General features: G+C 51.2%; 3 protein-coding genes and 1 long non-coding RNA gene across 6 annotated transcripts; all 4 read right to left on the reverse strand.

The window, feature by feature from the left end:
- Positions 1–4,053: 4,053 nt before the first annotated feature.
- DDN (dendrin) lies at positions 4,054–6,985 on the reverse strand. Its single transcript, XM_020966167.2, has 2 exons — positions 6,777–6,985; positions 4,054–6,322 (listed from the first exon to the last, which is right to left on the reverse strand). Exons 1-2 carry the CDS (start codon positions 6,983–6,985, stop codon positions 4,324–4,326), a joined length of 2,208 nt encoding a protein of 735 aa, XP_020821826.1. The 3' UTR covers positions 4,054–4,323.
- Positions 6,986–9,863: 2,878 nt separating this feature from the next.
- Positions 9,864–19,437, reverse strand: PRKAG1 (protein kinase AMP-activated non-catalytic subunit gamma 1). Of its 3 annotated transcripts, none has more exons than XM_020966170.2 (12): positions 19,356–19,437; positions 15,312–15,360; positions 12,748–12,857; positions 12,496–12,577; positions 12,302–12,360; positions 12,026–12,071; positions 11,866–11,920; positions 11,570–11,696; positions 11,263–11,428; positions 11,094–11,131; positions 10,663–10,809; positions 9,864–10,504 (listed from the first exon to the last, which is right to left on the reverse strand). In XM_020966170.2, exons 1-12 carry the CDS (start codon positions 19,362–19,364, stop codon positions 10,400–10,402), a joined length of 993 nt encoding a protein of 330 aa, XP_020821829.1. In that variant the 5' UTR covers positions 19,365–19,437; the 3' UTR covers positions 9,864–10,399. The 3 variants fall into 3 exon arrangements, with proteins under 3 accessions (XP_020821829.1, XP_020821830.1, XP_020821831.1); XM_020966171.2 differs by lacking the exon at positions 19,356–19,437 and adding an exon at positions 19,212–19,326; XM_020966172.2 differs by lacking the exon at positions 15,312–15,360 and having other exon boundaries at positions 19,356–19,433.
- Positions 19,438–19,602: 165 nt separating this feature from the next.
- On the reverse strand, positions 19,603–59,532 carry KMT2D (lysine methyltransferase 2D). The gene is given in 57 exon segments (XM_078156795.1): positions 19,603–22,668; positions 22,773–22,881; positions 22,965–23,038; positions 23,180–23,465; positions 25,030–25,160; positions 25,258–25,394; positions 26,348–27,461; positions 27,662–27,789; positions 27,889–28,024; positions 28,165–28,295; positions 28,603–28,778; positions 28,932–29,007; positions 29,453–29,612; positions 29,737–29,904; positions 30,050–30,190; positions 30,393–33,257; positions 33,538–33,770; positions 33,885–33,951; positions 34,146–34,233; positions 34,356–34,479; positions 35,374–37,322; positions 37,764–37,900; positions 38,024–38,200; positions 38,334–38,735; positions 38,737–39,606; positions 39,608–40,156; positions 40,367–40,417; positions 40,809–40,882; positions 40,977–41,218; positions 41,469–41,553; positions 41,689–41,829; positions 42,225–42,335; positions 43,236–43,301; positions 43,467–43,614; positions 43,723–43,847; positions 43,979–44,083; positions 44,192–44,314; positions 44,497–44,718; positions 45,383–45,430; positions 45,519–45,628; positions 45,727–45,891; positions 46,119–46,300; positions 47,229–47,333; positions 48,299–48,409; positions 48,757–48,870; positions 49,197–50,236; positions 50,579–50,716; positions 50,912–51,057; positions 51,289–51,455; positions 51,575–51,689; positions 51,790–51,955; positions 52,226–52,388; positions 52,583–52,692; positions 52,833–53,053; positions 53,281–53,407; positions 53,758–53,843; positions 58,315–59,532. Coding segments are annotated over 56 exon segments (15,291 nt in total). The 5' UTR covers positions 53,807–53,843; positions 58,315–59,532; the 3' UTR covers positions 19,603–22,575.
- A 5,247-nt stretch (positions 59,533–64,779) lies between these two features.
- On the reverse strand, positions 64,780–66,297 carry LOC110194091 (uncharacterized). The gene is made up of 2 exons (XR_002320627.2): positions 65,941–66,297; positions 64,780–65,082 (listed from the first exon to the last, which is right to left on the reverse strand). It is a non-coding gene; the product is annotated as an uncharacterized LOC110194091 (long non-coding RNA).
- Positions 66,298–68,853: the final 2,556 nt, after the last annotated feature.

Raw genomic sequence — 68,853 nt, forward strand, 5'->3', positions numbered from 1 at the left:
TCCCAGAATTCTATTCACTTGACAGTGAAAGAGAGGAAATGAAATGTGTCTGGGTCCCTGCTTGGCGCTCCTTTATTGGAATGGCTAGAGGGGTTTGGGTTGAAGAGGGAATGGAAGGATCCAAGGAGTTGGAAAGTTTCAGACTAGCTTCTCAATATATATCTGTTGATTGATTAGAGTCTTTGACATTCCCCAACCTGACTGAATCCGGTCTGGGCTGTAACGAAAGGAGATTCTTCAATACAAGTGTGCCCCCCTGTGACCATATAGAATAACACAACTTAATTGACTGGCCGATTCCAACCTAACCAGCTCCCTCCTTCTCTAACTGCCCTAAGATTAATGTGAGGGATTGAGGGTTCACTCTCAAATTTCCTCCTGGCATGCAACTCCATCATGGGAGGAATGTGGTGACCACAGATGAAGTGGAGAACTCAGCAAAGAGAAGGGGGAAGTGTGAAGGCTCCAGATTAGGGCATTAGCCCTGATCGATTCAAGCTCAAATTCTCTAACATGGGATTCCCCATCCAACACAATGCTGCCTTTTTAGCCCATCATTTCATACTTTGTCCATTTCCTTTCCAGCTCTTAGCAACTAAGATCAGGGTTAGTGATAGCCCCAATCCAGTTATCCCTGCTCTATTCTACGCAATAGTCTCAGCACAGCTTCCAAGGCAACAGAGCATTTTGGCTGATTAGGGCTAGAAATCTTTCCCTCCTCATTCCCTGTTTCTTTAGAGGGTAAAGCTACATACATCCAGTCATCCAAGTTTGCAACCTTGGGATCCTCCTGCACTCATCACTCTCCCTCCCTCACTCACATCCATTCTGTTACAAAGTCTTGGCGTTTTACCTCCACAGCTCTCTCATCCATCCCAAGCTCTCCACTCACACAAAAAAAAGAACCCACCACCTTATTTCAGCCCTTCATCACCTTTCAGCTTTCTAATGGCTCTCTCTGCCTCAAGAATCTCCCTCTTCACCTCCACAGAACTGCAATAGCAATATTCCTAAAGCATTAATCTAACCGTATTATTACCTTCTGCTTTAAATCACCAGTGGCTCCCCATCAATCAACCAACAGACATTTATTAAACATCTGTTGTGGGCCAGGTGTTGGAGATACAAAGACAAAAATGCCTTCAAGAAATATTCTATTGAAGAGGAAATAAGCATTTATTAAACACCTACTATGTGCCAGGCTCCATGCTGAGTACTTTACAAATATCTCATTTGATCCTCACATCCACTCTGTGAGGTAGGTGCTGTTATTACCCTCATTTTACAGTCAAGGAAATGGTGGCAAACAGAGGTTAAGTGTGTCAGCCAGAGTCACACAGCTAGGAAGTGTCTGAGGCCAGATTGGAACTCTAGTCCTTTTGATTCCAATCCTAGCACTCTCTCTTCCCACTGTACCACCTAGCTGCCTTTTTTTTAAGGAAAAAAAAACAGATAAACAATATATATAAAGGAAATACAAGGTAACTTGGAGGTCAGGAGGGGAGCAGCTGAGAACATTCAGAAAGGCCATGTGTAGGAGATAAAATTTAAGCTGAGCTTTGAAGGAATCTAATGAATAGAGGAAAAGAGGGAGTGCATTTCAGGCACAGGATAACATTCTCTGGACCCAGAAAAGACCCAAGCAGCCAGTTAGTACAACCCCTTCATTTTACTCACGAGGAAACTAAGGCCTATGAAGTTGAGGTGACTTCCCCAAGGTCACAGAGGTAGCAGCAGAGTTAAGATTAGAACCCAGGTCCTATGACTTCTGAGCCGCTGGACCTGGTAGAAGCTAACTTGCAAAGGCACAGAGATGGGATAGAAACTGTCATGGGAGAGACACAAGTTGGCCGATTTGGATGGTCCTCAGAGTATGTGAAGGTCCAGTGTGGGTCTGGAAAGGTAGTCTGATGCTAGGTAGTGAAGGACTTGAAATGCTAAACAGAGGAGCCACTGAAGCTTCCAGAGCAGGGATTAACTGTAACATGTGCTTTAGTAATAACACCTCGGTTCGTCTGATTAGCTACCTATTGCCTCTCGTTGTTTATCCTTCATTTCCAAAGAGGACCAGTGACATCACAGGGTAATGTCTCTACTCTTTTGTGAATTGGATTTAAGTGAGGTAGAGTTGCATGAAGTCATTAGCCTCTTCCAGAGTCACTGAAGTCCAATGGTAAGACAAAAGTCAAGATGATGGGGACTTGGCTTGTACTCTAAAAGTTCCACAGGGCCTGCTTCAGCTGCCTTCATGGCTGTTAGAACAAATTGTTCTCATCTGCCCGTTCCGCCTAGGGGCCTTAAGTAGACACAGATGGGTTTTGAGGCTTCTCAGTTACCCTCAACCTCTACCCTATTGCCTCTAGGATAAAATTCAAACTCCTTTATCTGGCATTTAAAGCTTTTCACAATCTGGTTCCAACCAATCCTTCTAGATTGATTACTCCACTTCACATCAATTAGGTCTAGCTAAATTATTTCCATACAGAGCATTCCATCTTCTGCCCTCTACTTTTTTTTTGGGGGGGGGCTCTAGGCAATGGGGTTAAGTGACTTGCCCAGGGTCACACAGCTAGTGAGTATCAAGTGTCTGAGGCTGGATTTGAACTCAGATCTTCTTGAATCCAGAGCCTGTGCCCTATCCACTGCACCACCTAGCTGCCCCTCCTTCCACTATTTTTGTATGCTGTCTCCCACCCCTGACATATATTCCTTCTTTAACTTCGTCTCTTAGAATAGCAACATTCAGCTCAAGGACCAGGCCCTATATATGACCTTCCTTCCTCAAAAAATGATCATAAATTATATATATATATACACAACATATATTTGTTATCTACTAATTTGTGTATATATTGTCATCCCCATGCAACTCCCATTACATACTGTAAGTTCCTTGAGGGTAGGGACTAGTTAATTTTTGTATTTGAATCCCCGGCACCTAGCACAGTGCCTGGTACATAATAGGTATGAAATAAAAACTTATTGGTTGGTTGATTCCTGAAGCTCATCAGGTCTTGGGATTCTCCAAATTGAGAAAGAGGTGTGTGAGGGTGAAAGGGAGTTCTCTCCAGGTGCATCTTTGTGGTGAGTGAGAAGTCTCTTTGCTCATTCCCCTTTCCTGAATAAAAATGAATTAAATGAAGTGTAGGGGTCCTGGGCTTACTGATTTGAATCCTCCTCCTCCTCCTTCCTCCAGCCTTTACTTCCTTTCAGTAACTTCTTAAAAAAAAAAAACAACCACACACCAACAAACCAATCCACTATGAAGAGCTTCAAGCCCTATCTCCATAGCCTCCCTAGTCACCTTCTTATTTCTTCCCCTCCCCTTTAATTAGTCCTCTACCCTAAAACCCTCTCTAATTGACACCACCCCTGCTGTTATTATCCCTTTTTCAATTGTCTATCTGATCTCTACTTATGCTTCCCTATCCAATTATGACCCTTTTGTATCCCATAGTATCAGTCTTTTCAAAATATGCTGGGCCATTCAAAGAAAAGACAGCCTTTAACTCCTGCTGTATTTAAGAACTGGTTGAAGAACTAGGTGTGATTAAATTGAAAACCTAGTTCGAAAATGATAACGATCTCCAAATATGTGAAAGGCTGTCATGTTGAAGAGGGTTTAGACTTACTCTGTGTGGTCCCAGAGAAAAATTAAAAGCAAAAAGGCTGAAGTCACAAGGAGGTAAATTGAGGCTCGAGGCAAGGAAAACCTTTCTAACAATTAGAATTATCCAAAAGTATCATGGACAATTCCCAGAAGGAAGTGTTTGCCCCTCACTAGAGGTATTCAAGGAAAGGCTGATGTTATATATTACAGGATGTTATTGAGGGAATTCTTGTTCAGCTAGGTGGCTTTTAAAGATCTTTTCAACTCTGAAATTCCGTGGTTTTTAAGTGATGTAAAAGACAGTCCAATATAAAAGATCATCTGGTTATATATGTGAGAAAACAAATAGTTGGAGTCCAAACTGCAGTGATGTGTGGATTACTTGGGACACGCAATAATTGACGGGGTTTCAGTTAAAAACAACAAGCCAACAACCACTGGGCTTTGTTTTCTAAGCCCTTTAATTGAGATTGGTACAGAATTGGTCCAGACATAAGATGATTGCATTTCCTCCACTTCTCATTCAAAAAATAAGACCGTAAAACCTCAAATGGCTGTTTGTTCCTCTGGTTTCAATTGTGAGGACGTCCAGATCGGGGTACATGTACGGTTATAGAAGAACAAAGTGAGTCGAGGTGAGAGAATTTTGCAAGAGTGAAGGGGACGGTGAGGGGGAACCGTGGGGAGCGGGACCAAGTCCGAGGTCTGGGAAGCTATGGCTGGGGGTGACCCCCTCCCTGCTTTCCCTGAGCGGAGCCCTCGGCCCGGAATAGCGCCTCCTCGGTCTGGCAGATCACATCCAGGATTTCCCGGATACAGTCTCTCAACTCCCCGGCCCTGCGCCCGATCTCTCCCCGGCCTCCTGGGGTCCCGGGTGTGTCTAGGCCCCCGGGCAGGCTTCTCTCAGGCTTCCCGGAGACACCCGAGGCTTCTGTGTCGCTCCCTTCGGAGGAGCAGCTCCGGGCGCCGCACTCTGGGGCTTCATCCGAGTCCGAGTCCGGGGCTGTATGGCGACGGATGCGAAATACGGCTTCCCGCAGGGCCCCGGCATAAGGCCCTGGGTCCCGCGCCCAGCTCCGGCCCGCGGGCCGCCGGACCCTGGCCGCTGGCTGTGGGCCTCGGGCGCCATTCGCGCACCTCTCAGCTACTCCGCTGGGCCCGCTAGGATCCGAACTGCACTGAACGGGGGACGCCCCCAGGTCCAGCTCCTTTATTGGGAGCCCCAGGATGCGGGAGGCGCGCTCCTCCAGGGAGGGGTCCTCCAGCTCCCCGGCCTCAGCACCCTCATCCCACGCATCGGAGCAGCCCTTGCCGGGCTGATGAGAGAGCCGGCTACTCTGCAGCAGCTTTCGGCATGGGGAGGGGAAGGCTTGCTCCTCCTCTCCCTCCTCTTTTCGGGGCTTTTGGAAAGCCAGGGAGTCCCCCCAATCCCGTGGCCCCGGGGAAGGCAAAAGCTGCACGTGTTGGATTTGAGGGGTAGGGATGAATTGGGCCCGAATCACAACGCACGTGGCGTCAATGACAAACACTCCGTTTTCCCCACCAGAACTACGGGGGCTGCGGGGCACAGTATGAGCTCCCTGGGTCTCCTTCCAGTCGGTTGGAAACTTGGAAGGCCTCTGGGACCCACCCCTCTCTCCCGGGGACTCCTTCTCTCTTGGGCCCCCAGGGGCCCAGGGTCTAGGTAGGGTTTGGCTGTGCTGAGGCGGCTGGTCTCCAGGGGAAGGCCCCCAGGTCTTGCGGGACCAGCTTTGTTCTCCTGCTCGTTCCCCTTCAGAGGTGTCCCTGAGAGGGAGCTTGGCTCTGACTGTCGTTTGGGGGGTACCAGAGGTTACTGTTTCTGCTCTTGTGGTCTGGTTGGCCCCAGGTTGTGGGCAGCTCTCGCTGCCGCTGCTATTGAGACCCACAGGAGAGAACCCAGGGACCTTGTCTGAAGTCTTCCCTCCAAGCCCAGGCCCTCCACAGCCTAGAAACCCACCCAGGGTGCCCCGGCCCTGCCGAATCCCCCAAGCCCCTAGAACGTCGCGGTAGATCCGCGGATCCAGCCTCTTCTTGGGGCGCTCCTCCCTATCTTTTCCTTCTACAGCAGGGGCCGGAGCTAATGGGGCGGGCAGCCGGGGAAGCTGCGGGGGCCGTTTGGCCCCCAAGGTCCGGTGGGGGCCATCATAAGAAGGCGGAGCCACGTAGGGTGGAGGCCGGTCCCAGCGCCTCCTAGGGACCGGCCCGGCGGCGCCTCTCAAGAGCAGGTGGGCTTCATAACTGGGAGGCCCGGACGGCCGCCCCACCCGGGGCCCCGCTCGAGTTGCGGCGCCAGGCTCTCGTAGCGACTGCGCTACTGGACGGGGCGGCCGGCCGGATGGCCCAAGGTGCTCTGGCAACCAAGGCACCCGACGGGCCTTAGGCTGGGCGGCCTTGGGGACATTCCCAGGTTCGGGGCGGGGCCCACCTCCGCCCCGGGCTCGGCCCAGTGGACTCCGGCGTTCTGAACGGCAAAGGCCTGGAGGGCTCCAACTTCGACCCCCACCTCCCTTGCGCCGCTTTCTCTCTGTTTCTTTGGCCTCACGCTCCTGAGAGGCCGCCTTCCTTTTCTCTTGCTCCCTCGGTCGGATCTCGGGTGGGTGCCCTGTCCCCCAGTTGGTTGCCTCTTGCAACACTCGGGGCACCCATGCCCGGCGAAACAGCCGCTCTTGGGGCTTCTGGCCCAGCCCATACCTGGGACAATAAGCAGGAACCCAGGTGAGCGGTCAGTGAAGCTGAGGGACAAGCACGGGGGAAGTAAAGGGTAGCCATGAAGACTAATGGGGTGGGGTGCGGAAGGGTTATAGAATTAAGTTGGGGAGGGGGCAGGTATAAATATGGAATATTTTATTGTGGTGACTAGGTTCTCTGGATAGCTTCACACACTGCTTCTTTGTCACACTTTAATCGTGTAAGCCTCACACAATTTCCCCCTCTATCTCAGATTCATTAATACCAGTCCATCTCTCGTTTCCCCCCCCCCACCCCCAGGTAACCCTAGACCCACCCGTTTTGAGGGAGTAGGAGTGCAGTGAGGCATAAGCAATATCATACAATCAGTATGTAAGTAGCGGAGAGGTCAGGACCTAAACTGCCCTTCCTTGTGCCCTTCTCCCAACCTGCTCTCCCAATTAGCCCTCAGACTCACCTGTGGCTTGAAGGTTCCTGGGCCCAAGGACCCCCAGTAGGGTCCATGGGCTGGTGAGCAGGGGCCCAGCGACTGTAATGACAGGAGATGGTCTTCACTTCAATCACTAACAGCTTGGACTTCTGTACCCATAAACAGCCGGCAGACTCTCCATCATGGGGCTTTCTGGGGCTGCCTGGCCCCTCGGAAAACAGCGGGCCATCCACCATCCTGTTCCACCCCAACCCCAACCCCCCACCCACCCACCCCAAGAGCCCCCTACGAGCTTAGGAAGCCTGTACCCGCTGCAGAGCGGCGTACACAAGGACTGGGGACTATATATACCCGAGCACACGTGTGTGTCTGTGTGTGTGTATGTATGTGTGCGTGCATGTGACAAGGGCAGTTGTTCTGTGTTGCTACTTCTCCCACACAGCACGCGGCAGTCTTCGGTTGCCGACCCGGACACTCCCCACTTCCATCCCTTCCCCCCCAAACCCAAGCGGGACCAGTTGGAAAGTGGAGAGGATTCTTCAACTCGGTACCAAAGGTCATCTCCTCTTCCTCCGCCCTCTGAATTTCTCCCCCCTACCAAATGTTGCTGTCGTAACCCATTACTCTACAGTTAGTCTGGGTGCCCCGATACTTGGGTTCCATCCCTGGCTTTCCTTGACTCTAGCCGGCTTCTCCATTTAGAATAAGAAAATGTCCCTTTGGAATTCAAGGTCTTCGCTCTCCACCCTCTGCCTGTTTCCATGGGTTTGGGGGCAGGGGAAAGGGAGGGGGCGGCCCCAAGGCTCTTGGGGGGCTATTTTTAGCGGTGGTGCGGGTGCTGGAGATGAGTAACCCGCTTCTCAGCAGCAGAGGGAGGAGGCGGTCGTTTCGTGCTCAGCTCAGAGCTGAGAGCTGCTGTTCCCAAGCTCTAAAGTCCCGCCTCCCCTCCCTCCAACTCCTCCTTACTTCCTTGGCGTCGGTGACACTAGCGTCCTGCTTTGGAGACCACACACCTTTCACCCTGCACTATCACTATCACCTAAACAGTTCTAAGTGTTCCGGGTGGAGGGAAGGACCATTATGGCAATCAGTCTCTTCCCCCACTAACCCAGAAGGTAAGAAGAGACGTTCCCTATCATGCCCACACACCACTCTGGCAAGCCCTGAACTACGAGTAGGATGAGTTTCTACACTTTTAGGAAATAAAGATGGGTAGAATGGAAATGCTCCCAGTTCTGCACTAACCTTTGTGCAACTAAGCGAAAACGAAGGACAAACAAAATGCCGTGTTTGCATTTGCTGGACCCCTCCCCTTTCCCTTTTGTGAATACACTTTCCCTGTTGCTGCCTAGGATGTCCACCTATCACTGGTCCCTCTTTTGGCTAAGATAACAAGAGCAGGAAAAGATGTTCTGATGGTCCCTTCCCCCAGCATTATTACAGGTGGTTCCCAACTTTACCATGGCAATGTTAGTAACAGCACAACCCACGCCAAACCCACCATGCAGAGACTTAGCAACCATGCATAGCAACCATGCTAGCAGTTCAAGTGTAGGTAGGGAAGGCTGTAGTTCCTGGGGAAGCACAGATAACATTCCTCCCTTACCACTCACTCTCTTCAAAGAAAGGAAGGAATAAGCAATAGTGGAGGAAAATGGATGGGACTTCCAAAATTGGCCCCTTAACCAAAGAGGTCACTTAAGGTTCAGAGGTGGTAGTGGTAGATAGCAAGGAATCCTGATTTGCTAAAAAAAAAAAAAAATCCCTGCACTTCCCCTTAAAACAGGTATGGTAGGAAAAGGGATGTGAGTATGTGGGGGTGGGGAGAGGGTCAGCAGTGATTGTTACCGGGTAAAGTAGAGAATGGAGCAATAGGAGGCATTCTCTACTCTTTTTTAAACCTCCCTTTAAATGCCCACTTCCACTGAGGCAGACACAGAAAATTCAAGCATCATAATTCCAAATCTTCATATCCTCATCATTAATTACTCCTTAGAGAAAAGACTTCAATAACATTACTTACCTGCCTCCTCTTCTCCCCCCCCCACCTCATTCCTGCCCTGAGCCCAGGTACTTACCTAGCTCCAGTGATTGTAATAGCTAAGTAAAAGTGAAGGTGCCTCTGTCTCTGTCTCTTGTCTTATCAGAATACTGGATCTTTTAAAGTTTCTTCTCCAAACTCTCCCCCACTACCCTGTCCTCATGGAATGTGCATACTCCCTAACTCATCTAATCACTCAGAAACCTCCCTCAAGATCAGGAATGTGCTGTGTGGGCCTATGTAGCACGGTGGTGGCCTATCACAGTAGAACCTCTTTACCTAGGGAGTATCCTAGGACTTGTACCCCTTCCCCACAAAGGCATGCCCAGAAACCCATGCCTTTTCTCCAACAGCCTCCCTAACTTTAAGAAACCTGAACTTTGGGGAAGTAGCATAGGGAAGAATAAGAAGTGAAGAATGCAAAATGAGTTGTTCTGAAACTGTTAAGTGAGGAAAATGCAAGGCAAGATTGAGAGGTAGGCTAGCATTTGACCCTCCTGTCCTCCCACCTCCCCTCCAGAGCCCCCACCCCAGGCCTCCCTAACTCACTGTTCGAGGTGCCATTTGGTGGCTTCTGTCTGCATGTCAGTACTCAGGCAAGTGAGGATTAAATGTGTTACCTCTGGAACTGTTGCTCTCCCCACCCTGCCACCCAAACCATTCCCAGCTTTTAGGAAAGGCAGCAGAGGCAATAAAAGGGATTTGCAAGCTCACACACTGTGCCAGTTCAGCAGAATCTAAGCCTAGTCCTGCCTTCCCAGCATCACTTGGGGGGAGGGGGTCCCTGGAACATTCATGGCAGGGAGGTGTATGGGGTGGTGGTGTTGGGAGGGGGCTGGGCACTAACTTCCGTCTGTAGGGGCAAAGGGCCCTACCTCCTCTCTGGAGATACTGTACTTGCAAGGCATTAACTTCTGCTCCCAATCACAGCAGAAGGAGAGGAGGCTGGGAGCATGGAAGGACTAGGTTTGGGTAAAGGAGAGATGTGGAGTGTAATAAGCCTGTTCCAGGAGAAGGAGACACAGATATGGAGGTCAAGGTTATAGCCCCAAAGAAAACACAATACTGTAGGATATGGGCATCCTTGTCATTTTAATTAGAATCACTATGAAAAATAAATCTGAACTAGCCACCCTTTCCAACTCCCCAAGACGTGGGAAGCACAGCAGGGAAAAAGACAGCAAGAATCTAAAGGACATACTCCCCCACCAACATCATTACAGAAGGAAACTGCACTGTCTCCCTCCCACCCCCTAACTCCTTTTGTATCAGGAAGAATAAAAACATTTTTAGAGTTTCTTGGTACATTATCTCAGGACACAGGAGCAGGGTGTGTGCTGAAAGGACTGGGGATCTCTTAGAGACCAGAATTACCTAGGATGAGGGACACACAGCCCTTAGTTCAAGCAGGGGATCAGTGCAGATGGTTGGTGCCTGGGCTACAGGTTACTCCTTTGAAGTGTGTGGGTTTCTATGTTTTTCTACCCCTTTATACCCTTTCTGTAAGGTAGGGTGAGTAGGTGAGCTTCATAAAAGGGATCAGAGCCTCTAGTATCCCATCCAACTGATCACAGGTATGGTGCATTCTATGCATTCCTCTCCACTCAGATCAGGGCTTCTCTCCACCTCTGAGCACCAGGGCCTGTAGTATATCAGACAGTGACACGATGCCCTTTACCACATTGTTTTCTTCCACAACCACCAGCCGGTGAACCTAGCACAGAATGGCAAGAGAGAAAGGAAAGGAGCTTTCAAGCTAAACTCAGTGAATTAACTTTCATGATCCCACTCCCTATTTCCAAGCCTCCCTCTTCATTCCAAATAGTCATGGCTTTCCCCTCATTCCCAAGTATTTTGATTCTCCTTCCCTACCTCAGCTTCCACCAGCCTGTTAATGATCGTCTCCAGAGTTTCATGCTGGTAGCACTTGAGTACACCCTCAAAATAGTGGGATCGATGCTGTAGTGCTTTTGTCACAGATATATCCAAGTTGTTATAGGTTTTTTCTGCAGCCAAGTTCTGGCAAAATGAAGGCAAAGAGCCCAAAAAGCATGGTTTCCAATTCCCCAAACCCCAATTCCATCCCATTCCATCCCACTAGAAATGGAGAGCTCAAGAGAACTGGGTCATCTCTCAGTCCACACTCAGCCAGTAAAGGATTTAGTTCTTTTCTCACATCAAGATGTGGAGGCCAGTTAAGTGTCCCCCTGAACCTACAAAGAAGAATTCCCTCCTTTTCCTTCCCACATTCCCCAATCTTCCCTTCCTTTTCCCTACCACCTGATTCCTCTGGAGTCACTCACAATAACATCAAACTTGGAGTAGATGTCCACCACACGCCCTGTGAAAATAGGGGCATCTTAATCAGAAGGGCTTGGGATCCAGCAATGGAGCCCCCGCCACTGCCCACAGAACACCCCTGGGACACAGACTTCCCTCTACCTCTTCTTTTCTCCCTCCCCTATTCCTTACCTTTCTCATCTACCACAGGCAAGGCAGAAACCCGGTGCTGAACAAAGATGCCCAATGCAACGTAGACAGGTGTGGTGGTACGCACTAGGGCAATGTTGGCATACGTGCCTATCTGGAGCTCCTCCAGAGACTTAGACATGAAGTCCGGTTTGGGAAACTCTGCAATCTGGTAGGGAGACCAATCAACCAGACAGTCAGCTCCTCCAAAGAGCCCTCAGACACCAACTCCCTAACCCAGCCCAGCTAGGCTCGAGTATAGTATATGTGGTGATGGGAGAAGTCAGAGAGGAAGAGAAATAGCACTTACAAAGAGCTTGAGGAACTTGAGGATACGTTTGTGGGTGAGGATATACAAAGTGTTGCCAGAATCAGGGTCAATGACTGGCAGTCTATGGATCTTATTTCGGATCAGTGAGGAAACAGCATCAAAAAGGCTGTGGAAGGAAATAGTAATGATTAGCTCTAGATTCAGGTTATAGAGGGTTTAGGAGCAATGAGCAAGGTCAGACCACCCACAAGGCATGTATGTATGGGGTCACTACTCCCCCCACCCTCTCCAGGTTCCTTTTGATGATGATTCTGAAAAAGTGGGTGGCAGCTCACCTGGCATTAGGAGAAATGCAGACAAGAGGTTTAAAGGAGTCCTGAAGGTACACCTCTGAGAGAAGAAGAGATGGTTTACACACAAAATGCCACCAAAGAAAACAGCTTCCCAAGGAAATGTTCCAAGCCCATTGTCTCCCTGTGACCCCCTACTACAAACCTCTCCAGGTTTCTATCTTATGTTCTTCCAGCTCATAGATCTGTACCTGGAATAGAGATAACACGGTTTAGGGCTTTTATCACTCTGTTCCATTAGCCCCCTGATAGCCTGTTCCCTGGGAGGTGGAGCAGGGACAAGCACCTATGGAGGAAGCAGACCAGAGGCCACAAAGAAGACATTGTGGAAAATCAGTGGCAGGGTTTGGAGATAGGAACTAAAGAGGAATCAGTGGTCCCCGACTATGGCATCAGAATCAATGGGCTGTGGGTTCCTCACCAAGGCTGACTTGTAGTAACGGTGTAAAATATTGATGAAGTCAGTGATGGTCAGCATACCTGGAAGCCAAATGGATACTTAGCAATTGTACTGCCTTCCCCACCGCCCTGAGATGAGGGAATCCCAAGTGCTACCCTCAACTTCCGTCCATGCCTAGCACAATGACATCATCCTTCCCGTGGACCCCTGCTTACCCACAAAACTCTGTTTCTTGCTGTCCCATAATGGGGCTGCCCGAACTCCATTTGTGACAAGGGCAAAGAAAGCTTTCTTTACCTGCAGGCAGGAGATGAGTAATAGAGAAGGAAGGGTCACTAGGACAGAAACTGGAGGAGGAGAAGAGGCATAAGAGGAAAGTAGGGTAAGAGTAGTCCTACAATGGCTTTGGAAGGGATATAAAAAGCTAGAGGCCTCAGGGAAAGGGTAAGGATAAAAGCCTCACTCACCTGCAGGGAGGTATCAAACACAACCAGTTTGGAGCTCGTGGGTATCAAATCATAGCACCGATGGGATTTCATGAAACAGGTATAGACAGCACTGTTGGATTCTGGGGTTTCTGCAGAGCATGTGGAGGTTAGTGTTCTCCCTTCATCCTGCTGCTGTGATCCCTGCTCCCCCACCCCCTCCCCCACCTTTCTGTCAAAGAAGAACACATACTTGAGGGCCGTAGCTTCCCAAACACTAAGGTTGCTCTCCACAAAGCCCTGCCTTGCTTTTCTTGCTCCCACAAAACCTAGATAAGGTCTTTTTGAATCTTATTCTCAGTTCCCCCAAGCTAGAGACTATTTCATCATCTTTCAGCAGGACTATACCAATGGCTGTCAGGTAGAGAATGTTCTACTCAGAGTTCTCCAAAGGAGAATCTCTTGATAGCCTGTTCTTGTCTGGACGGTTCTTCTCTAAGCTAAGTCTGAGCTAAGTTTTTCCTTCATAACTTCTGCTCATTCCCTCCTGCTCTTATCTTGAAAGGAGAATAATTGTAAGAGTCTTGTGATGCCTCAGAGAGCTTTTGATGGGAATGACTGACTGCCTTATCCAAGCCATTCCAATTCAATACCATGTTGGTGTACGTCAGTAAAATGCCATGTTGGATGGGACTTCCTGCTCCCTGTATTCCCCTCCTGCCCTCTAAGGTTCTGAGGATAAGTCTAGGGCCAGGTCAGACTGGGTGTAGGATCCTGGAAGCTCATTTGATGGGTAAGAAAAATCCATAAACAGTCTGTATTAGTAGTGAGGCCTTGAGAGAGAGGGCAAGTTCAGGATCTCCAGCTCAGTCTTTTTATTTGTCAAACTAGGGAAATATCCATAGTCTGCACTGCATACCATCCTGTGCCCTGTGTTTTGGGTTTTTTTTAAACATAAGGAAGAGAGCTGCCTCTATCCTTTATCCTCAGCCATTATTCCAAACCCCATGGAGCCTCTACAGTCTCTGAGGCTAGTATAAAGGTCTGTCTGGGAAGCCCACAGTACCTTCAAGGAGTTCTAGGAATGGTCAAGAGGGGCATATTTAGAGCCACCTAATTGGCTTTCCTGCTCTCCACTCTTAATTCATTCTTCACACTGCTGCCCCAGTAATCTTCCTTATGTCAATAATCTTTTCAATAGTTTTCAATGGCTGCCCACTGCTTAATGGATTAAAAGCTCTTTTCCCTGGCACCCAAGAGTTTCCACAACCTTTCAGCCTCCAATCTACCTTCCTAGTCCTATTTCATACTACTCATTTTCTTATACTCTACTTTCGAGCCAGACTAGACTAGCCTATATCCCCTCTTCTCATCCTTCTCACTCCTCTCCAAACTTGTATTATTCTCCTTAGTTCAATTAATTCTCCACTCGATATCTCCTAATGATGAAAGTCTCCCCCTTCCTTTAAAAACTCAACTTCGCTACCAGTTCCTTCCCTCTCATCCCAATTCAGTCAAAGTGGTCTTTCCTCAAATTTTACATGCTACTTTTCCTGGACCACTCCTTCACTACCATAGTTATTTGTGTACATGTCTTTCCTTCTACTCTTTTAAATTATAAGTTCTAGAGAGGCAGTGTGGCATAGTGGATATAGGGTTGTCCTGCAAGCTGAGATCAAGTCTATCTCTGACACATACCGGCTATGTGACCCCAGGCAAGTCCCTTAACCAGTCAGTACTCTAGGCAATTCTCTAAAACTAAAAAGTTGCAGAGAAGGTACTGATTGGATTGGTAAATGGAGCCTCCTCAGCCAGAAGAGGTTCTCTATACCAAATAAATCACAGATCCAGCCCTGATCCCGCTCGCTCTCCTTCAGGCAAGGTTTGTGTCATCTTTCTGGGTGATTAATCAAATCTTCTTTTTAAAATAAATAAATGGAAGAAGATCACTTCATGACTTTGGGAGGAGGTTCTAAAGCCTTTCACACAATAAAGAGATGCTGTTGTAAAGGTAATTCAGGGTTCTTTCATAATGGCTCAAAACTGGTAAGAGTTTGGGAACACTGTCGGATTGCTAAACCCTGTGTCTTAGATTTTATTTTAGTACTATATCCCTAATCCATTCTATTCCTGACTTGAGATGCTGGGAAACTGCAGAAGTCTTCAAAGCCATCCCAGATTTGGAGGTACACACTCAGGGTGATCTAATTATAGATGCTGGGTGACAAAAGGCTGGTGGTTCCTGGCTCTGAGGTCTTTAATAGGTAACAGGGACTTCTAGGATGTAGTCTTCCAGACTATAGCCCAGCCCTACCCTGGAAAAAAACAAAACAAAACCCAACTAATTTTCTACATCACTTATGACAATCTTAACAAGCACCACCATAACTTCAAACTTACTCCTGTTGTTCTCTACATAAGCTACTGATTCTCATTCTTATGAAGTGGCCTAATATCTCTGGCTTTTGGCTCTGCCATGATATCCCCAGCATGTACAATGAGAGAGAAACAAAACCTGCTGAAACTGAAGACAAATTACAGTCTGGCCACTGTTTTTCACAGAAGCACTCATCCTTCTTTGAGTATATGGTGATGAGATACATTACCTTCCAGAGCTGGGGTGCATTTTTCCATACCACTCTCTGGAATAGTGACCTGGAAGGGACAACAAAGGAACTAAGCCTAGCTTAGGGTCTACTAACCTAGCTATGTTCCTCATAGTTCTTGAATCCACTCCTCCCCTAACATTAAGGTAGGCAGTATAAAAGCAAAAGGCTTCAAAACTGACACTAGTGGGGGCAGCTAGGTGGCACAGTGGATAGAGCACTGGCCCTGAAGTCAGGAGGACCTGAGTTCCAATTTGGGCCTCAAACCAAACACTTGACACTAGTTGTGTGATCCTGGGAAAGTCACTTAACCCCAATTGCCTAAAAAGAAAAAAGGGGGGAAAAAAAGAACAAAACTGACACTACTGATTCCCAGCCTAGGCGAGGCTTCTTCAAAGTATGGGCCTAAGCTTGACTCCCAAAGAATCTGTTATGGGGGTCTAAAAACAGGACAGTGGGATATCACTGCCTTCCTCAAGTATTATCTTGAGCATAAGGACCATGCCACTTGGTCCCTACCATGAAGACAGGTTGCCAGCAGGAGAGTACCCTAGAAACCAGCAGCCATTAGTTGAATAAATGGAGGGTAAACACAAAACATGTTCTGCAGCTAAGATGCTTTTTTGAAATCCCAACCCAATCCCTTTTGTCAGTTCAGCTGATCAGTCAACAAGCATTTATTAAGTGCCTACTACATGCCAGGCACTTCTCTAAGTATTGGGGATACAAAGAGAGGTAACAAACGGTTCTAATGGGGGAAAAAGGGAAAGGAACAAACATTTATTAAACACGTTTTACTATGTGCCAGGCACTGTGCTAAGCACTTTACAAATAGTATCTTATTTAAGCCTCACAGCATGCAAATACTTATGTACAAACAAGATATATACAGGATAAATAAGGGGTAGCCTCAGAGGGAAGGCACTGAGATTATGGAAGAATTCTTGCAGAAGGTGGGACTTTAACTGAGATTTGAAGAAAGCCGGAAAAGTCAGAAGGTAAAGATAAGGAAGGAGAGTGTTCCACACATGGAAGACAGCCAGTGAAAATGCTCAGAGTTGGGAGATGGAATGTCTCATTTGAGGAACAGCAACATCAGTGTCACTAGATCTCAAGAGTATTCGGAGGGTAGTAAGGTATAAGAAAACTTCCAAGGCAGGAATGGGCCAGGTTATAAAGGGCTTTAAAAGCCAAAAAGATTTTATATCTGATCCAGGAGAAAATATGGAGCTAAAGGAGTTTATTGACTGGGAAGAATGACATGGTCATTCTTGCACTTTAGCATCACTTGATGAGCCAGAGCCTCCCAAAGACAAGTGAAATGCTAACTGCCTCTGCTTTCTTGTCCTACAGAAAGGGTAAAGGGGCAGTTCCTGCCTCCTCCCCTTGCTCAGAGTAACCAAACCTTGGGCAAATCTCTACATTTCCCCAAATTTGGGACACCTGGAGATGTCAATGTTGCCCAAAAGGAGTTACACTGATTTTTATCTGTACTAGCAACTCCAACTCAACATACTCAGAGAATGGTTCCAAAAACAACACTTTTGCCCCACAAGCTTTTGCAAAAAATCTGAGGTTAAAGGTCTTGACTGGGGTCCTTCTGCTGGCTAGTGAACAAAGGGCAAAGGCAAGCTGAAAGGGCAGCTCCCCATCCCCAAAGGAAGCAGAAGTTTCTTTCCATTGCTGCTATTAGCAGCACAGGGCAACCTGTCAGCTACATGCAACATTTTGGCAATGTCACCGGAACAAATCTAGTCACCTACGTTACTGAAGGTCACTGAGCAATGCAGATACATACATGTACACAGGAGATATATTCAAAACACAGACAGGACCACATAAAATAAAGAATCGAAGCCTGGCTCACGTGAAGACAGAAATCAAGAACTGGAGCAGTTGTCTACTTTGGATTTATATACTACCTTCTATTGTAGTAATTTTTTCATACACAAATATCTTATCTTCCAAACCAGAACGTAACCTTCATGAAAGCAGGAATTTAAATACCTAGGCATATGGCTGGTACACAATAGATATTTGTTGTTGATCTTCCACTAAACTTCCCGCTCCGATGCCACACTATACATGGAGGTGATTTTCAGTTTTGCATTAGATACTACAGTACAATGACAAGTCCTCTACCAAGCCAGAATGTCTTAGACTATTGGCTCAGTGATTAGTCCAGCTAAATTCAGAGAAACTCATCACCAAAAGGATGGTTACCAAATGATGATTTTTTTTTGACAAAGAAACTTATAAATCCATCCAAGCTGTAGAAAAGCTAAAATCTTTATTGATGGAGAGAATATTTATATGGATGGAATCACAGATTATTTGAATTACTGCAAAAGATTATGATGGTGATGTATACAATGACATAGATGGTTGAAAAAGACAAAGACAGAATAGACACAAACATACATAGGGCTATGCGACCTTATCATCTTTATGACTATTTTTCCACTTGTATTATCTGCTCCTCACAAATTTCTGCTCCTTCCTACCTCCCAGAGGTGGTATGGAATGAACTGAGATAGTAGGGTACTGATGAATGTGCCTGGGAACAAAGTTGCTATGTAAAGTTAAGGGAGTAATACAGGGGCACAGATGATTTGACACAAACCTGCACATAAGGACTGAAACGCTGGATCTGAACAAACACAAACGTACACAATCTATACAAATGTATAGATCTGGTCACAGATACATTTAGAGGCAAACCTAGACAAAGATAATTACAGCTAGGTTTGCATAGCACTTTAAAGTTTGCAAAACCCTTTACATATATTATCTTATTTGATACAAAAAGTCACTCATGAGATACAAAGAGTCACTCAGGAGAACATATTTAGAACTTCAAGCAGAAAACATCAAATAGTTACTGAGTGCCTACAATGTTCAAAGCCCTCTAATTAACTTATAAGAACTTCCCACGGGGCAGTTACATGGCCCAGTGGAAAGAGCACTCGCCCTGGATTCAGGAGGACCTGAGTTCAAATTCAGCCTCAGACACAAACACTTACTAGTTGTGTGACCCCAGGCAAGTCACTTAACCCCACTGCCTAGCCAAAAACAAGAAACAAAAAACAAACAAACAAAAAAGAACTTCCCAGGGTGGAGAAAAGGCAGATGGAAGGTTATCCAATAGCCACGGCTCTTCCCAGGATGTCTTCCAAAGGCATTCCTCCCATGCTGGCCAAATCCTTCTTAGCTACTTTCTTAAAGTGGAGGGTTGTACTCTTTCAGGCTACACATAACTTATTCTGAATTTTACTCAGTGATCAGATTGAGGACAATTTAGCTGTTAGTACATGAGCTCTTTGCTGTTTCCATCACAGTCCTTAGTTTCCATGCCCCATGTCAGAGACTCTCAGATTCTAAAAACTTCAAGGGATTTTGTAGATCGTTGGGTCCAACTGCGCCTAGAAAGATGAAGTAACTTGCCCAAGGTCAGTTCATTGATGGCAGTTGTTATTTGAACCCAGTTCTCCTGAATCCCAGTCCAGTCGAGGGCACTTTCCAAATCTGCAAAGTTGATACTTCCTGTGTCATTTTTTGGAGGTCCCAATTTTCCTCTTAGCAAAGAAAACCTTTTTTTTTTTTTAAGAGAGGAGTAGTGAGGGACAACAGCTCATGTGAAATGAGTGGGGCGATCCCTGGAAGAAGGACCACTGCAACGGGAACGCTCCCCAACGATGGGCTGGCACAAGCGGCCCTCGCCCTAAGCTCCCTCGCGCCTAGGGCTGCTCCAGCCTGGAACGGGCCCAGGGCCTAGGAACAGAAGGAGACCCGCCTTCAGGAGAGCAGGTCCAGGCTACAACCCAGCTTCCTAACGCTAGTTGGGACCCAAGGAAACCTCAGCGTTAAGGGCAGCCGGGCTCTGTGAGGGACAGGGCTCACCGATAAGGGCCAGCCCAGGCAGGAGACCCGATGTCCCTGGCCCCCCTCCCTTTCCTTCCTCAGCCCGGCAGTGGGGTTCCAGCTGGACCCGGACCGGAAGCTCCCGCCGCCGACCCCTTCGGCTCGCAACCCGCTCCCTCTCACCGTCTCCATCCCGCTCCGCGCCAGTTCCTTTCGTGCCCTCCGGGCCACTTCCTTCCGGATCCGCCCCTTTCGTCACTTCCGGTACAAACACCCCACTTCCGCCCGCGTCACGTAAGGACGTGCGGCCTCCGCCCTTCCGGTAGTCGCCTGCGAGTGGCAGAAGAGGCGTTGCCTTTCCCCCTCCCCTCCCAGCTCAGTCCGGGCCCCAGGCCGCTGGCGGCGGCGCTACCGAGCGACTCCAGGCCACTTGTATTTAAAATGCTTTTTTTTTTATTTGTCCTTTAAAAACAAACTTGGAAGAAGCAAAATCCAAAACTTGCCCTTTGCCTCTCACAACATAAATTATGTACAGTTCATAATGATCGCCGATACAAAACATGCCACGGACAGGGGCTCTGGGGGCGGGAGGGGCGAGGCCTAAAAAAGGGGGGGGTCATTTCATCTGTTGTTACGAAGGACAAACCTTGCTGTACAGCATACACAACACAAAATAAAGTCTTCACGGGATTCACACTTGTCAGCGATTTTTTTTTTCCAAGGGAGGCGGAGGGAGGGAAAGGGGGTAAGGAGAGTCCTGGAGATGAAGGGGGAGACTTTAAATGGGGAAACTGAAAACCGAATATGTGCAAGTGTAAACCAACCCAAAATACAAACACGGGATGGGGGAGGGAGGGTGCTTCCGATGCAATTATACAAGCGGGGAACTTAAAAACAAAACAAAACAAAAAACCAAAATTCCAACCTTGCAGCTTGGGTCTGAGTTATAGTTTATATAAAAATTAAAAACTGTATAAGGTTTCTTCACTAAGATCTACAGGACTATCAGATACCTAGCATATGCTTACAAAGTCTGCCCCCCAGACCCCTTTCCCTCCCCAATCCCAAACCCTAACCTGGGCTCCAGCCCAGTCTGGAGCCAGACCTTCTGGGGCCAGTTCCCAATGGGTACGGCCCCAGTGCTCTCCACTCCCAGCAGCCTAGGCCTTTTGCTCATGGAAAGGAAGGAAGAGGTCCAGTGGTTGGGGGTTGTGAGGGTAGGGTGGGGGTGATGGTGGTAGAGAAGCCCAGTCTTTTGCTGCTTGGTTTATTTACAGCAGCTTCTCTTTGCTACTTGTGGGGTGAGGGGTGGTGGGTGGGGAGGAGTTCTTTTAAACCTTTGCATCTTAAAACAGTAGAGGAAGCAGCTTTTTCTTTTTCCCTTAAAAAAAAAACTTCAGCCTCCTCCCCACCCCTGCCACCCCATTCTGTCTCAAATTAAAACACAAAACAAAAACTTTTTTTAAAAAAAACCCTAAAAACACAACAGCGACTAGGCTCCCTGCTCCAGCCCTCTCCACTGGCATCACCTTCATCCTCATGCTCCAAATTTTTGATTCTTTAAAATAATTACAAAATGCCCTTTTGCCCACAGCCCCTAGAAGAGAGAACTGAATAAAAACTTCATCTTCAAACCTATGGCTCCCTACCAGACAGGGGCCCTAGGGGTTACTTCAGCCCCACCCCCACCCCCACCCCTACCCCCACTCCAGGAAGAAGTTCAATCAACTGCAGCACAAGTTAGGGAGGGAGATAGGAGAAAAAGGAGGGAGGGGACCCGTCACCCTCTGGCTCCCCTAGGGGCCAGCTCACTTTTGTGCGTTATAAAAGTCCAACTGTACATCTGGGAGTGGGGAAACTGAGCCCAGCCCCTGTCCCCTCCCCTCACCTTTACAGCAGTCACAGCCAGGGGAGTGGGGGGGGGGTTAGGAGCAGGGCAGCAGGTCCAGGATAATGGAGGGCAGCCCCCCCACAAGGGGAGCTCCAGGTGTCCCTCCCCTCGCCCCCTGCCATTTATAAACTGGTTTTGTAAAAAGAAAATAGATATATTTATATAGAATATATAAAGCACAAAAATTAGTAGTTTTACATTTGCTCTCCCCAGGGGGTGGGGGGGAGAGGGGAGGGTTCTCACCTCCTGCTGGCCCCCCCATGCCCCACATGACTATATACAATCCGGCTTATAAATAGATAAATACCCCCCCACCCTCCCCACGATGACACTAAGCTCCCCTACCCCCAACACCTCCCTTTCCCACCAGACCAGCAGCAGTTTGGTGGCTGGGGAAGTAGGGAGCTCTGGGCCCCAACCTGCCCCACGGGGAATGGGTACACAACTCAAGAGAACCTCTTTCCCCTCTGATTCCAGGGAGAGGCTGAGGGAGGCACTGGGCTCATGATGGGGTTGGGAGTACAAGAGGAGGACACCCTGGTTCTGAAACACAACCCCAACACCTCCCCCTCCCAACTTGTTCAGAGGAGGAGAGATGCTCAGCCTCTGAGGGGATCAAGGGGTCACCCTCTCTCAATCGCTTCCCATCAGCCCTAGTCACTACCCCATGCCCACAGTTAAAAACAGATTTTTTTTTTTCTAAAGATTTTCCTTTTTTCCCTCCCCTCCCTTCTCTACCCCCAATTCAGACAGGGGGTTGAAGGATTAGAGGGCTGGGGAGAGGGTCTCACATTTCAAAACAGCAAAAAATCCAACACTTAAATGAGGTAGGTGTGGGTGCAGGATCTCCTTGCCCGGCTTGCCTGCCTTGCCCGCCCCACCCGGGCAGCTGGGTGCCTCTTTCCCGTTCGTGTTGCATTTGTCAGAGAGAAAACAAGGAAACACAACCCAGAAAGAGAGAGATGGAAAGAGGGACAGAGACACAGAGGAGAAGAGGGAGACAGAGAGAAAGGGAAGGAGGGGGATTAGGAAGTGGGGACAGGACCCAGCGGGCAGGGCCAGGTGTGGGGACCCAGCCTTTGGGATTGTCAAGCTTAATCAAGTCTCTTTGCAGCCTTGAGTTGGGCTGGGGACGTCAGTGGGAGCACTGGGGCTGGGAGACCCAAGCTGCCACCCTCCTCACCGTCTCTGCTGCCTCCCAGACGGTGCTGGGTAGTTCCCAGCCCATATCTACCCAACCCCCCCACCCCCCGAACCTGAGATGCCCAATGGCTGTTTCTGTCTGTCGGCTCCTGGAGCTGGGGGCAGATATGCCAGCCTGGGGCCTGTGGTGGTGGGGGAGGGAAGTCATCCCTGGTGCCCAGAATGGGCACTGCCCCGGGGCCCTTAGCCCCATCCTGCTCCTGGGGCTCTGGTCAGCCAGCAGCCCCAACTCTGGGTCCTGGCTCTCTTCCCCTTCAACCCTTTTGGGAAGGGCTTTGGAGGGTTTCCCCTGCCCAGTTGCCTCTGAGCTTAGTTCATCCACTTCCGGCAGTTCCAGGCTCCACAGTGGCAGGGGATTTTGTGCTGATCATCCTCAAAGTCAAACTGATAGTCATAGGTCAGCTGGGGAGGGAAGGGAGAAAGGATCAGGTCCAGCCAGGCTTTAGGGGAAAAAAAAAAACAACACACAATTCAAAGGAAAGCACACTGCCAATCACATCACTCACCTCTTCTCCTTTGGGGATGCGCCGGCTGGAGATGATAATGATCTTATCCTCCTTATCAAAGGTCACAACCTCTGCCACACAGTTGGGGGCACAAGAATGGTTAATGTACCTGAACCGGAAAAGACCAGGGAGAAGTCAGTGTCAGGGGGCCAGTTCTACCCTGACACGCCCCTCCCTTCCTCTCCATCTTACCTGGCAGGCCCTCCAGTAAGTGTGGCATCAATCACATGCTCATTGTTTATACGAAACATATAGATACCTCGATTCTGTGAAAAGGAAGGGAACAGGAGAAAGAGATTCAAATAGAGCTCCCCAGGTTTCCCCAAATGTCTCTCATTTTCCCTTGAAGACTCAAGTTTGCCATCAGCCTAAGTCCCCTACACACAGCTCCTCTCCCTTGCCCTAACCTGCTCCTCATAGATCTTCTCACGACGGTTGGCCACCTCATTTCGGATGATGGTGCCAATATACTCAATGACCATTGTGTGCTTCTCCAAGTCCTTGGCAGCATACAGCCCCAGGCCCTGAATACGAGATCGAGCCAGGTACACATTGTTCTTCCACTCAGTTCGAAGCCGTCGGTACTGGGATGACTTGGAGTGCACAAACTGTTTGCTGTACGGGGTGTTGGTCTCGCCTGTGAAGGTGCTCTGGTATGCCTTGGACATGCTGGTGCTATTGAGGGTGTGAGGCCTGGGGGCAGCAGAAAAAATGGCAAGTTAAGATCTCTTCTAGAACGAGTGGGCACACAATGATCTGTACTCAACCCCGGCCCTGGCATGGGGCAAATGTTAGCCAGGCCTCAGGACATGTGCTATGGGCATATGGGAAATACAGTCTTGGCCAATGGAGACAGCCCTAATTTCCTATAAGAGTCTCCATCTTGGTGGGGCAGCAGTTAAGATCCATATGCCCCTGTATTCCCATGGGTACAGAAAACCTAAGATGGGTCTAGGAGTCAAATAAGCTAAACTCCTCCCATTCCCTGATGTATGGATACGTTCACTCTCTCACGACTAGCCCAACATATGTGCTCTTACCTCAACCACCCCTGGGGACAGTCTGTGTCTTATCATTGCAGTTACTGGACTGTCCCTTGGATCTCTAGAATGCTGTCCCCTTACCACATCAGAATAACTCTTGAGAACTAAACTTGTTTACACTTCTGCCTGCCTTTCCTCCCACCCTACAAACATAAAGACTACAAATTCTCCCCAAGATAGGGACAGTATCTATCTCCTCTTGTCTCCGCACTGAATACTCAATGCAGGAAAATGATTAAGTAACCTGTTTGACTCTCCCACTGACCCCATCCCTGGTGCCCTACCTCCCCCCCCACTTCCTACTCCCACTCCGTCTTTCCCCTCAGCAACCACCTAAGCTGCATTCCTGCCCTTCATCTCTGCACCCCCACAGTTCAAGTCCAGACCTCCTTGCTTGGGGCTTGGTCACATACAGTGACAGAACTCCTTTAAAATTGTTTCTGTCTTCCTGTACCCCAGCTGGTGGGCTAGGGTTCACTAACGGCATAGTGGGAAAAGCACTGAACAAGTCAAGAGACCAGGATTCTAGCTCTGGGTCCATCTTTGACTTGCTGTGTGACCTTGGGCATGTCAATTAACTTCTCTGGACCTCAGTTTCCTCATCTGAAAAAAGGGGGTAATACCACCTCTGCCCTTCATACCTCATAAGGTTATTGTGAGCATCAAATGAGATAATGGATGTGAAAGCGCTTTGGAAAAAAAAGTATAAAATGCTATACAAATGTGAGGTTTTAATACGCTTCCAATTATTATTCCTGGAGCCACCTCAGCCTAGGGGAGGTGAACACTAGCACTCCAGGGCGCTTCCGAAGGCTCCCTTTTAGGCTCAAGGTGGAGGGAGTCAGAGCCTCTTAGAAAGGGGAAAGGGAAAAAACTGTTGGCTCCCTCATCCATCACACCATTAAATACCTGCCTACTGCATACCACCCCAGCAACACTTTGCCACCCTCTACCCCCACCCCATACTCTTAGCTGGTTAGGCAGGAAAGACAAGCACCTTTAAGGGGGCCCCTGGCTTCAGACTCCTCTATTCAATATGCCTGAGTGATTCCCCAACCTTTCCAAGGGAAAAGATGTCTCAATTTTTACCCCATTTCCTCCCCACTGTCATCCCAACGTCTCCAATCCTCCACCCTGTTTCCTACCCATTTCCTTGGCTTCAGACTCCTCCCAAACCTGGCTCTACCTCAGACTCCCTCAACAAAGAGGCTCACCGTTTGTAGTGAGTGAGAATTTTGGGCTCAGAGCGGGCACAGCCAGTAGGGTTGATCATAAGTGGCAGTTCCATCAGTGGGTGCCGTCCATATCGAAACAAATAGTTGTGACAGCTTTCCACCCCAGGCAGCTGTGGACACAGTGAGCAATCTACCATAGCCCAGGCCCTTGGGAGCAGCACTACCCCAACCAGCCCACCCCAGAATCCTCCCCTCATTCCTCCTTACCGACTCTGCAATTCGTAGGACAGCGTGCACTGTCAACCCAAAGAGCTCCTCGCCCTTAAGATACTCTGGAAATAATCGAAGCATGTCTGCTTCCTTTCGCATGGCAGCCACTGGTTCAATAATACGGTTCCACACAGCTGAGAGGGAAATAGAGTAACTATCAAAAGGCCCATTTCCCCCCAAATCTAGACTTCCCCCAGATACAAGAGCTATTGTGTTATCTATGGCTCCCATGACCTATGGCAGGGGTGGGGAACCTGTGGCCTTTACAGAACAAATCCTTTTGTTAAGGATTTATTATTTGTTATTTTATATTTATACTTATAATTATTTATTAAGGGGATTTGTTCTGTGAAGTTTGGATTCAGTCAAAGGGCTGCACTTGAGGACCTAGAGGGCCACAATATGGCCTCGAGGCAGCAGGTTACCCCACCAGTGGCCTAGGCTTTGACTTCTTCCCTCTAAAACAGGAACGGCCAGGGGCAGCTAGGTGGCGCAGTGAACAGAGCTCTGGCCTTGGAGTCAGGAGGACCTGAGTTCAAATCCAGCCTCAGACACTTAACACTTACTAGCTATGTGACCTTGGGCAAGTCACTTAACCCCCATCGCCTCACCAAAAAAGAATATATAAATAAATAAACAAACAAACAAATAAATAAATAAATCAGGAATGGCCCCCTATGGGCCAGAACCTCCGCTCTAAAGATAGTGAGGAATATAAAGTAGGAATATAAAAGAATTTATCTCTACCCCCACCCCTAAACATAGTCAACACTGGCCAGGGCTTCATTTAATGCTGGTTCTAAGCAAGGGAAAATACTGATGGGTTAAGTTCAGGGTAGGGGAAGTTCAGACTCAATCCATGGGGACGAGGAAAGGGGGAAAAAAAAAAGAACAGCAGGAAAGATTAAAGTTGAACAACAAAAAACTTGCCCAGTCTAATAGCTGCTAGGCCACAGAAGACAGAGACTAAAAACCAAAGGCCTTTGTGTGTACTAGAGCTGGGAAGGAGTGCTTCCAACCACATGGGAGTATGGAGAAGATGACCCACCCCCCCCAGTCCCCGGTACCTGACTCCGGAGAGCCTCACCTTGGGGGGATGCATCAGTGAAGACCAGGTCCTCCAAACCCTGTTCCATGACCTTGACGATGAACTCGGGCCGCCCATTGTTCTCGACAATGGAGCAGCGGTAACAGCAGCGCCGGTTGTTGGTGCGTAAGCTCCAGTAGATGCGCGTGGCCTCATAGCCCACCGGGTACAGGGCTGTGGCGCTATGAAAGTCGGCCATCTGGTGGGGCAGGAGCTGCCCGATGGCATGGAACACTAGCCCTCCCACCCGGAACATGTGCAGCCGCTCACCGCGCTGGATGATGCTAGCGATCTGCTTCACCTCATCCCGCTCAATGTAGACACGTCGAAAGACGGCAAAAGAACTCAGCTCCTGCTCACAGGGCCCCTTTAGCTTGTGCAGGGGGCACAGCATCGTTTTATCCTTGAAGAACATGCACTTGGCCCGGATGGCACAGGCAAAGTGGTAGACACTAGGACATCGCAACCGGTTGCAGCTGTTAGTGGCTCCTGTACGCTGGCACAGTGAACACTTGGTCAGCAGCCCTCGGTGGAGGGCACCCTCGACATTCATCAGTGCCCCACCCTGAGTTTCGTAAACTTCTGTGGACCACAGGGCGCAGTTCAGGTGGACCCAGAGGTCTAGGTCCAGGTTGAGAAGTCGGGCTGGCCCATCAGTAGCTCCATCACCCTCTTCGTGGCAGAAGCAGCAGCGCCGAAGGTCACGGGGCACCTTGTCAGGTCGGAGGGCTGTGCCCAACTGCTCCATGAACTCTGCCACCTCCCGCTCACCCTCCCGTCGTCCACCACCCTTCTGGATCGTCAGCAGCAGCCGTAACCGTTTCCAGCGAAGCCCTTTCCACTTCTTAAGCCGGGGTGGCCGGGAATCCTCCCCCTCTTCAGGGGGCCGGGCTCTGGGCTTGGGGCGAGCTGCTTCAGGCATCGGAGGTGAGGGAACTAGTGGTGGGGGTGATGGGGCTGAGGGTTCAGCTGGGGGGCTGGCAGGGGAAGGGGCTGAGGGTGAAGGAGGAGGGGAAGGCTCCTCAGGAGGTGGGGCAGAGAGCTGACGGACATCCAGGTTGGAGACGTTGTGGATATAGCAGTGCTGGGCAGGCAGCTCTGGGACAGGGCTTTCCTACAGAGACAATCCCGTATCATCAGAACAAGGAAGCCCATTCAAGCCTCCTGACTGTGCCCAGGACACTAGCCTGGTATCCACCATTGTTCCTCCCCAAACCCCCTGAACCTGCCCCTCTGAGGCCCTCTGCCCTGTTAGCACTGCCCCTACCCACTTCCATCCCCCCAGCTCTGACCCCTCCCATCCCATGGCCCCACCTGCTTGAGGAGGCTCAGGATGTCCAGCTGGCTCTTGAGGGTGTAGCCAGGCAGCACTGCATCAAACTGTTTCAGCCAGTCACTGCTACCCTCAGTGGGCTTTCCCCCTAGGCTTTTCTCTTTACCACCTGTAGGAAAAAGTGAGGAAGAACCCATTACCCTCTGAATCCAGAGTGGCTTGGCACCCCTTCTCCCCTCGCCTCCTGCCCGATCTCTGCCACACTCACCAGGCCCCTCCACTTCCCCCTTCTTGGGCTCGGCACCCCCTGCACGGGCAGGACTCTCTGGGAACAGCACCTCATAGGAGCTGGGGATCTTCATGCTCAACAGCTCTGCCACAGCCACCATGACACCATTCAGATTCTGACATATGGGGGGAGGAAGGATGGAGGGAAGAGGGAGAGATGTGTCATCTGAGGTCCCTGGGTGTGGTACTGCCATTCCAGCAGAGGCTCCTTCCCTTTGCCCCCTGCTTCCCAATGCCCCCCACCGCTTTGGTATACCTTGGCAGCAGTAGCAGAAACAGTCAGCATGACGGACACCTCACTCCCTTTGCCCTTTTCCCAGGTGTTGGCAGACAGCTTTCCTGTTGGTTCTAGTTCCAGAGCCCCAAAGGGCTTGGTATCTGGGAAGACTAAATAGGACAGGGAAGACCATGAAGGCCCAGCTGGTCTCTAACCCTCCCCCACAACAAGAACAAAAACCTAACAATAAAAACAAAGCAGCAGCTAATATTTACCTAGCGGTTTAAAATATATTCTTTCATTTGATCCCCACAATAACTCCAAGTATTATTATTCCAATTTTGCAGACAAAAACAGGGGCTTAGGGACATCAAGTAGAGAAGGTAAGATTCGAACCTAGGTCTTTCCTGACACCAAAAGCTAGTCCTTTTTCTGCTCTGCTACAATGTCTGCTTTTCCTCAAGCACATACACACACCTGGGATGCTGGCCCGGGGGATGATGGGGATGACTGGGGAGAGGGCCCTGTCCTCCTGCTCCTGCTGGCCTGACATCAGCTGGGGAAATCGAGGTGCCTCCTCTCCCAGAATACTCTCAGGTGAAGAAGCTGGCACAATGCTGTCAGGAGAGTCGCTCTCCTCATCACTCTCCATCCTAGAGATCAGGGACACCAGGCATGTTTGCACCACGTTGTGGTCAGCCTTCCCCAGTCTCTTTAAGCCTGGGGATATCACAGCCCCACACGAAGTCCCCGTGACAGGGTAGCCAAGTGCCCCACCCCACCCCGCTCCTCATTTCATTGCCAACCTGACATCCTCAGTCTGGTTGTGAGGAGGAGTGGGAAGCGCAGCCAGCAGGTCCAAACTCTTCACTTCAGGAGCATCTAGGAGCAGAGGGAGAGAAGGGATATGGAACAGAGGGGCCACTCCTCCCCAACATCTCAGGCCTCTCATTTCTTAGGTTCTGCTGCTCTGACAGTTTCCCCGTGCCACAGGGTCTGCCTGGGGCCTGAGCACATGAAGCTCACTTAACTCTGTCCCCACCTCCACATGCTTCCAAAGTCTGGGTTTTCACAGGTGGTAAGGGAACAGAAAAAACTCATTATGCTTCTGTTACAAGGAATGACTCTCTGCATAGAGGATGAGAAAGAGATGAGAGAGATCTATTTTTTCCTTAAGGGAAAGTCTACTACAGTCTTGGGTGCTGGTGGCCTTTATGCAGTCAGACCACCAAGCTGGTCCTTTAAAAAACTAAAACCAGTGGGAGGGAGCAGGAAGGAGGCAGTTAGGGGCCTCTCTCTCTGCCTCACCTCCCCATCCCCTGCTTACCCCTGGGTCCCCCATCAGGCTCTCGGGCAGGCGCTGCATCTTTAGGTTGCTCCCCCAGGTCCTCAGAAGGAGTGACCCCATTCACCAGTTTCTGCTGTACTGACGGGGGCGGGGTAGGCGGCAGTGAGGAAGGCGGTGTTGGCGGATTACTCAGGTTATTCTAGGGGGGCAAAAAGGAACAGCAAGTCTGACAGTGAACAAGTCATCTCGACGGCCCTACCCTGTGCCAGGCTAAGAATTCCCTTGAGCCCTCCCATCTCAGCATGGTGCCGCCTCTTCCAGACCTTCGTAAGAAGCTGGGAATAGTAGTCAGGGCCAGTGGGTAGTGCCCCACTCCCAAAGGCCCCCCTCAGCTGGCTCCGCCCATTGATGAGGCAGCCACTGCCGAAGGGAGCAAAAAGGCTGAAATTGTTGGTGATGCTGGGTTCTGTAAGTGGCAGCAAGGACAGCTCCTGGGTCGGGAGACAGAATAAAAGCCATGAGAACATGAGTACTTAAGCCCCTACAGCTAGAAAAGGAACTCCCAAGGGACATCCCCCCCCTCAGCCTCCTCCCACCTGCCCTGGGGACTGTGCAGCTGGGATTCCTGGGGGTCACCTGCTTTAGCTGTTTCAGCAGGGCCTCACTGGCTTTCACCCCATCTTCCTTCCGGAGCTTCTTCCGGGAGCTTGCTACCCTGTCGCCTGCCTTCTGTACCCTCTTGGGCTTGGGGGTCAGTGGTTTCTTGGCTGCAGCATCCTGTGACAGACACATCCACTGTAAGGGGTACCCACCCACCTCCCCTCCAACCCCCTGGGACATCTCATGTCATAGGCATATAGTAAAAAAAGGTTTAAATGTACGTATAGAGGCAGAGAAGGCAGAGGTTAGACATGCCACTTAGCAGACACGTGGTGGCCTCCAGGCCAAGCAGAGGCCACTCTCTAGCCAAGGTACTCACCTCCTTGCTGACTGGAGTGCCCTGAAGTTTCTGCTCCAGCCCAGCCAGCTTGCTGTCAATGTGCCCATTGATCTCTGCTCGGAGCCCCTCAGGTCCATGGCCTGTGCCAAGCTGTACATTCTTTGCTCGAAGTAGCTTCTGCAAGAGCAGGTGCCCAGCCTCTGAGCGGCTGCCTGCCAGTAAGAGGTGGTTGCTGGTGCCTGGTGTGCTTACAGGCTCCCCATTAGCCTCCCGTTTCACCACCTGGGCACCCAGGGCGCAAGGCTCCTCTCGAGGCTCCTGCTTGATCATGAGTCGGGACGGCTCGGGCATCTCCTGCCCGTTCACCTGCTCCACCTCTCCAGGCCTCATGTTGTTCTGCTCAGGCTTATGCGCCTCAGCCAGGTTGTCTGGGGTTTCCCAAGGTCCTGGTCCCTTGGCAAAGAAAGCATCTGGAAGCTGGGAGGCTGCTGGTGAGGGGGGTGGAATGTCCCCTGAAGGTAGCTCCAAGGAGGATTCTTGGGGCTTTGGGATCTCAGTCTGGGTAGGGGTGAGCTGAGCCTCAGCAGGAAGCTGAGGGCTAGGGGGCAGCAATCGTGGGGAAGGTCTCTTTGGCTCTTGGGGGCTGGATGGCAGAGGAGGGGGCTGTGCAAGGCCAAGGGTTGGCCCTGATGCTATGGCTCCTTGTGGGGTAGAGAGCCGGGAAGGGCCCTGGGGTCGGGGCACCGCCCCTAGCTCCTGCACAGGCCCTGATGGAGCTCCGAGGAAGCCCCCAGGTTGGGGCTGGCGGCCCAGGAGGCCTTGCAAGGAAGAAGGATGGCTCCCAGGCTCCAGGTAGGGCACTGTTTGCCTTAGCACCTGGCCTTGCTGCAATTGCCTCTGCATAAGAAGGGCCTGCAGCTGCTGTTGCTGCTGAGGGCTCAGGTGCCGAAGCTGTGGGTTCTTGGCCAAGACACCCTGAAGCTGGGCCCGCAGCTGCCCCACAGTAGGCATTCCTGCATGCCCTGGTAGGCCCTGCCCAGGGTGGGGCAGAGGGCCTGGCTTGGGAGGCTGCAGCCTTGGGCTCCCTTTCAGGGGTCGATCCAGCCCAGAGGCCCGCTCCCCTACAGAACCTAGGGGTTGGGTCAGCAGGTGGGACATGGAAGTAACTTCAGGGGGCTGCCCACCAGCCATCTGCCCATGACTTGCACCACCTGGGGGATGGAGTAAGCTGATTTGCTGTTGTTGCTGCTGCTGCTGCTGCCCTGAAAGTCTCAGAGATGCCTGTAACTGCAGGGAGTTCATCTGAGGGGGCTGGGGCTGGGGCTGGGGCTGGGGCTGGGGCTGGGGCTGGGGCTGGGGCTGGGGCTGGGGCTGGGGCTGGGGCTGAGGCTGGGGCTGGGGCTGGGGCTGGGGCTGGGGCTGGGGCTGGGGCTGGGGCTGGGGCTGGGACTGGGGCTGGGGCTGGGGCTGGGGCTGGGACTGGGGCTGGGGCTGGAGCTGAGGATGAGGCTGGGGTTGGGAAAGGAGGAGGTGAGAGTCCCCAGGGAGGGGGGGCTTCACCTCCACTGGCTCTGGGGGCAGGGTTTCTGTAGGAGGACCCAATGCCAATGGTCCCCCTAGGTGCACTGAGGAGCCTTCTGTGCCCTCAGGTACTAGCACTGTCTCTGCCCCAGCTTGCTCTTTGCTTGGTAGGCCTGAGGGCAACCCTTGGCTCAGCAAGAGGGTTGGGCCCAAGGCTCCATGACTGGGAAAGTGCTGGAGGGGTTTGGCAGGCAAGCCGGGACCCAGGGCCACCTGCTGCTGCTGCTGCTGTTGCTGTTGCTGGGTAAGAGAGTTGGCTGGGGGTGGCAGCAATTGCTGCTGCTGCTGCTGGGGAGGCAATAAAGGTCGACCCTGGTTTAGGAGCCCCAGCTGCTGCTGCTGCTGCTGTGTTCCCATGGACTGGGTGCCCAGCTTGGGTTGCCCACTAGGAGGCATCAATCCCTGTTGGAGATGGGAGAGACCAGCCAGGGGCTGCTGCTGCTGCTGCTGCTGCTGCTGCTGTTGCTGCTGCTGGGCCATGACAAGTCGGTGGGCCATGAGGCCTTGTGCTTGCTGGGCCAGTTGAGGGGACCCTAGCATTCGGGGCTGGGCAAGGAGCACTTGTCTGTGAGGGCCTTGGGGACCCAGACCTCCAGGGTGCACCTGCTGCTGCTGTTGTTGCTGCAACACTGCCACCTGGGCAGGGCCCAGCATGCCCTGGGGCCCTGGGGGCGGCTGGGGGGACAGCTGCTGGACCAAGAGGCCCTGATGGCTGCCAGGAGGCAGGAGTCCCTGCGGCTTGGGTCCCAGGCCCTGCTGCTGCTGCTGCTGCTGCTGCTGCTGCTGCTGCTGCTGCAAAGCCACCTGTCCTAACAGGTGCTGCTGCTGCTGCTGCTGCAGCTTCTGAGTCAGCTGCATTCGCTGCTGTTGCAGCTGGAGCTGCCGTTCCTGTAAGAGCCGTGCATCGGCACCCAGGCCTCGGAGAGCAAGATTCCCAGGGAAGAAGCCTGCTGAGGGGCCTGCTAGGGTCCCTGGCCCGACTGGATGCTGCTGCTGTTGCTGCTGTTGACCCAGGGCTGTGTTGAGGAAAGGGCCACTGGGCTGGCCAGTCAGTGCAACTCCTCCAGGAGGCAGGCGAAGGCTGCCCGCCTGCCCACCCGGGGGTCCCTGTGGAGGCTGCAGCCCGTGGCCTGGGAGCAGCTGCCCAGGAAGCTTGGCCAGCAGCCTGGGGCTCTGGGAGGGGCTCAAGGCCAGCACCGAGGAATGCTGCTGCTGCTGTTGCTGCTGCTGTTGCTGCTGCTGCTGCTGCTGCTGCTGCTGCTGCTGCTGCTTGTTCCGATACTCTGCCATGAGGTTTGTGTGCTCCTTCTGCTGTTTCCGAACCTAGGCGTCATCACAGGGAGTGAGGGAAGATGTCATGAGTAGGTGGAGGCCTCAACCTCAGCCCACTTGCCACCCCCCCTTTTTTTAATTTGTTTTTGCTAGGCAATGGGGTCAAGTGACTTGCCCAGGATCACACAGCTAGTAAGTGTTATGTGTCTGAGGTCACATTTGAACTCAGGTCCTCCTGAATAGGACCCTGATAGGCTGGTACTCTATCCACTGCGCCACCTCACTGTCCCTACACACCCCCTTCATAACCTTCTCTGACAAGGGCCTCTACCTGGTCCAGCTGCTTCTGGATCTTGCTCTGCTGCTCAGTGACCAACTTGAGCTTCTCCGCATCGGCCTCTGGGAACTCTCGGCCAGCCTTCTTAGCGGTGCGCTGCTTGGCGCACAGGGCCTTTCGGGACTTCCGGTGCACCCCAATCTGCTCTTCCAGCACCTTGAGCTGCATCTGGAGCAGTTGCTGGGTGTGAAACAGCCACTCTTCATACTGCCGCTGGTCAGCTTCGTCTGGGCCAGGAGAACAGGAGTCAAGGGGCCTGCTTGCCATAGGTCCCAATGGGGCACCATTCTGACCCTTCACTGCCCCACCCCCCCATCTCCTTCGGGTCCCACCATACTCACTGATCACACCATGGGCAAAAGTGGGTGGGTTGGGCCGAGGCTGGGAGGGGTCACTGCTGCTCCGTTCCTGTGAGTGGAAAGGACGCCAGGGGTCACTGCTCTCTCCTTCCCACTAGGTTCTTTTGATCAAACCCACCTTACTAGCTCTTACATGAGGACACTCTAATACTAGAGATGCTTATGGGTGCTAGGACGCATTCCCTCCGCACATCCCTTCTGTATACAAATGCCACCTATCCACAACTCCACCTGCTCACTCACCTGCCCACTCCCAGCTGCCACATGATTCTGTAGGTCAGTGCTGCCAGGAGCTCCTGAGAGCCGCTGGGCCAACAGGGACACCTGTTGCCTAGAACCAGTCAGAGAAAAGACAGCAAAAGGTGAGAGAGAAGCCAGATGGGGAGGACGGAGAAAAGGGAGTCAGGAGAGGACAGGACAAGTTACATAGGCCTCTTCCAGTAGATACCTCACCTGTTCATGCCTGGTGCCACCCCAATGCTGCCCTGTGCCATCACCTTCTTGATGCCCTTCAGGGCCACCATCTTAGCCTTAGCAATGGGGTCAATGATGTCCTCTGCAGCAAACTTGTCCAAGTCTTTGAAGAAAGTACCAGAGGGTAAGGGAAGATGCTGAATTAGCTGTCCCTTCCCTATCTCATGCCTGCCACCCAGTGCCTGTCTGGTCCCTCGCCTTTCCTGTCCTCAAAACAGCCTAGCAGCAACGACTTGTGCCAAATGCCATGACTGCACTCTGGACACCTTCTGGTAGACTCCATCCACACTCCAGGCCCAGTATTCTGTCTGCCTGCTCCATAAGGCACAGAAGTCAGAGGCCTTTGATATGTCAACAGAAGCCTTCGGGGGCTACCTGTTGCCTATAAATAAAAAAATTCAGGGGCCAGTGAGATAGTGCAGTGGCTAGAGCTCTGGCCTTGGAGTCAGGAGGACCTGAGTTCAAATCTAGTCTCAGACACTTGACACTTACTAGCTATGTGACCCTTGGCTATGGGACCCCATTGCCTAGCCAAAAAAAAAAAAAGTCAAATGATTTAAGATGGCATTCAGCACTCTCCACTAACTGGTCCCAAATCTACTATCATTTTTCTGCTATTCCCCTGCCCAGCTTTCCATTCTGGTTAAACTGATCTACTAATCACTCCCTGAATATCTGCCCACCCAGCTCAAGCCCCAACACTTGTGAAGCCTCCCACAACTGCTTCCCTACTCAATGTTTCCTCCCTCCCTTCTGAACACTGGTCACACTGACTGAGCCACACATGGAGTATTTCATGCATGTTCCTTTGTACTGTGAGTAATCTCCTAAAGTATCCAACCTGGCTCCCCAACTACAGGGCTGAAAGTTCTCAGAGACAGAGACAAGCACCCAGAATGTCATGATTCAGTCAGCTTAAAATGACAACAATGAGGATTACAGGTCCCTGCCCACCCCTCCCATTTCCCCCACACCCCTTTCCTACAAGAACAGGTACCTGTGTCAGGGAAGAAGCTGTTGGCCAGCTGCTGCTGCATCGCCAGCTGCTGCGGCTTCATGCACATCGATGGCGGTACTGCCCCCATAGGCTTCTGGGCCAGCACTGGCTGTGGATTCTGCTGAGGCACCAAGCTTGCCTGCCCTCCACTAAGCATATGCCCCTGGTTGGGCACCATGGCCATGGGAGGGACCAGGCGCTGCTGTAGGGCATGAGATGGTTGCTGGGTGGACATCATTGCCTGAGTGGACACTAGGCTAGGCTGCCGGGCCCCAAGCCCTAGTGCAAGCTGTTGTGGGGTAACAGCCAGGCCAGGAGATGGACCTTCTTGGGGCAGAGGCATGGACTGGGCAGTGCCTGAGGTGGCCAGCAAGAGGTGCTGCTGCTGTTGCTGCTGCGGCGGCGGTGGTGGTGGTGGTGGTGGTGGTGGTGGTGGTGGAGGCGGCGGCGGGGGTGGGGGCGGCGGTGGCGGTGGGGGTGGTGGGGGTGGGGGTGGGGGTGGCTGCTGTAGCTGGGCAGAGAGCTGTTGCTTCTTTTGGAGTTCTTTTTTCTCATGCTCCAGGAGATCCTCAATGAGCAGAGGCAGTTCACTGGCCACCAAGGAGCTGTCCATCTTGTCCAGCTCATCTCCAGACGGTGGAGGCCCACCAGGCAGGGTCAGGGCCCCACTCTCCAAGTCAAACTTCTCCAGCAAGGATGCTCCCCCTGGGCCACTCAGTGGGCTCGAGGTCAACAGCTGGGGTGGGGTCCCTGCTGTGTTTCCAAAAGGACTCTTCTCAGCGGTATGCACATTGTTAGAGAAAGGACCCATGTTTAGCCTGCTGTCTCGTGGCCCCAGCAAGTTCTGCCCAGGCTTCAGCCCCAGCCCCAGAGTGCCGGGAGGCACTGGGTCTGCCTTGGGGGTGGCCATGGTGAACTGACAAGGAGAGGCCTGGTGTCCACCTTCCTCTAATTTAGGTTTTACTTCAGTGGCCCCGGGGGCAAGATGGGAATCAGGTCCATCAGTGGTAGGGGGTGGGCGCTCCTCAGTGCCAGATAGGCTGGGTTCTGTGCCCCTCAGGAGCGCCTCACGCTCAGCCTTCTCATTGGCGGATTCTACCAGTCGCAAGTGTTCATTAAATATGTCCTTCTTGTCACCAGTGTCCAGCTCAGGGTCTGTGTAGGCCAAGAGGTCGAATTCATCCCCATTCAGCAAGTCATCCAGATGGGGGTCATTGGTCTCCAAGTTTCCCAGGGTGCCTAGTTCATCATCGCCCTTGGCCACATCTACCCCAAGCCCCAGGTGGGCCAGCTCCTCGTCATCTTCCAGTGCCTTATGGGCATCAAAGTCGTCATCCAGCTCGGGCTCCTCACAGGGCAGTTTTCCAGATTCCAGGACCAGGGGTGGACGTCCTGCCTCGGTGCTTGAGGGAGATCGGCCAACCAGCTCCAGGCTGGCAGGAAGGCTAGGACCCTTGGTGTGGGGGAGGGGGTGGAGGCTGTTACTCAGCTCAGGTGGTGGAGGAGCTGAAGGCTTCTGCGGGGGCAGGGTGGACACTGCCACAGGCCGAAGACTATCCGGAGCCAGGCGATGGGAGTCCTCAGGCACTGAGAAGAATCGTGGTCTCTGAGGGGGGCCCTGAAGATGGTAAGGTGCACCACCAGGCCCTGGCCCCTTCTGCACATTGTGACGAAGCTCGATGAACTGAGCAGGACCTGGACCAGGAAGTGGCTCCACTGGGCCAGGAGGTCGGTTGGAAAGCCCACTCAGAGGAGGGCCTAGGATTGTCCGGCCAAGTTCAGGCCCAGGTGGTTGAGGGAACCTTGCAGGCATGGAAAGCCGCATGGAAGCCACAGCGGCCTGCTGCTGCTGCTGCTGCTGCTGCCAGAGCTGCTGCTGCTGTTGTGGGGGCAGAGGTCCAGAGAAGGGCCCCCGTGGGAAGAAGGCTTGGGTGCCCCCAACCAGTTGTCTGAAATTGTACACAACAGAATCAGAGAGACAAGGTAAGGCAGGAAAGAGCCAGGAGAGTTAGAGCCAGAACAGAGGGTTGGAGGAGGAAAGGAAGACAGGAAAAGAAAGCAGGGGAACAAGGCAAGATGGCCTGGGTATCCACAGTAATCCGAAACTGACCTCACAGAGCACATTAAGGTTTATGAAGCGTTCTATACATGTTGACCTAATTTGATCATTTCCACAGCTCTGTAAGATAGGCAATACAGGCATCTTTATCCCTACTTTAAATCAGGAAGCTGTGGTTCAGGAATCACACAGCTAATATGTGCCTAAGGTAAGATTCAAACCCAGGGCTCTCCTGATTTCAAATCCAGTGCTCTTTCCAGCAGATGGGATCAGAAGTTAGAACTCAAAACCTACCCCCTGCCTGTATTCACAGTCGCCCTTGGTGACTCACCGGCCATTCATGTCAATGGAAGAAGGAGTAGGGGGTGGTGGTGGCCGAGAGAGTCTCTCCTCTGCAGGGAAGGGGCCAGGTCCCAGAACTGAGCCACTTAGCTTGTTAGGGGGCAATCCTGTAAGGCCACTTTTGTCCTGGGTGGCCAGAATGAAAACAGGTGTATAAGGAGAGTGAGAAGGCCAATGCTCAGCCTGCCACGCCACCCCTACCCCTCAATTTTGAAGCATGGTCTCCTACCCCACTGCCAATCCACCTACCTGTGCCCCAGGGTAGGAGGTGGGGCCTCGATTCAGCTGCTCAAAAGCAGGGTTGCTAGCCTCAGCACCCCAGCTGCCTGGCCCTACAGCACTGGTGGCTGCTGCTGTTTCCTTCTCCTGCCGAAGGGTATTACGCTGAATCTGCTGTCGGATCAATAGCTCTCTCAAACGCTGGCGCTGGTTAGGGATAAAGCAGAGAAGGAAAAGTCTGGTCACCTCTATCTGGCCAGGGCTGGAAAGAACCTGCAAGACTCAAAAAGCCGAGACACAGACACAGGGGCGGACCTAGCCCTGCACTGGAGACTCTCACCTGCCGCTGCTTCTCCAATTCTGTTTGGCTCAGATTGGCCATGCTGGGGTCCTGGGGACCTGGCAGCTCAGGACCCACCAGCGAGGTGGCCATCCCAGACACTGAGTCTTCTCGCTTGTCAACCGGGGAAGTGATGCTCCCCCGCTGTGGGGCACCATGGGGCAGGTAGGTGAGAGGACCATCCGGTGCAGGCTGTGGTAAAACCGATGGTGGACGCAACGGAGACAGCCCATAGCCCTCAGCTGGTGGCCCAGTGCCTGGCCCCAGGGGGCTGCCTCCTGGGTGGAAACTGCCTGCCGCTGCTGTGTAGTTTGTGCTTTGGGGCTTGCCCACAGTGGGTCCTGGCCCATAATGGCTGTTGATCCCATGGGGTGGAGGGAGACTGGGTTGAGAGGCAGGGGGGCTTCAGGGACGGCTCTCCCACTGCCTGGGGGAAAGTGAAGCGCATGGGGGAAGGATTGCCCACAAACACGTTTGCCCCAGGAGAACGGGCAAAAGATGGAGGCTGCCCGCCAGAGCTCTTAGTGTGATGGTCATTAGATTGCCCAGAGGGTAGAGCTGCTGGAAAGCCCCCTACCCCTAGTGGAGTATGGGCCAGAGGCCCAGCCTTGAAGGCAACTTCAGGGGGCTGGGACCGGGGTGGCTTGTGTAGTGGGGCAAAAGGGTCCCGGGACTGGGGCCGTGAGGGTGGACGAGAGTAGGGGTCAGGTGACTGGAAGCAAGGGGTGACTGGTGACTGGCAGAAGGCTTCCGTGGACAGCGGGCGGGGTGTTAGGGGTGACTGAGAGCTAGACTGAGACTGGGGGCTGGCAGGTACTCGAGTGAAAGGGTCAGAGGGCAAGGAGCGAGGGGGCAGGGTACAGCAACTCTCTGGGGGTGGAGGTTGAGGCCGGGGTGTCAGTGGGGGCTGTGAATAGGTCTCAGGATAGGAGCCAGAAGGAGCTGAACGATACAGGTCTGCATGGCTAGGGGGTGAGGGGGCCACAGCATGGGCAGAGGGAGGCTCCTGGGGCCTCAGGCCTATGCCCGGGCTCTGCGGCTCTACCTGAGATGCCCGAGGGGTCAGGGGGGCTTTGAAGACATCTGGTGCCTTTAGCTCCAGGCTGCCTAAGTGGGGCCCAGAGGAAGGTGAGTCTCCAAAACCAAGGCTGGGGGGGCCATAGCCGGGAGAAGCTGCCCCCAGCTCCTCTTTCTTTACTTCTAGGGCCTTCCGAGGCTCTCCAAAAGGTGGAGGGGACATCAGTTGCTCAGAAGCCTTGGCCCCACCCACCCCCCGGACTCTCTGGAACTGCCAAGTTGTCTAGTGAAGGACAGCGGGGTTTGAGAAAAGGATCAGGTGTGGAAGGCTGGTGCCGTGGGGTGCCAGGTGGGGTGGACTGAAACTCTCCGGCCTGGCCGGCCCCGGGCCGAGGGGGAGCACTCAGCATCTGAGGCTTCGCAGGGGCCACTGCCGGTCCAGGATAGGGGGGATAGGCTGGTGGTGCTGCGGGGAAGCGAGACTCCAGAGTATAGGTGGGGGCCAGTCCAAAAGGGTCCTGCAAAGGCACTTGGGCGGGCACCTGGGGTGGGAGCTTGAGGAAGAGATCACCAGGCGAGTCAGGGCCGGGCACTGTGCCCGTTGGTGGCTTCAGGAACCCGTCCGAGGAGGTAGACAAGCCAGCTGGGGGAGGGGGACTGCCAATGAAGACAGTCGGAGCAGAAGCTGGAGGGGGACTGCCCAGCATCCCTGGCTGAGGGGGAATGCGTAGGTGCAGGGTGGGCCGATCGGTTTTGCGGGCTATGTCGCCCACCTTGGTCTGCTTACTGATCTGGCTCTCCGCCTGCTGTAGGGGTATAAGAAGAGAGGATGGGTGAGATTGGGGGATGGAGGAGGTGGAATGGACCTGGGAGTCATGGGCTACAAGGGTCCAGGGGTGCCACTGTCCGGTTAAGGATGTGCGCTGCCACAAAAAACACCCTCCCTACTCCAAATTCTAAAGCTCCCATCAGGCCCCAGGCTTCTCCCCCAATTCCCCAAGTTCCAACTCACTCACCTTCTGCACCTTGTTGATGCGGTGAGCCGCCCGGTTATCTTTGGCCTTTTGCTGAGGGATAATCAGGTCCAGAGCTTAGTCATGTGCTCTGATCCTCAAGCCCACCCTGACCTGGAAGCCTATTCCCTGGGTGAATGGAGTGGAGGTGGGGCGGAGAGACCACCAGCTCCAAGTGAACTCCCTTCTTTTGTATTTTTTTTCTTTTCCCTTTTTAGGCAATTGGGGTTAAGTGATTTGCCCAGGGTCACACAACTAGTGTCAAGTGTTTGGTCTGAGGCCGCATTTGAACTCAGGTCCTCCTGACTTCAGGGCCAGTGCTCTATCCACTGCGCCACCTAGCTGCCCCTAGTGAACTCCCTTCTTTTCCCTGAGGCCCTGGATCCCCTCCCTCCAGGTACACCTCCCCTGGGGCCCTGGCCTCCCTTCCTTTTCTCATCCTCACCAGGTAGGGGGCTTTGTCAGTGGCCGGGACTTTTCTCCACAGCTTCATGATCTGTTTGCAGCGACTGGCCCAGTCTGCAGGCCAAAGGGTCAGAAGTCAAAGGGTACAGGAAAGAAGTGACACTGCCCCATACCAGACTTCAGCTCCCCTTTCTACATTGGCACATACCTGGATAATCCTGCTTGAGGTTGGGAAAATTAATATTGGCGTAGAGCACAGGTGAGATTGTAGAAAGCTGGCCCAGCTCCTCATCCTTTTCCCAGCGCTGGAGGCTCCGCTGGTTGTAGGAGAGCCCATCGCCTTCACCCTCCGTGGTTGGGGTTGTGGGTGTGGAGGGTGTGGTGCCCCCTGAGCCCGTCCAGGGGCTGTCAGGCTCACCAGGCTCTGGGCTGAAGAAGCCCCCACGCTCCCTGGGGCGCAGGGGCAGAAGGTCACAGCAGGCCAACGGTTCAAAGCCCATACCCCTTCTCCCACCCCTATGACTGGTGATCATCCATGGAGGGAGACAAAGAGGGCAGGGACCCAGGAGTCAATAGAAAGGAAGGTAGTGGCTAGGCCATAGCTTGAAAAACCAAGTCTGTGTGTCTACACAAGTGATGGGGAGGAAGGGAGAGAAAAGGGACCATAGGGATAACCACAATGAAGGGTATAGATACCTACCTACTATCAAGGAAAGGAGACTGGCAAAGGCCCGGGTAGGAGTCCATTGGACTGCTGGTAGGGAGGTTGCCCAAAGGAAGCCCACCTGCAGAAGGTAGATAATGGTCATAGGCATTGCCAGTACAAAGAAGAATATACCGGTCTTCTCCACCCACAACCTATGGGCTCCCCCAACCTGTAGCCCCACCCCTGATTCTCAACTGGTTCCTGACTATACCACCTTGTAGGAAGGGCCTCTGCTGCACTGGGGTGGGACCCCCATCCAGGTTAGGAGTCCCACAGCCAATCTGCTGCTCCCGCTCTGAGCCTAGGACATCCTTGAAAAGCTGTTGAAGGTCTTTTGATTCCATCTTGGGCAGCTCTGTGTGGGAAAGGGAAGAGGACTGGTAAGTATGGCTAAGGAATGGAACCAAGGAGTAACAATACCCACTGAAGCCTGGCTGGGAAGGAGAACCAGGGAAAATGGAACCACCAGCCTGCTAGCCTGGCATGATCACCAAACAAGAAAAGCAAGGCCATAGATAATAACCACAACTGATATTTGTTTAACCCAGATTATCAATCCCAATCTGCCTTAGCCCCCTTTCCTTTGAAGGAATCTTCACCAACTGAATGCTCTATAAGGACAAATGCTCTCTCTCACCCTTCCCTTACTCACTATACCTTACGTATATGGAGAATACTCATTCCTTTTAAAACATATCAGCTAGGAACCCAAAACAAACCCTTGTGGGAAGATTTTACTGGAGCACCAACCTTCTGTGGGAATCTTGTCCAAGTCAGAGCTGAGCATTCCCTCGCCTGGGGTTCCTGGTTTCTCTGGATCACTGGGTACAGGAGATGTCTTGATACCTCCATCTTCAGGGCCTGTGGGAGCAAAAACTACCGGCTTAGGGTTTGACAGCTTTGGGACAACTCTGTAGTCTCTGACTCCCACCTATCCTATCTCTGACTTCTCAAGAGTAAATGAGGCTGATAAGTACAAAGCCATTCATGCCTCCACGGAACCCTCTACCCGAGTGATGCCTATCACAGCGTTCCCACAAGGGGGTGCTTGAGTTCTGTTGTTCAACAAAACTAAGCTAAGCATATGCCCAAGGAGGTCAAAGACAGAGAGAAAGGTCCCAGACAGATGAAAAATATTTATAGCAGCACTTTTTGTGGTGGAAAGGAAGTGGGTATCCACCGACTGAAAAGTGCCTAAACAAATAGTGGGATATGAATGTCACAGAGTATTTTTTTTTTGGCTGTAAGAAATGACAAACATGAAGATTTCAGAGAAACCCAGGAAAACTTCTTGTACGAAGTGATACAGGTTGAAGTAAACATAATCAGGAGGGTAATTTAATTTACATGATGACCACAATAACATAAAAGAAAACAGTGAAAGCTTCAGAACTCTGATCAATGCAACAACTAGTTGTGACTTCAGAGGCTTGACGGTGCAGCAGAAATTGTGAAGATTGACATATACCATCAAACATGGCCCATGAGGGCAGCTAGGTGGGGCAATGGATAGAGCACCGGCCCTGAAGTCAGGAGGACCTGAGTTCAAATCCAGCCTCACACACATGACATTCTCTAGCTGTGTGACTCTGAGCAAGTCACTTAACCCCAACTGCCTCACTAAAAAAAACAAAAAAACAAAAAACATGGCCCATGTGTTGATTTGTTCTACTAAGTGGTGAGGGCTGGGGGCAGGGTAGCAGATATTGACAGTGATATTAAAGAAAAAAAAATATGGTTGCTCACCCCAATGTCCCTTACCTGGAGTCTCTGAATTGCCCTCAGGACCTCTGGACTCTTCATCTGCAACATCTGGTCCATCCTCCCCTATGAGAAGCAGCCACCATTCTCATCAGAAATACCCTCCTCCCTACTAATGCCTATGCTGGACACCCAATGCCATGGCTAAATGCCCAAGTCCACTGCACTCTATCCTCCGACATCTGCCCAACTGCTGCAGTAACCAACCCCCTCCTTTCCAGGTCCACCAACCTTTCTGTGAAGCAGAAGCCTCTTTTCTATCAGGGCCTGGGTCCCCCTTGCCCCTGGGGGTGCCTGGCACAAAGCCCGGTCGCCCATCCCCAGCCACCAGCAATGCCTTTCGGCTAAGGTCCAAGAGCGCTTTCCCAAAGAAGGCTTCCTACATTGTAGGAAGAGAGAGAAGGAGGCAAAGGACAAAAAGTTATCATTCTCTGCTAGACCCTTCAGTCCAGTGTTCCCGTCTCACCCTTCCTGTTTTAGTTCCCACCTGCAGGTAGGCAGGAAACATGTCCTCCAGTTTGCTCTTTTTTCGACCCCGACGCTTCTTCTTCTCATCACCTTCAGCTGGGCTCTGCTCCACTGCACCTTCCGTAGGTGGGTCGACTGTCACAACTAGAAGAGAAAGGCCACAGCTAAAACCTTTCCCCTTCCCCTCCATCCCATCCAATTCACCACCCATTCTCTGCCCCACAAACCTCCTGCCCTTGAGCGCCACCCCACTCGAGTGTCCTAAACCAACTCACCCTCATCAGGCTGGCCCTCCCCACTCAACACTTCCACCAACACGGCAGGCCCTTTCTTCAGACGAGCATGAGACTTGCGCTGTCGAACCATGAAGCCCCCAATGCCTAGAAAGCAGTATGACCAGAATAAGGAGTGGCTAGGAGGGCTAGGTGGACTTCTTCAGTCCCCTCTTCCCTCACCTCCACATCCACTCCCTCCCTACAGACACCTACCAGGTCTGTAGGGTTTGCGCTTGCGTTTTTTGCCCTCATCAGTCTCTTCCTTGCCAGGCTCCCCATCAGGGCTGGCAGGAGCCTCCAGCTTGATCTCACACTCCATGTGCTCCACACCGACCCCTGCCAGCAAGAGTAAGGGGGAAAGGTCAGGTATGTGGGTGGAAGGGCACAATATTCCCCCAAAGCTCACCTCCCTTAAACCCAGGAGTCTCCCCAGAGACATCTAGACAAGGCAGGGATCCTGGGACAGATCTACATTCAACCACTCCATTTCTAGCCCAAACTCTGACCCTCAGCCAAACCTTCGCCCTTGAGCAACTCATCAGCGTCCAGGTCCCCATCTTTCTTGTCGTCGGGGCCGCCGGGGTCCGAGGGCTCCGGCCCCTCTAGCCCGCCCTCACCTAGGAGGCCAAGCCGCCCACGCCTCTGACGCCGCTTGTGAAGGGGAGACATGGACAGATTTCGAAGTACAGCCATGCCGGTCTCCGTCAGCCATACTCCCTCAAAGCGGAAGTACTGGGGCTCTGTGAGGGAGGGGAGGGAGAAGGTCACTCTGGAGTAAAGGGCTAGGAGAGTCATAGCTCCCAGGCAAGCCACCAGCCACTAGCTCAGTTCAGGGGCAAAGCCACAAACAGATGGAAGAATGGATAGAGGGAGAAACAGACGCCCCCAGGACTGGGACATTCTCTAGAAAAAAGGCATACTTTCATCGTTTCCCAAGCACCAACAGGGACCTAGTTCTTTATGATTAAATCAAGGGGAAATTCAAAAAAGAATTTCTCTGGCATTGGAGCAAACTTTTGATTTCATTATAATTAACGCTGGGTGCATTTACCTTGTTCTCCAGGACCCAGGGGTTTGAAGCGTCCAGTGAAGCTCCCCATTTACTGAATGCCAGGATTAAATGCCCCAGATGACAAACAACAGCACCCTTATTCTAAGCTGCCTACCTAAACCGTGTTCTCTGGTGAGATTATCAACAGGGATAGTAAAATGGCAAAAAGCATTAAACTAGCAATCAGGACATTGGGCCTTCGGTTCCAGCTCCACCACTAACTAACTGAGCAATCTGGGACAAGTATCTTCATCTCTCTGGGCCTCAGTTTCCTCATCTGTAAAATGAGGAAGTTGGCCCAGATCATCTCTAAGGTCCCTTCCAGATCTAACAGCCTAGGATTCACAACTTACCTGGCTCCTTCACCTTCACAGGCACGAGCTCTGGTGGTGCAATGGGCACTGGATGGGGAGGAGCAGAGGCAGAATGAGAGGCCTGTTCTCCAAGTTCTCCAAGCCTCTTTCCCCACAGCTCCTGCTACTAACTCACCCACAGGCTTCACCACATAGGGCTGACAGGAGACGCAATCAAAGCCTTCATCTGCTGCTTGTTCCACCTCTTCCTCAGTGAATAGGCTCTCACAACCAGCATGCATCCACCTGGCATTGGGGGAGGAGAGAGGGGAAGAGGCATGAGGCAAGCCTGAGAGGCGGGACTGAGGGAGAAGAGGAGGAAGGGCAGGAAGAGGTCCTCTCACCGGTCACAATGACGGCACTGGATTAACAAATCTTCTTCTACGTAAGGAGCACGACACGCCGGACAGGTCACCAGGCTGGCACAGGGGCCACAGTGGGTATAGCTGTTCTGCCACTCGCAGTGGAAGCCTGGTGAAACGGCCCCACACTGCATGCAACTCACGCACCTGCCAGAGGAAATGGACACTCAGCACCAGCCTGTCCAATCTTGGCATCCCTCTGCCAAACTCTGGACACCAAACTCAGCCTTCAATCGGTCATCCCAACCCTCAACAGCCCACTATAACCATCCAAGGGCCTACCGCCCTTGGCCATGCCAATCCCCTCCCCAACAGGCCCTGGATTTCCGCCCGCCCCCTCCAACTTCTCCCAAAGCCCAGGTCTTCTCAATTACCATTTGCACTTCCAGCCACCCTTGGGCACTGTGAGCAGCGGGGGATCCAGACAATAGGTGTGGTAGCTGATATCACAGTCATCGCAGAGCAAAAGGCGAGAGGGGTCAGATGCCTGGCCACACACTTCACATACGATGCATTCCACACACCTCCAGCCCTTCAGCAGCATCACCTTTGTAATCTAGAGGACGGAAAATGACCTTCTCAGGAAGGAACATGGAAGAACACTACCCCATGGAGACCAAAACCTGACCCACCACCACAAACCCTAGCCCACCAGACCAGCATTCACAGCCTATGAATGAAGGTCTCTTCACATACTAGTGGATCATCTTTAGATTCTTTTTTTTTTTTAAGGCAATTGGGGTTAAGTGACTTGCCCAGGGTCACACAGCTAGTAAGTGCCAAGTGTTTGGTGTGAGGTCGGATTTGATCTCAGGTCCTCCTGAATTCAGGACCGGTGCTCTATCCACTGTGCCACCTAGCTGCCCTCCTGAATCATCGTTAGCAGGTGATGCTTAAACCTCAAGGGTGAATCTCCATGGAAGGGTACAGCTGATTTAAAGACCTCTAAGACAACATCCTACCACCAACAACCTCATCTAAGACAAGCAGGAACTTAAGAAATGCTAGAAAGATTGTTTGCAAAACTTTAGTTAAGATCAAAGATTCTCATGCTTCTTGAAAACCTATAAACTTGGGGCCGCTAGGTGGCAGAGTGAATAGAGCACTGGCCCTGGAGTCAGGAGGACCTGAGTTCAAATCTGGCTTTAGACATCTGACACTAGTTGTGTGACCCTAGGCCAAGTCACTTAATCAAAACAACCTATAAATTTAAAACCACCTAACACCTCCTCCCCAAGTCCTGCTCTTTCCCATCTTCACTTCCCTCTTTCTCGCTATCTTTCAGAAGTCCCTACCCCGTGAAGCCAACAAGATTGGGGTAGAAGCTGTGAACTTCTCCACTGAAGAGAATTTAGCTATTTTACTAGCAGGAAGTGCGGTTTAAAAGCCTCAACCCAACATTACCCCTGGGTGAAACAAGTTAGGTGAGCCTCCATCCCCCATTTTTGTCCCCTCTGTCCTCTCTGCTCTGGGCCTGGACTCACCTTGCTGTTGACACAGTAAGGATGGTAGCACTGTGAACACTGAGAGCAGGCCAGAAGGTGGCCCTCTGCCCCTCGACCAAAGCTACCACACACTACACACATGTCCTGGAAGAAGACACACAGACAGATGAGCGGAACCTCTAGCCACACGCCAGTTTTCTTCATCCCATTCCATATCATTCTCCTACAGAAGAACTAGGTGTTCCTCCCGAGATGCCACACTGAGAAGTAGTGGTGTGAGTATCGATAACTGGGATATCATGACCTTCGGCAAATTGTTTTACCACCGCACCTTACTGAGATCCAAGGAACTTCAGAGATCATCTAGGTCAGGGGTTCTAAACCTAGGATGCATGAACTTAGTTTTTTTAACACTGGGATGGCTGTATTTCCACAGAACTGGTTTCCTTTGTAATCTTATACGATCTGGCTTTACACATTTAAAAGCATGATTCTGAGAAGGGGTTTCTGGCCCACCAAAACAGTAACATCCTCTCCTCCTCTGGTGTTCCCTTCATTTCAGAAGAAAATGAAGCCCAGAAAAAGAAAGTGCCAAAGGTCACCCAGAAGCAGAGCAAGGATTCAAAATTCAGTTTCCTCAACTATAAAATGAGGGCATCAGACTAACCTTACCTACCTTTGGGGCCTTTTTCCCAGTTATCATTTATGGGGGTTTGTGGGAATCTGTTCTAATTTACTAGAAACCATTTTTCATCACAGACTCTCCTCTACTTTTCTTCTACCATCAATTTATACCCCTGCTAATCCCTAATTCTCCTTTCCTTCTTACTACCCAATGGGACTCCCTTCTCCACAGCTCACCTTCTCCATTTGTTTAAGTGACTGGAATATTTAGAACCTGCTATCAGACAGCAGGGATCTCATACAGAAGATCACACTGGGAAACTGGAACGTACTCCCAAATGGTCACTTCCTCGTCACCATTCAGGCTCAAATGTAACAACTGAGGCTGTGACTCAAGCCGCCTACCTTGGGTCTTCCTTAATACCCTTCCCCCTGACCCCCAAAATGTACCACTGCTGACAATGGGACAAGACAAAGCACAGTACCTGCATTAGGACAAATTTGTCGGTGTTGGAGAAGAGAACCACAGTATTCTGCATGGTGTCGTCATCTTCCTCCTCCTCCTCCTTGCTGGGAGAGCTATCAATGTCTGCAACCTGAGAGGCCAAGGGAGGAAAGGAGGGTGAGCCACACTAAGCCAATCCCAACCAATCTTTCTGCCCCCTGGGGCGACGGGGAGTGAAGTCTGGGCCGCTGCAGAAGGGACAGGCCAGAAGCTGAGACCAAGAGGGCTCTATCTCCCCACCTTGAACAACAGAGAATCTTGCCAGTGGGTTTGGCTCCCTTAAAAGTCAAGTGGCCTAAGGGAAAGGGAGGGAGGAACGACGGAAGCCAAGTAGCCTTGTTGCCTCTAAATCTGGGAAAAGGAAATGGCTGTGTGGAAGGTGTGGAATCTAGGGATGAGTACAAGCAGGGCGGCGGCCAGAAAGAGACCGCTCCTTACTACCAGAGTCTCCACAGAAGAAGTGGTTGACTTCAGCCGGGCACGTCCTCTCCCCCTTCCTCCATGGGCACCCCCCCGAGGTCGACGTCTTCCTGGGAAGCTACTGCTACGGCCCTGGGCAAGAGAAGGAATGGGCAACATGGGTGGTTCAGGAGAGGTCAGGGGCTCGTGCCCTGGACCCAAGGGTTTGGCAGGGAAAGGTCATTTGAGCACTGCTATGAGTGTGAGGAGAGAGGACAACAGGGACAGCTAGTGGCCTGACCAGGGGAAAGAGTAGAATCAATTCCAAAATTGGGAAGGAAAGGGTGGCGCCAAGCTTCCCTCTAACTTTTCCCGGGTTTGGCATCTCCTGACAGGCTGATTCCACCCAAGAACAGCACTAAGTTGTAGCCAGGAAGCTCCAGGAGGGAAGGTAGCTGCTCTGATCCCACTTCTCTCACCTGCTTGATACGGGAGCGGGCAGGGGAGCTTCGTCGTCTCCCCTTATCGCCCTCAGCCTTGCCGCCAGCTCCAGCTGCTCCAGAGTCACAGAGTAAGGAGTCATCCGTCTCGGGCAGTGAGTCGGTACAGAGCCGAAGGGAGCCCTCATCCCGTGCAGGGCTGACATCAGTGGACACACCTAGCTCCATGGAGAGTGAGCCACCCCCCTCAGGGTCTGGGGAGCCCAGCAGAGGCTCAGACCCTGGGAAGCTGGCACTGGCATCACCTTGGCTCAGGTTAGAGATCTCATTGACGATGTCGGACTTGATGAGGGTGGGAGGGGTATGCACTGGTGGGGCAACTGGCTCCTCAGGCTCTTCACAAGGTGAGCTCTGCCCAGCCTGCTTGCCTTCAGAACCATAGACCTCCATAGGGGTCACAGGGGCCAGCTCCTCAGGGTCAAGGAGCAAAGGGGAGCCTTTAGGATCACTACCTGAACTGCCACAGGTCTGTCCAGTCTCTGGCTCTGGACCAGTAGCCTCTGTCTCATCGAGACAGACTGTGTCCTCACCCAGGCTAGAAAAGACATCCAGGGCTGGAGCAGGGCTGGGGGCAGGACAGGAGAGGTCTCCTGTAGGACAAGCTGGGGGGCTGATCCCACTAGGCTCCAGAGCTGGGCACTCTGGCTCTGTTTCCATCTCCTGTGACTCAGACTCATCTAGGACTTCTGGTGCCTTCTCCAGGAAGCCCAGGGGAGAAGGGGCTAATGGCAGAGGGGAGCACTGTGGAGGAGGGGGCTCTAGAGGAATGGGAGAATTCAGTTCTCCCAGTTCTTCAGGGGAGGCTGGAGAAGGGGTCAAATCTATAGGAGCTATGGGCTCTGGTTCAAAGCAACTGGCTTCTGGAGGGGGGCTGATGGGCGTGTCTAGGATAGGGACATCTGGAGGGGTTCCTGGCTCACTGTCCCCTTTGGCATCAGGGTGCTCCTCTTGATCCCCTAAGGGAGACAAGGATGGTGGGGCTACAGCAGTGGCAGGAGAAAGTGGAGGAGGGGGAGGATCTGGAGAGGGAAAAAATAAAGCAAGATTTTAGAGACACAGGATTCCGAGGGACAAGAATGATAAAAGTTCATACAGTGCTTTGAGGTTTGTAAACCATTTTCTTGACAACAAGCCTGTAAAGTAGCTAGAAAACTATTATTGGTCTCATTTTAACAGATGATGAAACTCAGGTAAAGAGAAATCCAGTGGTTTGCCCAAGGTCACAGAGTTAGTGACCATCAAGAGGCAGAATTTAAAGTCAGGTTTTCTGCCTCTCCATCCCACACTCACTTCACTCTTACCACCATGTCTCTAGGGGACAGACTGTATCCAGGAAAAAGGATGCTTCGCCATTTCCTTACCTGTTGGTGGTAGCTGAGGTGACAAGAGTGGTTCCTCGGGTAGGAACAGGGGCTCCAGTGGCATCTCCTCATCAAGGGGGGCAACCACAGGTGGGGGCGGGACCTCGGGTGGGGATTCAACTTGGGTCCCTGCTTGCCCTACAGACATAGGAGGCCAAATTCCTACCTAGCCATGGCTCCACAGGAAGTATAAGATAGGGGCAACGCCTACCCCAATATAACTGCTGTCCCAAAAGTCTTAGTGCAGCTGTCAACTATTAACCCTTTAACAGCTGACAACAGCACTAGTAAAGCTTTACTTATCAAACTGTTGACTTGGTGGACCCCACTCACCTAGTGGTTTGGCTTCATGCTGCAGTGGCCCTGGTTCCTCAGACTTTGTGCAGGTTTCCTCTTCCCCCTCCAGCTGTTCCTGGCATGCATTATCAAGATCATCAGGTGTATCAACAGGGGCAATGCCAGGCTCTGGTGATGGATATCTGCAAAAGGAACGGAGAAGCAGGCACTATAACCCTCCGTAGGGCCCCTTCCCTTGCCCAGCTGCCAACTCTATGTGCGCATCAAGGTATCCTGTGAGCACATTATATGGCTATGAGTGCCACTGGCTACCCCAGGGCACCGTGAATATGCTTCCCATTCCTCTGGGGAGGCTCCTGGCAATGTTAGCATTCCCCATCCCCCACTCGCCAAAGGCCCTCTCTCCCACTTACTTGTTACAGACAGGGGGGTTCTGCTCGGTATCAGGGCTGCCCATCCTCCCGCCCTGGGTGTTCTGCTGCCCCTGGCACCGCTCACACAGTGAGTAATTCTCATACCACTGGCAGTTGGGATCCAGCTCTGCTGGGCACGCCCCACAGGCTCGGCACACCCGGCACGTCTGTAGGGAGACGGAGAGCATCTTGGGCATCGAGTCAGATGGGAGAGGTGAGAGAGGATGCCCAAGCAAAGGAAACCCTGTCTGGGTCAGAGGCCAAGAAGAGCCACAGGAACACTCACCTTGCACTTCCACGAATCAGGGGGTAGGCTCTGAATGGCTGGCTTCAGGCAGAAGGTATGGTAGCCCTTATCACATGCCTCACAGACTAGCATCATGGAATCCTCCCCAGGCTGCCTGCAGGGTAGAAGGCACAATACAGGATCTTCCCCAGTTCCCTTCCCACCTTTACCTGCCCTCCTCCCCATCTTCCAGCCTCTTCCAAACCCATACCCACCTGCAGGTTTGGCACACTTTGCAATCTGGGCACTGCCAACCAGCACGTTTTCGTGCAGTCAGAGCAGTGTCCAGACAGGCCCCATGATAGTGTTGCCCACAGCTGGTACAGAAGAGCAGATCTCGAAGTTCACCCAGCCCATCGCACACCACACAACGGGCATCCTCTAGTGGGGAGGAAAAATAAAGAGGCAAAGTCAAAAGTTAAAAACTCATAGCATTCAGGGCAGCCAGGTGGCGCAGTGGATAGAGCACCTGCCCTGGAGTCAAAAGGACCTGAGTTCAAATCCAGCCTCAGACACATAACACTCACTAGCTGTGTGACCCTGGGAAAGTCACTTAACCCCAATTACCCTCACCAAAAAAAAAAAAAGTCATAGCATTCAAGTAACCAGAAGCAGCCGGGTCTCAAATGTTTTCCCTTCCCAGGTGCTCACCCAGGTGTGCAGCCTCCTCGCCATGCTCCAGACACAACAGCTGCAAAGTCTTCATAGACTGGAAGGAACCACTGGCAGCAGCACAGGGGAAGTGGTAGAGCTGTGGGCATCCAGGCGATCGGCAGGGGATGGAAGCTCCCAGCCTGGAGCAATGGGAACAGCGCTGCGAAGGCAGAGACTTGGCCTCAGAGTTGGATGGGCCAAACCCGTAACTCCCCTCAGAGCTAGTACCCAGCCCCACATTTACCCACTTCCCACCGACCTCACCGAGTTTGCCAGCTCTGCCTGAGTGTGCGGATTAGAAACAAGGAAGCCGAATCACTCCCACCCTCTACTGTCTTTTCCCCTTTGCCCTACCTGAGAGATCCCTGAGAAGATGGCCTTGTCCACTCCATGCAACTCCAGCCCATCTTGGCCCTGTACTCCCACTGACCACGCTGCACACCAATAGTGAGCCCAGCAGGGTCCTATACAGGATAGTAGACGAGAAAAGGGAAAACAATTAGCAGCAAGAATTCATATCTCTCCAGATTACCTCCTGACCCCTTTCCCTCCCCAAATTCTTCCTTTTCCATCACCGCCCCCCCCCACTTTCTCCCATTCTTACCACCAGGCTTTCCCAGATGGGCAGGTGTCAAGCCCTCAGGGAAGCCAATCTGGGACAGATCATCAGTGGGTGGCACTGCCTCTCCGGGTCCAGGCCCCCCAGGTGGCACTGCTGGACCCAGGGGCCAGTCTGGTGGAAGTTCAAAGCACCGCAGCTCCCGCTGCCCATGGAGACTCCATTCCCCACAGTTACAGAAGGCACAGCGCCGAAGTGGGCCCTTGCTGCAGACACACAATCATTAACACCCACCCTAGGCACTCCTGTCAACCCTGGGTGGTAACACTCCTACCCCTCTTAAAATACACCTATCTTCTAGCCCCTTCCCAAATTCTTCTGAAAGCCATGGACCCCAAATCCCTACTACAAACTTAACCCAAAAAAAAACCCCTAAATCAGAGCCCTTGACTCTCTCTAAGTCTCTATCCCTTATTTCCCGTAGGCTAATTACCTGCAGTCCTGGGGAGGGTCCTGGGGCTTGGGGCTCCCTGGGCTGTGGACAGAGGCATCCCCCAAAGGTGGGTTGGGGGGGTCTGGCTCAGTGGGGCCTGACTCTTCAGAAGCTTCAGGCCCATCAGCTAGAAGGACAGAGGATGGATATTAGGCACTGTATAACATTGGGCCCAAACCAGGCTGCTCCCCTGACCCCACAAAATCATGGAAAAAATCTCTAGTCTATCCTTGCATCAAGAAAGTCTTTTGTACTGAGAGGAGAAAAATCTAGGAAGGATGGTCAGAGCCTAGAAATAAGAAGTAACATGATGCTACCCCAAGGTCTACTACTGCCCCAAAGGGTGTGTGTGTGTGTGTGTAATGCGCCTTAGGTCTGTGAGGTAGCTGCTCTCTATCACCAGGTACACTCTCTGTCCCCGTGCCAGGAATAAGTTTTCAAGATACCACCCACCTACCTTAAACTTCCTATGCTCACCTGCCGGCTCTGAATCTTTATCCTCACCAGAGGGCTTCGGGTCGTCCATTCCTCTCTCCGACTGGGCAGTGCCCTCCCGGGGAGACCTGACAGCACAAACATAAAAGCCCAAGATGCCACCCTTTGACACACTAACACTCCTTTCATAGTATTACAGAAGGAGGAACAGCTGTGTACCTAGACACCGCAAGTACTTAACTATGCCCAGGAGTTCTGATCCCTCTTGCTAAAACAGGCCTCCATTCCCTTCATCCCTTGAGACCTGCCCACAAAAGGGTACTTGGGTCAGAAGGACTCCAATCAGAAGTACATCAAACACCAAACGTGCTTCCCCTCCCACCCCCGTCTTTCAGCACACTTTGTGTACCCTGCTCAACACCCTCAAACACAGAATCAGCTTAAACCCATAGAGAAGTTTCACTTCAGCCACCATCCAAAAGCTCAGCAGTGCCAGGCTCCAACCTCCTCCCTCCCTGACCCATACTGTCTCCCTCACACACAGCTTCTCAGAAGGGAAAGCTCAATTGGAAGCACCCATCCAACTCTTTTCTGGGGACACACAGCCCAAACTGGGCTTCACCAAGGCAGAGTTTGGGGTCTTCCCTGACAAAGAAGAGGAGATAGGAGGGATTCATCAGTGCCATAGCCCAGTCAAGGACTGGCCCCACAACAGATCCCCAGGTTTAAACTGGAGCTTCATTCTGAAGGGAGTTTCTCTCCCCCACCCCACCCCCAACTGGCCCCCTGCCAGAGAAGCTGGCCCTAATTCCTGTCCCCACCTCCCCTCTCATCCTAATGAACCAGCACCACCAGGGGTCTCACCTAGCCTGGAGCCCCCAGGCTGTTGCCCCTAGCAACGACAACAGCCCTTCCTTCTTAGATGCCCCCAGAAGCAACAGAAAAGGGCCCTCAGAACTACTGAGCATGTGTAACCAGGCCAGTAGCCCGCCAGGCATGCTGGGAGTTGTGGTCCTTGGAAATACATTGCCCCAACAGGAGTTCTAACGCAGAGGACTGAGTAGTTTCCTTCCCCTTCAGCTAAGTGGGGTTTCCACATACTCAGTGGGGAGAGGCAGGGGGTGGAGAAAGATAAATAAAGGTGGCACACACTTCAGTGAAGGCTTGACTGTTTCAGGGCCTGCACTACCTTAAAACAGACATACACTGGTACTCCAAATGGGAGAAAGAAATAAGGAGAGGGATCTGTCCTATTCTTCTATACAGTAAGCACTCTGCCCACTAGAAAAACACTGTATATACTATGGGGTTTGTTCCTGGCCCTCAAATCGAGTCTATCCTATATGTAGGATGGGGAGAGGGGGTGGAAAGGAGGTCAAGGAAGGGGAAAAACATGGGAAGGAGCAGATGTTTGTAGCTCTTCATGCTAAGATTTGGGGACTGAGTGAGTGGTCAGTCTAGATGAAAATTTGAAAATTGCTCCAAACAAGATGAAGGTCTCACTTTGACAGTAGATCCAAACTTGCTCAACCATGGCTCACCCTTCCATACCTCTGAACAGAAGGAGAGGTTATAGCAGCCTCAGGACAGCACCCCTATCCACAAATTAAAGGCAGATAATCTATCTGCATCTTTCCAAGTGATGCTGGAACAAAGGAAATAATAGGACTCCTCCAAAAGTTCTCAAGACCAGAAAATAACCCAAAGACCTCAGTATCTTCCCTAAACCCATATGCCTCCAGAATCATGAGGCTGGAGTCTTACTCCTGGGACACTTCTCAGGAAAAAAAAAATCCCTTCAATTTCCATCCTACAAATGGTGCTTCATTCCACATCCCACACCCCTTCCAGAAAGCAGTTTTCAGGAGAGGACACCCAACTGACTCCTACTATCTTCAACCACAAAGCATCCCTCTTCTCCTTCTCAATTTACCTACATGTGTGATTGAAAAGGACAGGACAGAAATAATCATCCTATCTACCTGTCAGCTCCACGGAAACCATTCAAAGGATACTTCTGGGAAGAGGAGTTATAGAAACTAAGATTGTTCCAGAAGAATTACAGCATCTCCTGACCCTTGTTCCTATTTGATCAACCAAACCCTAATCATATCTGGGAAGTTTGAGAGACTCTCAAAATTTCCTAAACAGAGGCAACAACATTCTGCTACCTCCTGTTCTCCCAACCAGGGACTCCCTACTCCACTGACTTTCAAGCAAAGTTGAGGCCAAAAGAATAACAACAGCAAAGAGGGGAGGGGAGGGGACCAAAAACAGTGATAATGCTGTGGGGTGGGAGGAGAACCATCTTATACAAGGCCAGAGGGACAAATTCCTCTGTCCTCCCCCGAGTACAGCCCTCTCAAGCTGAATAGCCTGGCACTACTAGGAAAGAAATGGCCACCCACCTCACTGGGACAGGGTAAGTGACATCAGCAAATCCCCAAGCTATATCCTTAAAAACCTGAGTTCTCTAAAAAGCCTCAGAATCCTTAGCCCCTACCTCCCCATCTCTATTTTGCAGAGATTAGACAGGCACTTCTAGTGCCTGGCCTAGACTAGCACCAAACATCTTCCCTACACATTTCTCCTCTCTTGTTCAGGTCCAAGCATATATTCATGAGCAGCAGCCATAGTCCTCAAGTTTCCAAAACCCATTCCTTAAAATCTTCCTATTTCTAAACACTGAAGACTGGGCTTCTCACCCCAATACTCTCCTTTACCTCTCAGCAATCAAGACTCGATTCCAGTTCAATCCTTTCCCACAAGAGAAAGATCTCCCAGCTTACTATAAAAATATTATCTGGCAGGATTTAGGCAAGCAGAAGACCTAGGAGGACCCCAGAAAGTGAGCAGAGAGAGACTGACTGGTTTTGCTTACTTTCCCAAACAAAATGTCCTAAGGAAGAAAGGAAAAGAGACTAGTTTTATTTCAGCTCTATTCCCCCTCCCCACCCCTACCTTTACCCCTCCACCCATGCCAACTGTTCAAGTCTCCTTTTCCCAGAAAATTGGGAAACTGGGGCCTAGGGAGGTGAAGGGCCTAACCGAGCCTTTGGGTGAACAGCTAGTTCTGCTGAAGGACTCAGGACTTCCTTGTTCCCAGCCTGATGATCAGACCACACCTCTCTTCACCCTTATTTTGGGGAAAGCCCCCCCCCAAGAAAGGACCTTAAAGACAGAAAGCTGTCCCTATGGACTCCCAGGGTTGTCCCTGGCCTACTCTGGGGTCAGCCACACCTAACTAGAGTAATACTGGGGGGTGGGGGAAGAGAGTTTAGAGACTAGGAGACTCTATCAATGAATAGGGCTGGAGCCTCCAAAGAAGAGATGGAAACAAGAAGCACAGATACCACCTCATTTTATACCCCCACCAATGCCATCTCTCACTATAGGGTTAACACTAAGAAATATTTCAAGGACAGAGCCCATACTTCCCTAGTTTCTAGGCTGGGCCTAGGGAAACCTGGGGTGGGGGAGGGGTGGGTGGGAAGTGGAGACTCAAGTCAAATCCCTTCTGGACAGCATGACAGGTGGGGAGATTGAGAAGAAAGGCACCTGTCCCTGTACAAAGCCAGGAGAAGTGAGCATAATACTGTATCCTGAACAAATGCCCAGAACCCTGGTCACAGGCCCTCTAGCAGAGTCAGCATTGATCTGGCCACTTCCCCTCTGAGGAAGGCAAGGCCACCCTATTTGCCCAGCCGGGGCAAATCAGAGGACCAGGTTAAGCCCCACTTGGGAAAAGGCTGGAGAGGTGTGGGAGGGGCCAAAAAGGGCAGGCGGGAATAGCCAGGGGCTCATGGGCAGCAGACCCTCCAGGCCAGACACGGAGAAAGCCACAAACAAAAGCCATTTTTTTCCGGCCCACATTCGCAGGAAACAAATCTCTCCAGCCTCCTCTATAATCCTCTGGAGATTATGTCCATCCCCAAGAGAGGGAAGGCAACAGGACTGCGACAGCATTAGGCCTCAGGGTGGTCACTTTGCTTTACTGGATAGGGAGTAAATTTTTTTTTTTTTTGGTTATGCATCAGAGCCATCTCTTGCTTCCTTCTAGACTTTGCCACCCCCTCCATCATACAAGTCCGGCTACAGGAACTCCTCCTATTGCACGCACAGGAAAGGGGAATGGAGGTGAAGGCGGGAGGGGTCCCCTTGTCTATGGCGCCTGTTAAAAGTGTGTGTGTGTGGGGCTTAAGGTCAAACCCAGCGGTGGAGTTCTCCCCAGTCCCCACCTCCCCAAGACACGAGAAGCCTAAACAAGGCGGGAGAGGAAGCAGCCCCAGGGGCGTGTGCAGACTGCTGGAACAACTCTAGCCAGTCCCCATAGCCGATCATCCTCCCAGCACACACAAATAAAAACACACCTGGGCTGCGGGAAGACTTGAGCCATCTTTCCCGGTTCTCAGGCACACCCCAACACACAAGGCCGCAAGGCAAGCCTCACTCCAGGTTCTGGTCCGTGGACGGACACTGCCAGGAAAGCCCTCCCCTGAGCTCTGACACCCCCGTCCCCCGACTAGAAGCTGGTCTCTGCTAGGGGACATGATCTGGCTGCACCCATAAGTGGGCCCGGGCAGCACGGACTTCACTCACCTCTTCACAGGGCGATCCAGAAATCTTCACCCGAGAACATGGCCACAGCTCCGGCCGCTCCCCGACCTCCACCCGCCAGGACGATCACAACCGCCCCCCACACGGGGGGGGCCAAAGAGGGGCCAAGAACGGTAAATCCAGGTCGGAGCGGCCCCCCCCACTTCAAAAATAATTTAAAGTGGCTGAAAACACCAAGGAGGGGAGTTGGTTCTCTGCCCTCGATCCCAGCAGCTTAGGTTTCCCAAGTGAAGCCCCGGGGCGGCGAATCCAAGGCCGACACAAAGGGAGCACCGGTGGCTTTGATCTTCGGCCGAACAGTCTTCACATCCGACGAGCCAGTCCGCCTCCCAGCCCCGGGCCCGCCGGGCGCCCCCCACCCCCACCCCCGATGCCCAGCGCCCGGTTCCCGGTGGAAGGCTGAAATGCTCCCGATGGAACGCTGTAGGTTCCCCCTCGCCAGCCCGATTGGAACGCGGAGCCTCTTCCCCAGCTGGCCCGGATGGAACGTTGAGACTTCGGATGGAACGTTGAGGCTCTCCCCGCCTCGGGCCCCCTGAGGCCGTGCTAGCTTAGCTACATTGAAGCGAAGCCGGCAGGGCCTCAGGAGTCAAACTGACACACACGCTTGGGCCCAGCTGCCTCCGCCCCAACCTCTCTCTCCTTCCGCGGCTTCGGGCCCCGCACCTTCGGCTCCTCCCGGGGAAGGGAGGGTTGGGTGAGAAAGGAGCGGGCGGTCGGAACCCTCTGCCCGCTCCTCTCCGGCCGCTCCGGGCCCAGCTCTCTCCTCCCTTCCCCTCTTGCTCCGAGGGCTGCCCCGACTCCGATCTGGCCGGATCAGACTGGCTTGCACTCCACTAGCTTGTGCAGGGTAAGACCACCGGGGATCTAAAGGTTCATGGCCCAGCCCCGGCTCCCGGCGCCGGGGGTCAGGAAACTGAGCGGAAAGTGGGGACCAAGGCAGCCATTTGCAACCGGACAGGAAAGTAGTGCAGCGGAGACACAGCTCCGCCTCCCCCCTCCGCCTCCTGCGCGGCCGGGAGGGTGGATCCTACGAACCGGGCTGTTTCCTGGCCCGAGATGTCGACGACGGGCGTAGAGATTCAGGTAGCCTCCTGCGGAAGAATCGTGTGGGGCTTGGTGCCAAAGGACCCAACTCGAAAAGGGGAGAAAGGAGAGGACGAGGCCCTATTTTGTGTTGGACCTGAGCAGCGGAGGGACACAGTTCTTTCGGGGAAAGGCTGTGACTCTGCAGTTCTGCGCACACGCTGAAGAATCCCTCCGCTTGAGGTTAACCCCGACGGCGCCGGTCAGACCGATGCGCAGACACGTGGGAATGAAGTTCCCCTAAGCTCTTGTCTTTCCTTCCCATTTTCCAGAACGGCCTAAGCTCCGACTGGAGCCCGGAACCCAGAAGTCCCTCTTTCCTCTGCCTTTTCTCTCAGTGCATTATCCTTGGAATCACCAGGACCCGAAACTCTAGCACCCCCCACCCCCACCTGGTCCTGGGGCATTCTTGCTTAAGGAGGGGGATGGAAGAAGAGAAGAGGAGACTGGGGATTGGCTACTGCTCTGCATCCTGGGAACTGGAGTCCCCAAACGGAGAAAGTGAGGAATAGGCTCTTAGCTCTCACAGGAAGGATTTTCTCTACGGTCTGGACACAGTAGAAGACCCAAGCAAAAGCCCCAGCTTCTCCTGGGAGAAAAATGAGTCTGGGGAGGAGTGGAGAGAACTGCATGCCCCCTCATTTCCTCCGGATAGAAAGGCATGGATGGCAAAGAAGACTACCTCGCAGGCTTGCTCCTGTTTCCTGGACCAAGTATAGTTTCTCAGGACAATTGAGAGAAAATCCCCTTGAAACACAATCCTTGCAAACCTGGGTACGAGAGAGGAAGAGGTTCTCATTTATTAGAGGAGCAGAGCTTCCTTGGGCCCATAATCCTGGTTCTGGGCCTTTCCAAAGCCACAAATAGGGAGAGGGAATGGTCCCTCTGGACCCTAAATTCAAAGTTACCCGAGGGCTGGGTTTCAGCCCCCTCTCCCAGCTTCAGTTTCTCTCCTCACCTCTTGAACCATTCCCACAAAGCAAAAGATGCCTTTTTCAGGAAGAGGCTTCCCCAGCACCCCAGGTTACTCGTTTTAAACAGACATACTAATCCCAGAGAAGAGGAGAGTAGATGGAATGATACAATGGCTACAAAACCCAGGAAGAAAGACAACATTCAGGAAACGGACTTCAAATTCACTGAGGCTACTCCATATTTACACAATTTTTAGGGATTTCTAATGTTTGCTATTCTTCCCAGAAGCAACACAAAAAACACAGAGGGTAAATACTCTACTGCCAGTGGGTCAGGTCTCAGCTAAAAGGGAGCTGGTTTTTAATTATCTTTTTTACCCCAGTCTGTCCCAGGAATGGGAGAGATCTAGGCTACAGAGATTCCTATGACTTTGAGATATAGTGCCATTTGGGTGTAGAATGGGGGTAGAATTTGCAACTCAACAGCACTGCCCCCCTTTCCCCAAGCCTTGTTAGAAATCAACTCTCTGGGCCCTTTAGCCAAGACAACTTAAAAGTCAGATAGTGGAACTGTCCTTAACTAGGGAAGGTGGAAATTGAACAGGATCCTAGATTTCAATGCACCCTTCAAGTAGGAGCCTTTGACCCTTTGATGGGAGGCTGGACAGGCCTAAAAGACATTTTGACATGGCAACTGAAAGTTTTCTGATTCTGCTTTTTATCCCCAAATAGGGAGCTCCAGCTGGAAATTAAGGCCATAGGAGAGTCCAGCCAAATCAGGTAGCAGGGCTGTGAACTTCTGGAGAAGCAACAATGCAGTCATCCCAGCCTAACTCCCCACTCTACCCAGGGCTTCTTCTGCCCTAGTTGAACAATGACGTGATACTTAACAACTGTAAGGCTTTTCTTAAAGTAGTATTAAGGATCCAGTGGGGCAGAGAAGGATAGGCGTACTCTCCACATTGGAACCATATAAGCCAACTTGGTATCTATCTAAAAAATAGAGAGAAAATTAATTGGTTGGACTTACAACCCAGGGAATCAGGACAGCAGCATTTTGCATTTAAAGAATAGAATCTGTGGAGCCCAAAAGAAGATTTAAAGGGAGACATGCTTTGGTGGGGTACTGTCCAGGATGTCCAGGAGCTTCTCCAGTGGGGAAGAAAATCTGTCTAGCCACTACCTCCAGTCTATCCCCACAATTTCCTTCCAGCTACCTTATCTCCACCCCAACCTCTACTTCAAAGCCTAGCTGCTGCCCCCCCCACACACACACACACTTGCCCTAGATTCACCTACAAGGTCTACTACAACATACAATTCAGCTGGGTCAAAACTGGTGGGATAAAGGTGTTGACAGTGTTGCTCACTAGAGGGCAGTGTTTCAGTAGTAAAAAAGTAACCCAGGGATTTAGACTATGAAAAACCATAGCATGCTCATTCCACCCTACCCACCACCAAGCTCAGGAGAGGAATAAAGGCCTAAAACCCAAGTAACTGGCTCAGCCCACACACAGAGTCCAGGAAGAGCAAAAAAGAGAAAATAATAACTTATTCATACAGCGCTCTATGGTTTACATTCCTCACAACAACCCTGTGAGAGGTAAGGCAAGTATTGTTATCCAACTTTTACATGTGGGGCAGACAGGCTAAAAGAGGTTGCCTTATCTATTACACAACTAGTAAGTGGAGTCAGCAAACTTCTAACAAAAGGTGTGTATGTGGGAAATAAAGGGCAGAATATAATTGTGGACTAGGACAGGCCTTCTTAAATTTTTTCCACTGTGGAAGCCTTGAGCCGTTTTTTAAACTGTTTAAGAAACACTGGACAGATGTAAGTCAAAGAACAGAAATAGGGACAGGGGTTGAGGGAAAGGAAGAAAGTGAAGTAGAGAATTCAGAGTACTAATACACCCAGAGAAGGCCCATGCTTACATCCACAGACAAAGCTCACAGACCAGAATGGAAAAGTATGTATCCTTTTCCCAGATACAGAGGGTTTTATTTGCAAATAGAAATTAAGCAGTTGAGGAGTTTGCTCCATTGCAGAAGCTCCCAGTTTTCCCTACCCTGCCATACTTATATCCTTCAAAGGATCCCCAAAGAAACCAACTCTGGCCCTTGCCTTAGTCTTTTTTTTTTAAGGCAATTGGGGTTAAGTGACTTGCCCAGGGTCACACAGCTAGTGTCAAGTGTTTGGTCTGAGGCCGGATTTGAACTCAGGTCGTCCTGACTTCAGGGCCAATACTCTATCCACTGTGCCACCTAGCTGCCCCTTGCCTTAGTCTTAAATAACTTCTGAACAGAAGTCCAGGAGCCAGAAAGGAACAAATTTCAATAGTGGCAACAGAGTTCCTTTAATAGAAGTGAAAGACCAGAAACTAGTGCCCATTTGTCATCTAGGCCTCTTTGTAAACACTGGTAGTGAGGCAGTCAAGGCCCAGAGGCTCTAGGAAAATATAGAAATATGAATCTGAAGGACTTTGTGGCACCAATACCTGTAGAGTCCTGGGCACTTTTTCTAGAAACAGTCTTGGCCCATCACCCCCAGGAACCTGCCATTTGCTAGGAACATCAAGGAAGTTAGCTACCACTGCTTTGAGGTTCATATATGACAGCACTCCTGTCTATAAGAGTTCTTCATTTGGGCAATCTCTTCAATGATTTTTGTAGAGATGTTCTGAGTCACCTGAAAGGGGCAGGGATACAAGGGATAAAGTGACATAGGCCAATATTCTAACACCATCCACCAAAAAGACCTTTTATAGTTAAAGAGATGTGCTCTCTCCTGCCTTCTAGGGCAGTGCCAGTGCCATAACCACAAGTCTAGCCACAAATCCTGCCCATGGTTCTCTTGAGTTGATGATTCTAAGAAGATGGCTGCCCAGGCCTCACTAGCTTCTTCCCTTCAATTATCTGAACTTCCCTGGAAGCAGATTTGGGACACAGAGTCAAGAATCACATTTATCCCCAAGATTTCCTGCAAGGCCTGCTAGTCTTCTAAGCCTCTCCTGATTTAGATCTCCAGACAAAATCCCTAAACTGGGGAAGGAAAGGGAAGGAGAAAAATGAAATCTCATGGCTGAATGTAAAGCTAGAGCCTCAAGTATGAAGTTATAGCCTTTCAGAATTGAAAAGAACATTAGAGATCATGTGATAAGAGATCAGCTCTCTCATTTCACAGATGAGGAGACTGAGGCACAGAACAATTAAGTGATTTGCCCACAGTCACACAACCAGTAAATGACAGGCTTGAATTCAAAGTAAGGTACTTGGATTCCAAATTCACTATGCTGCCATTTAGTTCACTCCAGACAAATATAAAAACAGACTCAAAGGTTAAAATTACATGCCCAAATTCACATAGTTCATCAGTGTCAGAGCTAGAACCATAACAAATCCAACTCCCAGTCCAGCATTCTTTCCAACACAAAAAGTTGATGTGGGTCATTTACCACATCATGAAGAAGGTTTGCCTTGTTTCCCTCTCCCCCAGCACCCCAGGCACCCTACAAGAGAAAAACTGTCACTTTTCTAGACCTCAAGCACCTGTTTCTTTTCAACTAGCCTGAGTCCATCTAAGGTACCTCTCCATCAGGAATGATCTGGACCAGGAGTGGGGAACCTTCAACATCAAGACCACATGAGGCCCTCTAGGTGCTCAATTTATAGACCAAAACCCCTGGACCCTATGGCTAGCACTTTTTCCCTACCAGAATAGTCCATAATATAATCTACTTTGTGGCCTCCTGACCAAACTACAGCTCTTTAGGGAAACTTGCCTTTCCCACGATAGTAATAAAGCATTTTGACTTAATCTTTCAAGGATCACTCACTGGGTTTTCCCATTTATGTAGTCTGTGATGCAGACTCTTGATGGCTTAGAAGCCTCAGAGGCAAAAAGTTGCTATAACATTAGCCCTCAGGTCAGTCTACAGCCCTTCTGCCCTTCCTCCCTCCTTCATCCTAGTCACTTACCTTAGCAGAGAGATGACAGAGTACTTCAGCAGGTAGCAACAGACCTTGGTGATGAAGAAATAGGACAAGATGATATACTCATTCTGACATGAAACACAGCGACCATCACCCTTACCCATAGATGGTAATGGACACTCTATCCAAAACCTCCTCAGTCAACTCAGTGCTGGTGGATCTACATTCTGGGGGTCTCCCCACCAAAGCCATTTCAAATTAACAAGGTTTTTGGTTTCTGAAGGAGCAGATGAAAAAGAAATAGAAGATCCAGAAAGGATTTAGCACTTTTAATCAATCAATAAACAAGCTTTATTAAGTGACGACTATGCAACATATACTGTGTTAGGCTCTGGAAGAGCAAAGTAAAAACGAAACAGACCCAGTCCTCGAGAAATTTGCATTTTATGAGAGGAAGGCAGAGAGAGATAAAATATATACACATATAATTATATGCAAAATAAATACAAGGTAATTTTTAGGGACTGACACTTTATTTTTTCATTCTTCTCAACTGAACAGGCAGAGAAGCTGTAACACATCACTGTCCCAGGGATAGGGCTACCACTCGAAGTACCTCCCTCTCCAAATGGCTGTGTCCACAAAGTGTAGATGAAACTTATTCTTGACAGTAGTCAAGGGCTTGCTGTAAGCTGGGGAGACTGGTCGGTGGCTAAGGACTCTGCTGCACCTGGAACAGTACCTTGAATCTCCCAACAAATATTTTTAAAGAATGGTGATGGATCTGTGAGTGTTTAGGGGAGGCGGGAAGAAGTGTCTAAAGAGCAGAAAAAGTCGGGAGGGAGGAGGAGCTGTGTTAGCCACAGAGCCAGGAGACCCAATGCATTAGCCCTTTTCCAAACCTCTAATTCCCACCTTCAACGGTGAACAAAAAAATGTGGGAGATTAAGGTTAAGGGTGCATCAAGATCAGTCTACTGGCATGGGAGAATCCTGATAAATCAGTGGGAGCCAAAACAATCTACAGCACATGTACTCTGAACAACCCTGCCCCTGAGAAACATCCCAATTCACTGCTTTGCACTGGGGGGTCGTAGCCTTCGAAGAACTCGACTTCCACAAATTGATGGGCCAAGGATGTTTTCCCTGAGGGAAATAGTGGTTTGGATGTGCAAAATAATGCTCTCCCCCATACCCCGACTGAGCTCCAGTACTAAGGGACCAGCTTGAATCAAAACCCTTTGGGACGGGGTGAGGGAAGGGCTTTGATTCCCAAAGTCCCCCGGGAGGAGAGCTAGCAGTGTCTTCAGCTCAAGGCATACTGGATCCAGCCACAGGAAGCCAACAGCTTAGGTAGGCAAGGTTGGATCCTGTAGTCCAACCCCACTCGCCTCCCACCAACTAGCTCTCCCCAGGGCATTTGGAGCAGCAGCTTCAGCGTTCTAGGCACGCAGGGGATGGACGTTGCGCACTCCCAGGCAGCTAAGCCCCCAGCCCACCTGAGACAGCTCACACTCCACGAGTGAGTCACCATCTTGGTTACTAACGCTTGCGTGCCCGCGCTTACTGCACCATCAGCCCCTGAGGACACCCACCCACGGACCTTAAATGCATTAGGCTCCACAGGGGCAGCCGGACGTTCTCCAGCTCCGGGCGCGCTGCAAGAACTCACTTACCGAGCGGTATCCTGGGAGCCCCACCTTCCAGTAGCGGAGGAGCGGCATGGCGCTAGCCGGCTCCAAAGGAACGGGGTAGCTAAGGGTTGGTAGCTGGAGTGCAGGAGGGACCTGAAGCTGGGGCAGGAAAGCTGCCCACCCAGCGCCTGGCCCGCGGGCCCAGGGAGCCAGCAAGAAACCAAAACAAGCGCCGCGCCCAGAGCCATAGCCGGCCACGTGACCAAAACACAGCGAGTGTAAGCGAAGGCACCAGGAGAATGCCCCAGCCTCCCTTCCTCAGGCCCCGCCTCCACGCCTGCTACCTATTGGCCTGCTAGCCCAGCAGGAGCGAAGGGTGGGCTCTCTGGCGGAGGTCAGGATTGAAGAACTGCGCTTGCGCATTCGTGAGCTGGTTCATTCTTAAATGGAAAATGGAAAATCCTTGGGGTTTGGTAAAGTGAGGGGACGGGGAGGGATGTGTGAGTGTGGGGATGAGGAGGTGTAGGGATGTGAATGTGGCTGTGATTTAGACTTCTCTGGGAGATGATTGACCTTCCTCATTGCAAAGACCGGTGCAGAGAAACTGAAACGTGAAGGTCGCTCACTTACCCATTCCCTCAGTAAGCAGGGCCTTCAGTGCTTTAAGGAGAGAAGAGGAGGATCGCTGTTTTGATCTATGGGAACAGAGTTCCTTATCTCTAGTCCAGGCTCTTTTTTCTAAAATCTGATACTGAGCTGTCCTCCCCACTGCCTGCTAGAACTTTAGAAAGTATACTAGCAGCTTTCCTTATTGTGTTATACTGAAGAAGGTTCTTATAAAAAAAAAATTATCATGTCACTCCCCAGTTGATAAATGGTCAAGGAATATGAGTAGGCAGTTTTCAGATGAAGAAATTAAAGCCATCTATAGTCATATGAAAAAATGCTCTAAATCACTATTGCTTAGAGAAATCAAAACAATTCTGAGGTACCACATCACACCTATCAGATTGGCCAACATGACAAAATAGGAAAATGATAAATGTTGGAGAAGATGTGGGAAAATTGGAACACTAATGCATTATTGGTGGAGCTGTGAAATGATCCAACCATTTTGGAGAGCAATTTGGAACTATGCCCAAAGGGCTATAAAAATGTACATACCCTTTGACCCAGCAATAGTCCTTCTAGGGCTGTATACCAAAGAGATCACAAAAATGGGAAAAGGACCCACATGTACAAAAACATTTATAGCAGCTCTTTTTGTGATAGCAAAGAACTGGAAATTGGGAGGATGCCCATCAATTGGGGAATGGCTGAACAAGTTGTGGTATATGAATATAATGGAATATTATTGGGCTGTAAGAAAAGGCAGACCAGAAAAACCTGGAAGGACTTGTATGGACTGATGCTGAGTGAAGTAAGCAGAACCAGGAGAATGTTATATACAGTAACAGCCACATTGTGTGATGACTAATTTTGATAGACTTAGCCCTTCTCAGCAACACAAGGATCTAAGATATCTCCAAAGGCCTCATGATGGAAAATGCTGTGCACATACAAAAAAAGAACTATGGAGTTTGAATGCAGACTGAAGCATACTATTTGCTATTTTTTCCTTCTGTTTTGTTTTCTCTTTCTTGTGGTTCCTCCTATTGGTTCTAATTCTTCCTTGCAATATCACTAATATGAAAATATGTTTAATAGGAATATATATGTATAGCCTATATCAGATTGCGCGCCATCTTAGGGAGGGAGGCAGTGAGGAAGGGAGAAAAATTTAAAACTCAAAAGCTTATGAAGTGATTGTTGATAAATCTAAATAAATTAATAAAAAAATTATCAGGGAATGGTTTTATAGCTGAAAGTCAGAGCTGCTTAAGGTCTTTCCAGAGCCATAGGACTTGGCTTGATGTTGCTTGGGAATTGAGTTGAAGTGGGAAATCTAGAACTTGAAAGCCTAGTTGAAAGAACTACCCTGGGATCAGGCTCTGGAAAGGCACAAATGAGTCCCCTGGATTCTCATCTGGAATGGGAATTGCAGTGTTGAGTAGCTAGACCAAGCTGGAGTCTGAAAGAGTGGGGAAGTGGAAAGAATAATCAGCTTGCAGGCAGAAGATCCAAATTTTCAAGTTAGCAGTTCCACGATGGAAAGAATACTACACTTGGTGTTAGAGCACCTGGGTTTGATTCCAAACTCTTCTATGTACAGAGTGCCCTGTTTGACCTATGGAAAGTCAGTTCACCTTCGCTTCCTCTTCTGTAAAATGAAAAGGCTGGACCAAATTGTCACTTAGCTTTTTGCCATAGTCTTATGAGTCTGTGATGGGAGTGTTTTCCAACAAATGTTCCTTGACAAAATTTTTACTAGCCTGAAAAACCTTTTTTATTGTAGCAGAGGTTAAATTGGCCTATCCCATGAACATTCCTAGAGTTGCCATTTGGGGTTCTGGTCAACCTTGTGGGAGCTTTGGGACCTGCTTCTAACGTTGTGTGACTCAGAACTAAAGAGCTTGCACTTTGGAAAGATAAAAAGTCAGAGGCTGAAGATGTGAGGATTCAATGGTTATTTAAATGGAGTAAGTGGCTTTTCCTTTCCAGCTTCAAATAGTGTCAGGAATGCTTGGAGCCACTTTCCAAGAGAAGGATGGTGAGAGGGGCAGTTTGCTGTGTCCCCCAACCCAGTTTCTATAGGGCCATGAGGCATCTAAAACACACGTGCTGCCTGTTTTACCAGCACACCTATAATGGGAATTGTTTGGACAGTGAAGAGATGAGGTAAAATATAAAAAGCCTAAATAATAGTCCTGCAATAGGTGAGATTTAAGTATCAGCCTACCAGAAGATTGTAACAGTAGTCATAAGTTAAGCTACTGAATCCTGTTCTGTTACTACATGCTGTAAGTCTTTTATGTTCAGCATATGTGTAGGCATAAAAAACTTCTACAATACTTG

Source organism: Phascolarctos cinereus, unplaced genomic scaffold, assembly GCF_003287225.1.
Source record: "Phascolarctos cinereus isolate Bilbo 61053 unplaced genomic scaffold, phaCin_HiC Scaffold_1;HRSCAF=81, whole genome shotgun sequence".
In the NCBI taxonomy this organism is placed as follows: domain Eukaryota; kingdom Metazoa; phylum Chordata; class Mammalia; order Diprotodontia; family Phascolarctidae; genus Phascolarctos; species Phascolarctos cinereus.

Bases quoted from the DNA above. Each gene is read 5' to 3' on its own strand.
- DDN (XM_020966167.2), bottom strand. From the start codon at position 6,985: ATGGTGGATGGCCCGCTGTTTTCCGAGGGGCCAGGCAGCCCCAGAAAG. The intron at 6,323-6,776 runs GTGAGTCTGAGG...TTATTGTCCCAG, and splicing joins CAGGAACCTTCAAGCCACAG to GTATGGGCTGGGCCAGAAGC.
- PRKAG1 (XM_020966170.2), bottom strand. The intron at 11,697-11,865 runs GTGAGCTGCCAC...TTCCTTCCACAG, and splicing joins TGCATTTCTCCTAATGCCAG to CCTTTTTGATGCTGTTTCCT. The intron at 10,810-11,093 runs GTGAGTGACTCC...TCATTTTGCCAG, and splicing joins ACTCCAAGTTTGATGTTATT to AACTTGGCTGCAGAAAAAAC.